The following is a 59985-nucleotide window of genomic DNA, read 5'->3' as shown; positions in this document are numbered from 1 at the left end:
AGTTATTCTGAGTACCCAGGCATAGTTTAGTTTCATGTTGATTCTTTCCAATTTAAAAGGATGTAAAGGGGGGAAAGGATTTCATTCTTGGTTTCTATTTCTCAACCCAAAAAATCGTTTTGAGTGTATCGATTTATGCCCATCAGGAAATATTTGTATAAACAAATTATTTGCAAAGGCACTAAGGACTTTTTCTGTTGTAACAGAGATAGGATAGCTTGGAATAATGTGTAATGAATGTACTTCCAACAGGAACATTCGGTTTTGTTATATTTCAGTTCTGTTTTGTTTTATCATTATAGCATACTTTTATTTTATGTTCTTTGTGCAATTGAATTTTGAATACAATAATAATACTTCAAAGGGTAATATGATCTGTCTTTAATGAGTCAACTCCATTGTAATATGCTGCAAAAGTTTAATGGATGCATTTGGCATAACTGTTATTGTGTGTGAAATGGAATAATTGAGTTACTACATATTACATAATGACAAGAATATTACACAATAACAGTTTTATTATTATCAATACAGACAGAATGATAGCATTTTGACATATAAAAGAGATAGAGAGAGAGAGAGAGAGAGAGAGAGAGAGAGAGAGAGAGAGAGAGAGAGAGAGAAAAGGAGAGACTGAGAGAGGAGAGTCGGGGGAGGGGATGCATCATAGAGGTACTTTGTGAAAGTCCATGATAGGCACATTACTTTGGGTTTTTTCTCTATTTCTTTCTTGGGGATGGGCCCCTTACTGACTTAAACACCCAAGGCTATTTCTAAAAACGACGAGAATGAAATAACTTTAATTGATTAAAATTTTAACAGAGAGTAATGAAAATGATAATGCAATGTGATTTCCACCAGATATACCAGATCATGACTTAAATATATTCTAAAGTAGAAGTAAAAGGTAGACACAGTTTGATCGATGAAGCAACATCCCCCCCTATACCCTCCCGTTAGAAATGAGTTATGAGAATACAACCCAGTCGCATATTCCGACTTTCCTTTAATTTATTCTTCTGATCTATAATATGCGATGTTTCGGTATGCCTAATCCTCTCTCGAGGACAGAGTTATACAAATAAGTTATTACATGTACCACCTAACAATCAATGTACACGCGTAATACGTCATCTATTCATTATTTTATCGCATTTTGCGTTGAGTAGTGCTGGTGCCCTTTAGAGTGGTTAATTGCCTTTATCTCTATTGATAAGTCAGTCAGCATAACTGCCCTGACAAGTACCCCTATATTTTTTCACCCTCCTGATCATGAGTTGGCCCCTCCCTATATATCGATCAAAGGGGACAGCTATATGGCGCAATGCGGATGTGCTTATATTCCGGGTATTTTAACATACTTGCTTATTCCATCAAGACTATGCCTGAATGCGTTTCATGTATATTGCTTTATATTTCAAGGTTTAATTGCCTTCCGCCTGTAACGGAACCAATCCGACTGAGTTAGATTAATTAGATTCTACCAGAAATCAGTATTCCGTAAAGGGGCTGCTTTGAACATGGTTCGGGCTGGTTTGCGGAAAGAAAGTAAACGAAGTAGCCCTATACTTACAGTGAGAACAACACAATACGCTCTTTAAATAATCAACTGAAAATATATGGAGAATTACTGGTCAACTAGATGTTTGCCTGTTTTGTTTTGTTGGCCTTAGTTTCTGTAAAATGTATGAAGACACTCTGTTTTCACAATCCGTTGCCCTCTTCAAGCGACTCTCACTTGAGGGGTTCATTAAAAAGATCAAGTTAGGAATAAAACCGAGTTATTTTGTATACAACTTAACTGATGCCACGTATTACCGGCAATAAACCGGTTTACTATTTAACATATTCACGGATTTGTATGGATGTTTTTTGACGAGTTATTCCATTAACCTCTTATAAATGAATGAACTACAGTGCTCGGAATGCAGTCTGCATATAACATACATGTTGCTATGTCGACCAAGGCTCGGGCAAGCTTTCGGGTTGTCTAGAACAAACTTTGTTTAAAAAGTATGCATACACTTTGAATATTTTTTTATTTTTTTATCTTGATAAGTTTTATTGGTCAGAAAACACAATGATTCACAAAATATGCTTTACATCGTTTTGCAGAAAAATAATGAATAATCATATTGTTTCACACTTACAATCTTGTGGTTTCACATTTCAGTGTAACATTAAAAAATATAGCATGATACTTCTGTATAACCCGGCCGCACAGACGATCGACCACAAGACCGACACTAAATGGAAAGAGAGAGGCCAAGTAACTTTGAATATGTTAGTAAACTGGTCTATATTACTGAAACCTGAAAGTACATGTGTCTAGATAAACATTTAACGTATGAGCTAGCCCAAAGCCCTAATAATAGGAGCAATGTATTTGTTTGAAAATGAGGTTAGTGGACCATTGTGATATACTTGAGAACTGATAGTATATCCCCCCGTTCCGTCTTTTAATTTTGGGAAGATAGTACAGAAGAAATTGCGAGAAATTCCACGTCTTGGAATTGGTAGAATAGGGATTGCTTCTTTTATGCAGAGTTTGTATTCCACGTGCTTATGTCAACATGGACAATAAACTACGAAAGCTAAGAATATAACAGTGCAGCGTTTATACAAAAGCCAAAGTCTAAGCTCGACTTTTATTCTTTGTGTTTACTATTCATGACGAATAGACACCGGTACACATTCACAGAACACTACTTGGCACAATACTTTACAAGCCCACGTAGACGACATTATAGATCAGTTTCTCCAGGAACTTCTCAGAGCCGTTTGTATCACATTGTGTTTTTCGGCTCGTTTTGCTGTTCTGCTCATCGTCATCAATATATATGTGGGTATCAAATTAAAACACTGTGTTCAACGATACCATCAGATCAACGTGAGCCTACTGTGGTGAATTTCTATGATTTTGAAGGGTAACCGATTGTCATTAGCAGACAGTATAATCACACACAATAATGGCCTCGACACACTACACAATTATGCTCTCTGTTTTGTTGCAGTCTGAACTTCAGCATGAATATTAGAGGGACGGAAAACGTGTATGGAATATCAGTATTTCACGGATCGACGTTCATTTTGGCATTGCGTGGTTAATTATTGATCGTGGTACTTATACCTGCTGTATCTAGCAAATACTTTCGTTTGGTGGCGTTGTAATTGCATTGGACGTGGTAAAAAAAATGGTAGGAAGGTGTTGCAGACGATCGCGGTGTGCGAAATTCTTTGCATTATGTCTATTACTATTGACTTTGATTCCAGTCTTACTATCATTCACATCTCGAGACTCAACTTTTTGGAATCCTTACGATGAATGGAGGGGGTTAAGAAAGGACGATGACATACATGAAATACAGGCGGAGGAGGTAAGTCGCCCTAAGTATATTGTATTTATAGAATGTCTCAACAAAATATATCTGAAGTGACTCTTGATAACCTTGTATATGCACCAGCATATGATATGGGGGAGGGGAGAGGGGCGTGGAGCATCGATCCTTTAAAAAAGTTCCGGCGTACAAAATTAATATAAGTAAGCACCAGTAAGTAAATGTATCCTATTAATGTACATACACCAGCATGAATAGACCATTTTCGTAATGTAATAAAATGTATGCATATATGCCTTTGTGAATTAAGCTAGCTTAGCGCCTCGATAAGAATCATTCGATTCACCTGTTACGAATAAGATACATGTATATAAATAGTCAGAATTTAAATTGCATAAATTAACTTTTGATAGGAAGGACAAACATTATGGCTTGCGACCTAACAACACGTAATTATACATAAACACGTGAATGAACTAATTAGTATCGAGGCACTTCCATGTACTTACAAATTTGGTTACATTACAAAATGGTCTATTCAAGCATCCTCCACAAGAGAGAGAGAGAGAGAGAGAGAGAGAGAGAGAGAGAGAGAGGGGGGGGGGGGGGGGGGGGGAGAGAGAGAGAGAGAGAGAGAGGGAGAGGGGGGGGGTACACATAATGAATGTTATAACCTTATTCATTCATTAATTTTCTTCTGGTATAGATTTCTAATTTTTTTCCCCTCAGGCCAGAGTCTTGGAACCACCAAAATTATGTGTGTGGATGAAAGTTGAAATGAAACTTTTCGGCGTATATATATTCCGTTTCATACAAATAATTATGTAAATTAATTTGGTATATTATGGATTCAGTGAGGTATCACTAGCCCTACACAACCGTATCCACACTCTGTCCCGCTTCCTTGATGATCTTACACTATAATATCCACTTCAATGGTGATATGATTCAACCCGGCATGAACCTGATGACTTGCCGCAATAGATCAGAAGTGAATTGTCAGAAAGATTGGACAGACGCATATTATTGTCCAGGAAGATGACACACGCGCTAACCTTAAATAAAAGCTAATTATCTGCTTAAGCTGATAGTGCTTCGAATTATGAACGATCGAGGCCCCATGCACACGAGCTATAAATAACAAACATACTTGGACGGACGAATGGTACATTGTTCTCAAACAATAAAACACATATCAATTGAATACATCATACAAGTCATTTTATACTTTCTATGATGGACATTGATAGAAGCTATCCCATTGTGTTTTAGTTCAAGCTTCAAGTTTGTACGTTGCCATCCTCATTCCAGTTTACTCTTGAAAATCTGCTGTATGTGAAGGAGGGCATGTGTGTCCCTTTGTATTTCCTTGTTATAAATGAATTTTAGGCTATATAAAACAGCACTAACATTTAGTATCGTCATTTCGACATGCACGCAGAGACAGAATAATTCTATATCACACATAACATGATCATTAGCACGTACATCCCTAGGAAAATATATTTACTTTCCTATTATCTGCCACGTGGCTCATTTACGAACGTAATTGCTCATTGAGTTCAAAACAATTGTTGTCTGGATAAAATGGTTCAGGCTCAGACAATCGATTAAAACTGAAAATATGCACTTAATTGATTTTATTTTTACAAAAGATGATACGGTGAAGAGTTGCTGTCTGGAATTTGCTCACTTGTTGCCTGAAACTACACTAGATGGGCACGAGGGCACATCTCACCCAATTGAATGATAAATGAGAGAGAGAGAGAGAGAGAGAGAGAGAGAGGGGGGGTGGGACAATGAACACGATAAAGGAAAGAAAAAAGAGAATGAGGGGATGGAGGGAGAGAGAAAGGGGGACGAGATAGGATAGAGAAATAGAGGGAGGGGGAGGAGAGAGAGAGAGAGAGAGAGAGAGAGAGAGAGAGAGAGAGAGGAGGGGGGCGGGGTGGGGTCAAGAATAAAGCAAGGCTGCATGCCCATTCACAAACATTATTGATTCATTATAGACACAGGTTACACCCCAGTATGTTGGAAAGCATTAAACTTGTGGACTTGGAAGACGGTTGGGAAGAAGTCGGAGGAAAGAAGGAAATGGAAGAAAAGGAATGGGAAATCAGATGGAGGGACAAAGGAGGAGGAGGGGAGATTTGGCATTTAGTTTCTGTTATATAAGGGGCGTTCAAACCTACAGAAAAAAGTGAGATATAAAAATCGATCTTTGCAACGCGATTCAAATCGCACTAATAGTTATGTGTGAACGGCCCATAATGAATAAACAGATTTGGATGGCATAGTAATGTAATAATAATAACATAATTATACGTACTTACAAAAAAAAAATCCACCCATCCCGATTTGTTTATCTCCAAACCAGACACTCCTCGTGGAGCCCCCGGTCCTAAGAGGCACGCTCGGGAACTTCGAGCCCCATCCTGAAGATGAACGTCGCCAGGGTGCAGGGGAATATGGTCGCCCCGTCATGCTGAACCCCAACGATCAGGATAAATATGATCAAAGCCTCAAAGAATATGGTTTCAACATGGTCATCAGCGACCGCATCGCACTCGACAGGGCCGTCAATGACATCAGACATGACGAGTAAGTTCATACGCTCGGAGTTTACGATGCGTCATTATGCCTGACGTAGGAAACCGTCAGTGATTTTTGAGTGTATACAAACAATGATTGAAATGAAAAATGAACATATATTGCGTTGAATTACTTGGGGATCGGGTACATGTAGTTGCTTTAAGGTGTTTAATTAGCGCATGTTAATCAAAATGTCGTCTCATGTTCAACATGTATTTTTTTAGAAATATCTTAAATTTGTAGCGAATGGCATGTTCTTGTAAGTTGTAGGAGGATGTATATAAATGACTATACCAATAAAGTGAGAATGGGGCGCACACTTTTTTGCCAGCAGAAATACATGATATGGATGTCCCCCCCCCCCCCCCCCCCGCCCTCCTCAACCTCCCTTTGATACGCTGGTGTCCTGTTGGACAAGTAATAAGCTTGGAATGTACAAGAACAAAAAGTATTTGAAAGATAGATTTGTTGCAAAATATCCGTTTTCTAACTACCCGAAGTTTGGTTTAGTATAATTAACGTCATCATGTTGCTAAAAGTACTGATAAGCATGATACGCACCAGTTCTAGTAAAGTTAATTTGTATAGGAAGTCATTTCTGTGCTATTCAAATGACATGACATTTGCATTGACTTATTTCTAAAATGAAAACTATTTATTTAGATATGCAATTTGAAGATTAACCTTGAATAAATTCACTTTCCTTTGCCACTATTTCAAACGTCTTTAGAATAGTATTGCCCACGTGGACATATACATGTATAGCCAATCCTAAACGAAATATATAACCACACAAACATCGAGCCTTCAACTGATCTCCAATCAAATCTAACAATGAACCATAATCACAAAAAGGTGCGGGTCTGTCAACTTACTGGTTGTACCCTTTAATGAAGCATATTAATTAATCATCTTTCTGTCATTCTAGATGCAAATACTGGCACTATCCAAAGAATCTTCCAAATACGACGGTGGTGGTGGTCTTTCATAACGAGGGATGGTCAACCCTCCTTCGAACCGTGCACAGCGTCATCAACACCTCACCCCCTTATTTACTTCATGAAATAATATTAGTTGACGACTTCAGCGATAAAAGTAAGTTTGTATTAACAAGTTAGGATCGACAATCTGATTACATCTGATTGAACTGATTACAAGACCACTGCTCTACCGATGTTAAATTATCAGCCTGGCAAATATATACACTTAATATCTTGTATTACTCCTTACTGAAAAGAGCAAGCGGAATATTCATTTTTGTAGCACACTAGCACTGATCTATTTCTATAACTCTTAATCTTGTAAATATACAGTGTAAACTGTGCTTACGTGATACCAATGGAATATAGATTTTCTACAATATTTACTTGTATGTTTTGAAGGATATTAAGGGATGCTATAGCGAACGAGCGAGAATATTTTTTTTCATTTTTATTAGTCTAAACGCTGTACTCTTGGGCCCTCCAGAGCTTATAAGTGTGTTGCAGTCTTTAGTCAGTGTTTGCTATTAATTTTTTGCACTTTTTCGGATTTCCGGGGGGACGTGTCCCCCGTCCCCCTGGGATCGCCGCCCCTGCCGACAATTTTTTTTGGGGGGTCTCGAAATTTGAAAATTTGACATTTTGCTCCCTTGGGGGGGGGGGTAAGGTCACCTGTTTTAGGTCAGCCATGGGAATAAAAAAATTAAAAAAACAACAAATTATAAAAAAAATAAAGGGGGTTATTGGGGTTTACACACAGAAAATTACCAAAGGGGGGGGGGGGGGGGGGTTAACAAAAAAAAAGTGTCCTCTTGTTCTAGTTGAAATTATGGATCGAGATGGCAGGAATAGTACCATTTCTGTCGCCGAGGCAGGAGCGTACGCAGGGGGGGGGGGGGGTAAACCCCCCTTCCCCTTGAGTTTTTTTTTATGTATATGTTTTGTGTATGGTTTTTTGTGAACCCCCCCCCCCTTTTGATTTTTTATACCAATTTAAATTATACCAATGGCTGACCTAAAAAAATGTCCCATTTCCTTGTCTTTCCCCCTTTCTCACCCGACTTTTCTTTTTCCCACCCCCCCCCCCACCCCCACCCACTCAGTGTTATCTAAGGTACGCACATGTATGTTCCCTCTCTTTGAAAGCACCCCTCTATCTCCGGTGTGTAAAGTCAGTACGGGCCGGACTTTGTTGCGTGAAAAGTACCTCTTTATCTGAAATTTTGGGAACACAAATTCGGTCCCTCCGGGAGGGAGGGGGGGGGGGGGGGGCTTTGTTCTTTATATTTTCTCTTCTCTTTTCCTTTCTCTTCTTTTTTCCTTTCTCTTTTCCTTTCTTTTCTCTTCTCCTTTCTTTTCTCTTCTCCTTTCTTTTCCTTCTCTTCTCCTTTCTTTTCCTTCTCTTCTCCTTTCTCTTTTTCTCTTTTTTCTTCCTCTTTTTATGCCTCCGCCACCGAAGGTGGTGCCGGAGGCATCATGTTTTCGGGTTGTCCGTCCGTACGTCCGTACGTCCGTACGTCCGTACGTCCGTCCGTACGTCCGTACGTCCGTCCCGTTTGACCGTTATCACAATATCTCAAGAACCATTTAAGATTTAAACTTAAGACTCGGGAATAGTATTTATCACCATAGGAAGACGATCTGATTAGATTTTGGAGTACGTAGGTCAAAGGTCACAGGTCACAGAGGTCAACTTATGAAATTCCTTGTATTGAGTTTGTTAGCGCGATATCTCAAGAACCATTTAAGATTTAAACTTCAAACTTAAGGATAGTATGTATCACCATAGGAAGACGATCTGATTAGATTTTGGAGCACGTATGTCAAAGGTCAAGGGTCACAGAGGTCAACTTATGAAATTCCATACATTGAGATTGTTATCATGATATCTCAAGAACCACTGGAGATTTAAACTTCAAACTTAGTGATAGTGTGTATCACTATAGGAAAACAATCTGATTACATTTTGGAGCACGTAGGTCAAAGGTCAAGGGTCATAGAGGTCAACTTATGAAATTCCATACATTGAGATTGTTATCATGATATCTCAAGAACCACTGGAGATGTAAAAACTTCAAACTTAAGGATAGTATGTATCACCATAGGAAGACGATCTAATTAGATTTTGGAGCACGTAGGTCAAAGGTCAAGGGTCACAGAGGTCAACTTATGAAATTCCATACATTGAGATTGTTATCATAATATCTCAAGAACCACTGGAGATTTAAACTTCAAACTTAATGATAGTGTGTATCACCATAGGAAGACAATCTGATTAGATTTTGGAGCACGTAGGTCAAAGGTCAAGGGTCACAGAGGTCAACTTATGAAATTCCATACATTGAGATTGTTATCATGATATCTCAAGAACCACTGGAGATTTAAACTCCAAACTTGTTTAAATTGCTCTATGGCGGAGGCATCATTTTCGACTGCGCGCAGTCAAAATTCCATCTAGTTTTTTCTTCCTTTTGCGCCGCCAATAGGGGGGCCGCGGCCGTTTCGCCCCCCCCCCTGGATCCGCCACTGTATAAATGTTATATTTCATAGTGGAAACGATGGAAATATGCAAGTAAAATCCATTTCTACATGATGGATATTTTATGAGTAATAACTAAATTTGTTTCTCTCGTTTAGCCAATCTCGGAGCCCGACTCCAGCAATACATGGACGTACCTCAATTACAGGGTAAAGTCAAACTCTACCGCAACAGCAAACGTGAAGGATTGATTCGATCCCGCATCTTTGGCGCAGAGCAGTCACGTGGTCAAGTGCTCACGTTCCTGGACGCCCATTGTGAATGTTCGCCAAATTGGCTCGTCCCGTTGCTTACAGAAATAGCCCTCAACAGGTACTGGCTTTACTTTAAGAGGACAATTTGACAACATTTTCTAGCCATTAAAGCTCAGGACATCGTCATAAATTTTCCATTTAAATTGCACACAGTGCAGAATTTGAGGTAGTCACAATCGTCGTTCGTCGGATGAGAACACGAATTATGTTTTAAATTTTTAATCGGTTGATAAAAGATGACATTACCATGACATATTTGATTGTTTTTAAATTAAAATTAATAATCTCGTTTAGAGATTACGTGTTCTAAAAAGACAGTACTTGACGATTCTTTGCTAAGTTTCTCAATTATGACTGAAAATAAATTGCAGGTACATGTACATGGAAAATATAGGATCTCTAGCTTAGGAGAACTAGTCAGTCATGATTATACAATAATTTCATTTTCAAGAGTGATCACTGATTCCTAAAAACGTCGGTAACTACAATGACACAGAAATTAACCCAATACAGGAGAATAATTTGTCTGATTGTATATAGGTCATATTTTATTGATTCACGTGTCTCTATTTTGTTATAACGTTCTTCTTTTCTCTATTGGTTTTTTTCCTACTAGAACAACCGTGGTCTGTCCCACTGTCGACTCTATATCTGCGGATAACTTCGAGTATAGATCGCAAGGGGATGGTTTGTGCCGGGGTGCGATGGATTGGGATTTCTGGTATAAACGGATCCCAGTTGACCTGAGTAGACAACGATTAGGACTCAAGTATCAAAGTGAACCGTACGAGTAAGTCTCTAAAATTTAAAAGAAACATATATATATATATATATATATATATATATATATATATCTCAAAGTCATACATGGAATAGCTTTCAATAGAGCAAAGTTTATCATGGTGACTTGTCAAATTCGAGAGTGCAGTGAATCTCTGATGAACCGAATAGTAGCGACTGACGAGTAGGGCTACATATTCTTGAGACATTTTTGGAGTAGATTGGTGTCAATTTGTCATATCAATGCTTTCATGCAACATTCTGATATTTCCTCTATTATATTCTATTACACTTTATGATTTGACACCATTGTTATGCTATTCCCATTTTGGTTTAGGATGAATTAACGAACAGATGAATCTCTAGACAAAATAACTTTACTTACTAAATTAATTTTCGTTTTCTGCAACATTAGTTGCTTCAAGTCGTGACTCAGTTTTACATACATTTTCCAAATCACTAAACTAAAGCTAAAGAGTGAACCAAACATCCACGACGAAAAAAAAAACTCGAATTCTGTACAACTCAGAATTTATACAATGGCTGTAATTAAACAAAATCTTTTCTTATTTAATCTTATCTAATATCAGCTCACCAATGATGGCTGGTGGTCTGTTCGCACTCGACCGAGAGTTCTTCTTTGAGCTTGGAGGCTACGATCCAGGACTTCAAATTTGGGGCGGGGAAAACTTTGAAATTTCATTTAAGGTAAGTATTTGAACTAAACCAACTAGGCAATTGTCAGAAGGAGGACGCCGAACTGGATACGCCTTTGAATAAACATAATTAGGCCTTCTGTTTCATTTTCGAATTTTTGAATTTTATGTTATTTCCATTCTACTTGAACTTGATTCATCAATTCTCAATAACCATCATTTTACAGGTGTGCAGATCAGCTGACAATAATATAATACTAACCTGGAAACAAAATGACTAGAATTCAATCAACATTTTATTATATTGTAAAAATATCAGTCATCAGCATTATTGTGCTTGCTTTTAAAGCCATGCTACCGCTAAAATAACACGTGGTATCAATTTATTTTATAGTTACATTCTGTACACTCAAATTGATTTTTTTTTTTAAATTGATTTCTGTGGAAGCAGTCGTCACATTGTATTTTATCTGCCGCCAATCGTATCAACAGCTGTTTCTTCTTTTCTCTCATTTTACAATTCCCAGGCTTGGATGTGTGGAGGGAGCTTAAAGTTCGTCCCGTGTTCTCGAGTTGGCCATGTGTATCGGAAGGGCGTCCCCTATACCTATCCCGATTCAGGCGTGCCAGGAGTCAGCGTTATTCATATGGTAAATAATCATTCAAGAATATGACAGATTCTCAATACTTTACATACAACCTTCCGTACTCTTTAGGTTGTATCGTTTATTTATTTATGTTGTAATATCAATGAATCATTGCAAATGAAAAAATGGAAACACTGGTCAACAGTGATTGCGTATAGGTCTTATAATGTCTGTTCATTTTATAATGTCTGTCCACGTTTTACGATACACCAGCTTTTGTTGCTTTATTTATTGGTAGTACTATTTTAAATTTCTTATTATCCCGCTAGAGTCATTGTCATTTTAGCTGAAATATAAAGAGACTATGTTTTTTTTCCAACATTTACTTTCTTTTACTAGAACTACATGCGAGTAGCTGAAGTTTGGCTGGACGAATTTAAAGAATTTTTCTACACCTCTAGACCTGATTTACGCGGGAAACCATACGGTGACATCGGGGAACAAATTCGATTCAGGAAACACCACTGTCCCAAGAGTTTTAAATGGTTCATGGAAGAGGTAGCCTTTGATTCGTTAGAGAAGTTTCCTCCACCACAACCTAATCAGGCATGGGGAGAGGTAAGGAACATTTCGTTTTTGTCTTCTTCTGGTCGTATCATCAGCACCATCTTCTGATGGAGGTGGGTAGGGTGGCCTAATGACATCCATTATGATTCAAAACTGGATACAAGACCACCACTACCTACCACCAGTTCAAAGTGAAATATATTACCTATAACTACCATCTTAGTATGGATGCGAGATAAGGATTGGACTTGGTGATTTGACAGAAAGGAAATTTTCAACTTTTGATATGGAACAGACTATAATTATCTTTAAAAGCTCGTGGGTGTAAACTTTCACTTTCGTAATGCATTATATTCCAGTGTTATTTTCTATTTCTTCATCTAACCAATTAACCTAATTAACCAATATTTTAAGGATCAGTAAAATCAATAGATAAGTTGCAAAATGTCCCTTCACTTCACAGCAAAAATGAGAGCGTACTGTTTACAAAAAATTACTGAAGAATTTCAATCAAGAAAGAAAAAAAATGCCGCGGTTAGACTGTAAAACTTAGACTGTTAAACTTTTTTTAAGAAAGGGGATTGCGTCACACTGCATTTAAATATATAAATGTTTGGTACCAACAAAATTTCTTGTGTATTTCTTCGTCACAGATCAAGTCGGACCACACAGGAATGTGTGTAGATAGCATGGGCCATCAGGCAACAGCAGGAGGAGAGGTTAGTTCATAGGATGATGAGGATTCTAAGGGTAGATCCAGGATAATAAAAATAATATTCCGCTTATATAGCGCTTAATACAATGTCTCTAAGCGCATTACAGATAGCCAGGCGTTACTTGACGCTCAAAAAGGTAGCAGGAAGAAAATAAAGACCTTTTAAGTGCTTTCTTTTTTAATGGCATAATAATTTTATGTATGTAACATTGGGCTTTAAATTATCAAGACTGGCCTGTCTCCACCCCCATCCACATCCGACTATGTGGATGATCAGGAGGTTTCATTGAACTTTTAGTATAAAAATATCCATATACTTCTTTTCATTTTAAATACAAAGTGCTTACTTTGAATATAACTTGATGTCGAATGTCAACAAGCACTTTACTGCTCATTTTTGTTCGGGGGGGGGGGGGGGGGGTTGGGGGCGAAAATGCATTTTGCCCCCCCCCCCCCCCCACTTCCGGCGCCCCTCTCAACAGGGATTCGTTCTTATATCTGTTTCATTCCATAACTATGGAATGTCCCTACTGAAGAACATAACAAGTAAAGACAATTGCTTTCATCTCTATGTGGGTGCTCATTTGAATTATGGTCCATTCATCATACACCGAGAGTTTGTGAGTTCGAATCTCTGTCAGATGTGTTTTCTCCGTACAAGACTTCTGTATTAGTTGTCTGTGTCTAACCATGGTCAAATTTTGAAGGGTTCAGTACATGAAAATGGAAAATTATTTCCGACGCGTATGGAGAAAACGCTGTCAAGAATAAATAAGTTATGATGGTTTATGTTCATATTTTTTTTTCTAGGCTGGTGTTTACTATTGTCACGGTATGGGAGGTAACCAGAGGTTTCGTCTGACAGGCCCCGGGCAAATCATGTTTAATGATTATTGCTTCTACGTGGACGGGTCAAGGGTCAGAATAGACAAGTGCAATAAAGTTCAATGGCCATCGTTTTGGGTTCATGATAAGGTATGTACAATGCATTCAGTAATGTCCGTTGCATACGAGGTGTCTTTTGCCTGACGTAGAATTGCGTCAGTGACTTTGCGCTGTGTCTTATGCGCCATGAGAGATTTATATCTTGAATGCGAAATGAGCAATGCAAACACTGCTTTCAACAACTGGCATATGCAATAAGCTTCATTGACGCAGTTAAAACGCAAGTGAAATGAGACCTCATGTGCAGCAGGCATTAATTGCACGTTGCTCACTATTTGCAATGATTTGCATATGAGCCCTCGGAAAAAGTAGATGACGATGGCACATGCCTTTAAAAGGTGACTTTGAAGAAGGCAGAGCTGCTACCTCGATGTGAATAAAAAAACTTTGGAAAGGTTTTTGATAATGCAGTATGGAATTTTCGGTAATGTGTAAATATATATTTTATGTTAGTGACAATTAATATCGAAATAAAAGCTATTGAGAATTATGTATTTTTAGAATGATTTGCAAACACTAAAAAAAGGATTTGTAATTTGATTTTAGAATGTCCATTTTCTATAAATCCCTGCAATCAGTTCACCAACATGTTTACATCACAGTGAATTACTCTCTACAGCATTGACCTTAACTTTCTTCAAAGTGGATCTGGTCTATAAAGTGATCATCACTTGTTCAGGTCCACTGTACAATACCAGTACCACGGCACTGAGTGTCAAATGGTCTACATCATGGATATGTAAATTCGTAACAACTATAGCAATAGTTTTGAAAATTGTTTATCACAAAAATATTATTTCATCCATGCTTACAAGAATGTTTTACTTTTATGATCTATTTCAGGAGAACCAAAGACTCCAGCTGAAGAACAGCAATAAATGTCTGGACCACGATAGCAATGAACATAAACTGTTAGTGAGTGAATGTGATAATGAAAGAGGCACACAGCAATTCCAACTAAACCCACCAGAGGAAATACAACCAAAACCAAAAGCCGCACGGTAGCACATGCTCTTGAGGCAATAATATATATAATCATAAGGTGTTTAGGTCAGCTAACTGTAGTCTGTAAGCAAAAGAGAGAAATAGACTATCTTTGGGTCTGTCGATATGGAATTCGTAAAAACAATAAGTATATATAGCCTAGATTAAAAGAAAGGCAGAGCATTGGGAAAATAAGGCTGAAAATTAAGACCGGAAACAGTATTAAATAGAAATTGTAGGTAGCTCGATGATTTATTATTTGGAGAATGGTGAAATTCGATATAAAATAAAGATACCAGATTACTCCTTGATGGTTACTGTAAAACAAATTTCACCTTGGAAGCGATAGGAGACATGGTGTATGTTTAAAGAATAGGGACAGGGACAGGGTGACAGGGTACAAAATATATTTTAGTGTCAACAACTCTTCAGTGTTACCAGTTGAGCGACACCAGTAGAATTTTGTTTATGAATGGTCGTGTACAGAAGTATAATATACGTCGATTAAGTACTTTGTAAATGTCTTTCTATACTACGGCGCAATAATGTTACTTGTGATATATATATATACTATGGTTGTATAATGCCGGAATATGAACATTGTCTAAAGCCTATTGTCTGTCCCCTCCAAAGAGATTCAAATATACTTTGATTCCAGTAACTATGAAGGTGATTTATTCTACTTTAAGTAAAGTATTGAACACATTGGTGAGAGGTGGAATTTAGATTTCCATGTCGTGATAGAAATAACTTAACACTTTTCTTCGTTCTTTTATGTTCATCAGTGTTCATGTTTAAAAAGTGAAAATTGAAGAAATTTTTGGTCTTAAAACGATTCACTCTTTGTATCTACTTTCTAAAAGTTAGAAACTTTACAACAAACCAACCGCTAAATTATCTCCTTTAGAAGTAGTATGACAAAAATTGACAAATGAAACTCGATAAAGAAACTTTGTGTAATTTCCTGTTTAAATATATACACGTGTATGTGAAATATACTGTATCGAATAAACAGTTGGTTCAGTTACATATTCTGTTAGGCTTCATTCTATCTTTCCATTATTATATATGATGTTATTAGGTATATTTCTAAATTTCTTAACGTTTTACAGTGATATATGTTCACTTTCAAAACTATGTATGTTTCCATGTCTTTCATCACATAAAGCAACTTGATGTCTCAAGTTTTGAAACCTGATTTGGCATGAAAGAGTTATGAGAGATATGTAAGTTCTGGTATAAAGTATTGTAAATAAACACCTATTCGACCAAAGCAATAACATTCACTATAAATTACGTGATTGCTAACATATTTTCTTTAACATTGGATAATTATGTTATTTATTGTTCATATTAAAATGTATGTATATTAGTTAACACTGTTCATAATTATTCTTATGTCTATAACTAAATGCTGTTATTAGGTATTATGTACCAGTGTGTGATCTTAATCAATCTGATCTTCAATAAGGGAATAGAAATTAGAAGTAAATTAGCTCACAGTAGATCTCAATTATTTATTGTGTGGTAGAAAAATGGTAGAAAAATGGTAGAAGCGTAGATAGAAGAAACGAAATCGTGCTAAAAATCCCACTCACTAAAAGCCCAACTTATTGAAATCTCAACTAACATTTGTATTTAGAAGACATGGAGAAAGTTACACTCTGGTAAGTCGGGATTATCTTTCTACGCTCAATACTCTGCTCATTCAGTATTTACTCATCCTGTAGATATAATTAACTTATTGTCCTGAATAGTCGACGGACATTTTGTTTGATCCTGTTTCCATCATGTTCAATCATTACTAGAATTCAAGATTACGTTTCATAATGAAATAGAGAATCATTGAGATAGAGCACAGAATATGAATATCTGGAAGAATAAAAGGAGACGCTTGTTTACTGATATTTTGAGTTTTATTGCAGAAAATATGGCGATTTTTATATTGCATTATATAATTATACACTCTAAAAAAAGGGAATTTCTTCTGTTTGGAGCCAGAAGGGCGTTAATTCATATATCCTAGAGTTAATGCAATTCTGACTCTAAACATACTAATATATCAAACAGTCATGGGTTGAAATGAGACATGCATGTTCGTTTTATAAAATGCTACCGAATATTTGGAAAATTTTTATCCAAGAAACATGGTGTTTAATTTTAAAGCAAAAATTGGCAACACTTTATCTGGCAATTATTTTAGTGTAATAATTTGCATTTGAGCATTATCACGAAGACATTCGATGCATTGTAATAATTATATCTGCGTAACAGTGGTCTACTATATAAATAATTTAGAATTAATAAATAGTAAGTCAATGTTGACACAGAAAAATAAAGTACAAACGCAATGCAATAAATCATCAAAAGGCAATCATTGATAACTTATTGTCGTAATATAAATTCAACATTATTATTACTTGACACAAATAAATACACATGTAATACGAAGTAAAGCCAAAAACCTTTAAAATCACCCAGAAAAGTCTCCTGTGTTCGTTAAGAAGGTATAATGGGATGAACACGGTCTCGAATGCCACCCCCCCCCCCCCACAGCCCGATACATAATGATTCAAATTGCACACTGATAATAAATTAGGTGCATGTATATGCTAAATGTTAGACCCGTTTTTCATACCTACATTATTTTGAATAAATTACAAAGAGTTACCCATATATATATTTAATTGTCATTTCAATAAATTCTTCAAATCAAGAATTCAGTCGAGTTTCACAAAGGTTTCACATTCTAATTTCACTTATTAAGTTTTTATGTATCCCAAATGTTTGACCCGTCTTTCATACTTGTATTAAAATTGTCAGAAAATTATTTTTAAAAGTGCTTAAGACAATAAGGCACTTTTCCATTTCAGTCAAAAATCAGTTTGCTAATTCAGTTGAAAAAGATTTAAAAGATATTGATTTCTTGCTGTAAAATTCTTTTTGAATGAGCTCACTCAATTTCTTTTTAAAGTATAAAATTCTAAAATGAGTTTTAAAATTGAAAGCATCTTCGCGTATAAAAATAGATAGAAAAAGGAGAGAGGTGTGTGGGAGAAACTGAGAAAGAGTAAGAAGGAATATGAGAGGCAAAGAGAGGGAGAGGAAGAGGGGGAGGGGAGGTGAGGGAGATGACAAACGGAGAGAGGGGAAATAACTGAATCAGCACATATAATCATCCATATTAAACTACTTATACAAAAATATCAAGCAAAGAGCATGATATAGGCATATTATAGCCAAATATAGATCAGTTGAAAACATTAACTTCGAAGAGCGCTTCTGGTGCTCGGTCTGTATACTGCATTATTAAAAACGGCATCTTCCAAAAGACTCCTCCCTTCTCATGGTTGAACAATGGAAAGTGTAAAGTGATAGCACACTTATTAGTTGACGCCGTATTGATTTTGGTGAGAGTGTTCAGTTTAATCATCAATTTCGACAACATGCATCCAGCGATCATTTCAGTCAAATATCAATATATAGATATGGATAGAAATCGACAATCAAGGAAAGAGTCTGGATTGCGGTAAAATATTCAAACGTTTCCATCGAGACATTTCAATCAAAATCAGTACTGACCCTGGTATGGTAATGTTATCGAATCATGTAATGTAAAACACTCCATGTAAATAGGCACACATGGATGGCGACCTCTAAACAGCATCCATCGAAGACGTAACCCAGATATAGACGCATCAGCACTGCTCGAAGGCCAGGCACTGTAATTCGATAAATGCATACTCGGATGAGAGGCAGAACATTCGAGAAACAGTTCGGGAAGAAGGAATATAGATATGGCTCTGATCACATAAATAATGGCAAAGAGTAGTACAAGCATCACTGCTGATCTGAGGCAGAAGTTTTCTGCAGTGTCCATTTTGGAGGAAAAGGTGCGTAGTCTGTAAAGTTTTCGAGCTTCATTTCGCGCTCTCTTGTTGCTACGCAACCATTCAAGCTGTCTGCCAAGTTCATGGATACCGATGACAAGATCCTGGCGACCTTTGATCAGGAGAGGCTCTTCTTTTATATTACCCATGACTAAAGTCTTGATCCGGGATTGTTTTCGGACCTGAAAAGAACAAGAAAATACACGTTAATATATATATATCGATAATAGAAACGTTTTAATAATCAATAAGTAGGATTGTATGGCGTTTTTGTTTATAGTATTGCATTGTATCTTTGTTATTCATGATGATGATACTGCTATTAAAGTAAAGAAGTGTATATATCTATAGTAGACAACAAACAGTGGATATACTTCTGTTATCCGAATGGTAATTAAATGTAAATGTTTTGCCAAAGGCGCCAGCGCATCTGTGGATTCGAACCGGGACCTCCCGTTATATACCAACACGCAATTACCACTGAGCCACGTTTAAGCGTTCGCCCCCTGCATGCATGCCGGGTCATTTATATTGACGAGCTGTGTATGCCGAGAGTAAATCAATATTGATTGTGTGTGTATGCAGAGTGTCATCTAATTGAATTAAATAGATGTTTACAGACAATCTATGAGGGGATGGACAAACATGTTTCCCTGTAAGCTGACGTCACTGGTGTCTGAATGACGTCATCAGCAAGGTTCATCTTGTCTCCATTACAATATATACATATTGCTTGTTCAACAATAAAATGGAATGGGTCATTCTAGTTCAAACTAGACATTATGTCATATCGCTTAACCGACTCCAAACTGAACGGCATCGACAAAATATTTGTGTCTCGATAGATGAATTTTTTCGGTGTAGCCCGAGTGCACGATAAGCTAAACTAACCAAGTTAATTTGAAATGTATACACGATCATTTTAAAGCATTATAATTGGCCATCTCTTTTCAGTTTTAATTTAATGATGACAGGCCGGGGTAGAGTACCTTCAAACTCCCCCGATTAATTCCATTTATCCACATAAAGCAATTACACTCTTTTTATACAATACAATTATTCCATGTCTCCCTCTATCTCTCAATCTCCTCGTCACAAGATATGTTATTAATGAAGCTAGAAAGTCAACATGATACTAAACCAACATTATATACTATCAGTTTCTTGAAAGTTTGCTCTCAAGAGATATCACGATCCTTGAGTTTATTCAAGCTGCATTTCACTCTGTCAATAGTTGGGCGCAGACAGTGCTTTTGTAGTTCTGCAAGATGCGTGACAATTGTCTTTTTAAACCGTAATCATTCCCTTTTGGTTTTAGATTTTCCATGGAATGTTTGAGCCAGATGAGAGTTTCATTTCGAACAGCTTTACGGCGCACAATCATTGCTCCACGCTTGGTATCACACACTAATCGACTTCTCTAACTAAAACGGGCTAAAAAATGAAGAAAAACACATTAAGAATAACTTTTGACGAACATTCCGAACAATGATTATTCTTAGAAATCATCAATAATTCTGGAATCTAGCTTTAAAAAATGACGACTCAGAACGCTCAGAAAAAAAGCCCAGTTTCGGAGCTGTATTGCGCAACTGATTTTTTCGAGGGGCGTAGCGCAGCAAGCGTGAGAACTGTGAAAAATGGATGGTTATTATCATTTTGGGGTCAAATTAGAGATTTTCTGAAAAATCAGAGGCTGGAATATTAATAAGTAGAGGTGTATTCATGCTTTGAAAGGCTCTATTAGTTGGGTTAGAGTGGCCCTTTAGGTATCTCACTGAGCGGCGAATGCTTGCGAACGTAGCGAATTTGGGGTTTCGCTATAGGTTCGTAAAAGGTTGCAAAAGGTACGTTAAAGGTTGCAAGAAAGTTCGCAAACAGTTGCAAGAGTTTGCAAAACAGTCGTAAGCGCTCAAAAGCAGTCGTAAGCCTTTACAAACGGTTGTAAGACGGTGTCGCTCAAGTTCTTTTTGATTCGCCAATGTTAGCGACCACGTTACCATATAGTTCCCATATAAAATCGACCCATTTAGTACCGGGTGTTAGCAAAAGGTCCCAAAAATTCGCAAATAGTGGCAAAAGATTGGCAAATATTGTTGCTAATCTTCGCAAAAGTTATCGCTAACATTTTGCTTACAGTCGCTAATAGTCGCCATCTGCCTTCCCAAACCCTTTCGCAAACAATCGCTCAAAGGTTGCTAATTGTAGCTAAAAGTCGCTAAATGTCGCAGAGGCGAACCATGATTTTCGCCAACATTCGTCAGAAAAGTTGGCGAATCCAATTTCGGAACGTTCGTAAGCATTTGCCCGCTCAGTGAGATACCCCTTTAGACGCTAGAACAAACACTAAACCGAACTTTTACCCTGAACATGATATAAAACCCAAATATAACCATATTCATGATCTTTGACGAATTAGAGCTAGGAGCAACTGTCACAGAAGCGTTGTCGGATCAACTTAATAGACATGGCATGGCTATGAGTATGATAAGTGAAACATAAACTCACTACAAGCATTATTGTCGACAGCAATAATAAAAATCAATACTATTAAATCTGGAATGGCGATCAAGAAGAAGAAAACATTTCTCATTATTAAGCACCGTTCAATTTGTGTACCCCTCAGGAATCATGACGGAACATCAAGTTCTTATGAAGTTGTGATTTGTTTCTCCCAATACCAGATGAACTACCTCAGGATCGCGAACATCACGCCTAACTGTGCATCTACATGTACCTCGCACTTTTGCTTCAAATATCCACTCTGAAGTTTATCTTACATCATGCTTATAGTGAACAATAAAAGTTATCACTCATGAATTAAAAGGTTGCCCAGAGTGAGGGCATGTCTAGTTTTTGATTTATATCACTATGGAAGAAAGAAAAAGTATAGTGATTTAAGAAGCCTTTCATCGTCACCTGTGTGGCACGCCCACATTTCGTACGTAAAGGTTAGATAGGCATCATTAAGATAATTCTGACCGAGGGTCGGCTAGATGTAAAATCTATATCTCTGGGTACACCGACTTTAATATCACAGAGCGATATTCTCTGTGAATGATTGCAGTCATGATGAAATGTAGCAAAGACTACCACTTATTGCTGAACATTTTCTGAAAAGAAATGGTGATGGTTATGGACCATCACCCTACCATATGGAATACCATACGGAATACCATGGTTATGGTATTCGAAAAAAATTATGCGCATTGCATATACCATCCGTTCGAGGCGAAAAATGAAATATTTGGTATCAAACAGGTTGTAGTACGTAGATGTAGTAATAATAATGAAATAATGATAATAACACTATAGCAATAACATTTGTGGAATCTTGTATAGCGCTCATGTCTGGCACATTGCCACTCCTGACGCTCAGTTGTATTACCCTCGCTTTAGCACGGCTGATGTTTTAGCAATCGCGATTTTTTTTTTAATTCATTCCTGCCAAGGACCCATATACCTTACCTACGTGGAGTGTGGCAAATGTAGATTAATGTCTTGCCAAATGATTGGATATTTGATTTGCTAGTTACTTCGTAACAGTTACCCAGATACGCCACACATTGTTTTATGCGCAATTTTGGAAAGCATCGATCCAGTTCATGCAACAGCATTCTGTCAGACTTTCTTAGATTGATTTACAGCAATGTATGTTTTCGAAACTATTTCTATGTATATTGAGATATATACATATCTTATGTATACCCGAATAATCTCCTTCAGGTCTCCAACTTCAAATCCACCTTTTGATTTCCTCGAGATTCTTCGCAGTTGTGTCTTTAGATCCAGATCTCCCATCTTGATGATAAAAAACGCTCATGCCCCTCATAAAAGGCGCCTCGTCCGTTTCTCTACGCCAGAGTTAAAATATTTCAGAACTGTTAATGAGGTACGGTCCACGCGGGGATGGAAAAAAAAGGATATGTGTAGGCTTATAATTTCTGCTGAAGTATAATATCTACACGGTAACCTACAGTTGTGGCGTTCCCTCCTCAATGCCAGTCCAGCAATATATCCAATATCTTAAAAAGGCACGGTTCCCTCCATTAACAAGACATTATTTTGTATACAACTTTCATCGTTTACGTGTCGAAAGGGGTCTTTTTAATGTTCAAGTACGTCAAGAAGTTATGCCAATACATCATGGTTTAAGAGCATCATCATGAGCATGAAAGCTCAAACATGATTATGAATACAAATTCACAAAATGCAGCAAAAAATTATTCCTTGTTATCCACGGTTACATGCATCATGTGCCATGTAAATATCCTTGTCTGTCTGTCTGTCTGTCTGTCTGAACTACTGAGGTTTGAATTCAGTTCTTAGTCCATACAATCGTGACAATGAAAGTTAAAGTAGTGCAAGGATAGAAATCGAATCGAATCGAGGACAGGAGCAACAAATATAACCACACATGAAGCAAGTCGTAGGTATACGAGGATATGTTGAGTGAGAGTGAAATATCCATATGCGCTTAATTCCTCTTTTGTATGTCAAACTCTGGTGCTTTCCTTCACAAAGGCGCTAAAAAAGTGCCTATTGTTAGTATCCAGCGACGTATATAAAACACGGTTGGGATGTTAACCTCCCATTTTCCCACAATACGGAAATCGACCGATGCCGAATCGAAGTGCAACATGGTGTGAAATGATAATACGAGCCCGGATATCCATTGGGTAATTACAGCAATTGATTACGATTGTTAGGTGAGCCAGCATAGATAATGATTCTCTTCGATTAAAGAGTAATCATACGTGCTAATAGAAAAACATCATTAAGCCCTTTCATTGTACATGATATTAAGAGGCAAGCAATTTAAATCCATGGGTTGCATTTATAAAATCTGAAGTTAAGCTATCAGATGCTTTCTCCATGACGTCCCGGCTGCCACAGATGACGCACACCATAATCATCCTGGGATAATGAAAATATCCATCCTATAGAACTCAATATTTAAAGTTCTACAAACGCTAGGTTGATGTAAAAAGCCAGTTAACATACCGATATCAAAAATACAACCGACACAAAACTACCATACGTTTCTGAATATCATGCAGGCTTACTCCTAGAAACACAATTAATACCAATATCTGATTTCGCTCTGAGCAAAACAGAACCGTGGTGTGCCCTCGGGATGAGTTTCAAGTCCAGTACCAAGTCTGAACAAAGCTCCATTTGGATCGCATATATAGAATGACGGTCTAATCTGGGCAGAGGACCCTAATGGAAGGTGTCTATTACACTGTATGATGAGAATGGGATTGTCGTCTCCAGTAATCCACTTGAAATGGTGACTATATGTTGACATTGCAGTTGTTCTCTCAAGTACACTGTACATAGGATGTCGTGAATGAATCACATCGCTCAAACATCCCAATCTATAGTTCAAAAGCGCTCTCATACCGCACTATTTTTGTTAAAATATGAGTTTGATGGATTCTACTCAAGCTAATGATTTAATGGTAAACCTTTTCTCAGTCTAGTTGTGAGGGATATACAGTCCTGATGAAATGCAACATACATGGGATTAATGTAATGGGCCCATCTTACTTTGATATGTGATTCAAAAGGTCCATGGTCAAACACACTGAATGATAACGTGTATTAAAATACAAATACTTAATTAAATTTGATATAGAAAACGTGTCGATATCATTGAAAATCTTCGTCATTATGTTACGATTCGAACAACATGTGTATGTATAGTTTGCTATATTTGTGTTATAATTATGTTTTCTTTAAGTAGGGCCTACATGATGTGCCAAGTCTAACCTGGACTTTGTGGCTATCTTTTTTGTTTATGTTAGTCAAAGCCCTTTTTGCGCTCACTATACTTATGCAACACAGCATAATTGTCCTTAAAATGCATTGTGTTGCAACAATATATAATCTCTGATTTAACAATTGATTTGGATATAAACTGTTGATAAATGTAACGAGCGACCGTTAAAACTGCTCAATCATGACGTTACGAAGCCATAAGTGGAAAACGTTGAATGGTTTATAAGTTACCCCCCCCCCCCCCGGTCATGCACACCCACACACACACACACACACACACACACTCACACTCTCTCTCTCTCTCTCTCTCCCTCTCTCTTGTTATTTAAGCATTAATCTTCTCACACAATGTGCATACTGAACTCTTCAGAACTGGGTATCACTGGTAGTCCAAGGCATCCACGTAGGCCTACCCCCAAATCAGGAGCATTCTGCCACATGCTACCCAGTTTCCTGGATACGCCTCAGCACAGGCTGCAGAGCTTCCTTTCTTTGTCATTCATCCGTCACTGCTCCAATCATACACGGATCGATGAGATCATGTTGTCGAACATGGTATAGTCAAATAACGGTATGCTTGCTCAAAGTGGTATCCATGAATGTGTGATCGATAAATCTTACCATTTTATGAATATTGCAACAACTCTTCTTCCTCCTCCAATCGTTTTGTGTGGTAGACTTTGTACTGAGCATGCTAATTGCGAAATCAGCAGGCACCAATGTCTAGACACTATAAAGATACTATCATCGAGCTGACATTTCTCCGCTAATATGTGAAGTTTGATCCAGAAGTTATGTTACAAAACATGCGGCAGGTAAATACATTCAAGTCAGATTGTTGATTTAGACTATTGATCTGTGCGAATTCCACCAGTGCTCGCAGTACAGCATCGATCGGGTTTAAACGCAAAGCTAGAAACTACCACGGTTCTCCCAAGCTTCATCCTCGCCCGTCAGATTTCGAATGCCTAATTCAGTGCATATGACTAGAGTATTTTTCTCTAAGCGATGTTATTTTAGAATGAAATTCATGCCTTTATCCAGCTGAGAGCTAAACAGGGAATGTAATTTCAGTGTTAGTGACCCGTGAGGTCAAACGCGACTGAGCAGACTACAAACATGTCTATCAGATCGCTCTAGTAATTTTTATTAAAGTATAACTACTCAACGATTAAAGGTCATCATGAGCAAACTAAATATTTTTCCCTGTGTACACAAATACTATCACCGTGATTATTCATTATTCAATATACTTATTCGGATGCATGGTATCACAACATTACACAATTAATATTTCAAATTACAAATTATATAATTACAATCTACAAGCATCAATATGAGAAATGATAGCATTATAACGGGTCTAGTTATGTAGCATGTTAGCCGTACGTAATTTTCCTGGTGATATTTCCATGCATTTGCTGATGACTCCAAAGTGTCGATTTTTTTCTTCAACAAACAGATTCGACTTTACTTGCTCTATCTCTTCGATTTAAGCATTATCAAATCTTGAGTAGCGATGGCGTTGGTACTTAACACGTAGCACAAGGTTCAGAAAAGCTAAACAAACTTGTTTTATCTCTGTTTTTTCTTTCTGTTCATTTATATACAGTCGACTTTCCTACTTAAAATGCTCACTTTCCCCACAGGGGCCTTAATGCCGCCACTTGGAGCTCATACATTGATGTGTTTAAATCCCAAATAGATTTGACTTCTTATTTGTTAGAATGTTGAAGGCGCAGCAGTTTTGTGGGCTTAACCACCGGACCCCCATCAGAGTTGAACGTACCTGAAAAGGGAATTATCCAAGTCCCTGGCAAATATAGGCCTACTCTTGATCTACGACATACCCTCACCCCCCCCCCACCATAAAAGAAAATTCGACTTCTACGCCCCCGTTTTATCCTCCCGGTGTCAACATCGATCCATTATGATGGCATATCAAATTGTTGTAATGAAAATCGCCTGTAATCTGATTTCTGAGTGCTATATACATCGCACTTTAAAAAGGTTATTTTCAAAGGAAAGACAGATATTGCTTGAACGACTTCGCGTGAGCAGTACCTGTATAAAAACATAGGGTCCATGTTAACAACGTGGTATATTTATAGCTCAGGAATGTTGACTAGCTGAAAAGCAAAAAAATTATGGATTCAGCAAAACGAGCCGGAAATTTATTAAACCGATGGATACAAATCCAATGAGAAACCAAACCAAAATCGGAGGCAGATACGGAACCGTAAATACATTTGTTGTTGCTTATGTTCGTATTTCTTCCTAAATTTTTCAAGCGGGTATAATGTTAACTTCGAAAGGCTAATTTCGATTTGTATTTCACAATTTTAAATTTTTATTTTTAATGTGCCTATGCATTGGCTGCAGTTATAGCTCTTATTATTGCGCTTGAGGAGCAGAATGTTGAGACATATATCTATTATGTATAGAAAGCAAATCATATGATTATGATTGGTCAGGAAATCAAAGAAAACTTATTAAGTTGATAAATCATTTAATCGTCAAGTACGCTTTTTAATGTAAAGTTTAATAAATATACCGTCACCTAAAAACAATTATATAACTAGGCCTACACTAAAACAGTCTTACGGAGGTTGGAGAGTTGATTTTTGTAGAACCAAGTCCTGTTTTCGTTTCTCAATACCATCTATCTATTCTTATCATGTTGATAAAAAACAGTATTGAAAGTCATTTTCATTCAAACCAATCATAACATAATATCATGAATATGAGAATGAATCAACATTCTGCCCTCCTTCCCTTTCCAACTGTAGAAATTCAAGGTTTCTTACTTCCTTGTATGCCGTGTGTCATATATAGTTGGTAAGGACATATAAAGGTCACTGCGTGGAACTCTCCGCCAGGCGCCAATATATCGTGCACTTATGAGAAGTATACATTTCTTAATATACATACCATTTTAGCGGTGCTGTTCTCTGTCATATCCGATTTAAGATACTCCAAACTGTCGACCCTCAACATACTCGGCTTCGCCATGTGCATTGATCTGTCCCCAAAATACGGTTTGAAATGAATTTGATATTTGGAAGATTTGTCAGAGTTACGTACAGGAGAATGGTCTAGATTGAAGTATAAGACCTTCTCATGTAGAGGCATTGGTAAACAATGAACGAACTTGCTTCAAGGAGCGCGCTCTTTGCTTGCTCTTCGTGCAAGTTAGAAAGGCATTCTGGGGACGGTTTCCATGACAGTTGTTTGGTTGCGTGACATACGTTAAAATATCTCAACACAACTCCTTTTAATGAGTTTCCTTTACATCCGGGTTAGGGATATTTGCTTAACAATGTGTTGGTTTTATACAAGTGAATAATCCAGAGCGAGACAATAATCGACCATGTAGTTTACACAGTTCAACGAGACAACCTAATTAGATCAGCTTTAATTGACCCTACATTAATTAAATTAGAAGTTTGAAAGGTAAATGTAATTAAGTACGGGGAGGATTAGGGAATGAGATGAATCAAGGAGTATATGGACATGTAACTGTATCATGGTTATATGTCGCTTGGTATTACTTATTCATGTATAAAGGTTAACAATAAAATGATAATAATAATAATAACAACAATAAAAATAACGATAATCATTATAAATAATGATAATAACAATAATGATTATAATAATCATATGGAATAATCATTATGAATAATGATAAAAAAATGATATAATAATAATTTTTCAAAATAACGATAGGCCTAATAATAATTATGAATAATGTTAACATTTTTTTCAAAATACAATAATGATAGACCTATGATAATAATAATAATCATAATTTAATAATAAAGATATTGAAAACAATAATCAAAGAAAAATAACATATTTATAAAAGAAAGTTACTGTACAAATTCACTCTACTGCATTGTGGTGAGAAAAAGAAATTTTGAACGGGATAATGGAAAATCTGAACGCTATCAGGAAAAAAACTCATATGTGATCTTCCAACGAAACAGAACGTCAGAAAACGGCAATATAGATCAATAACAAATCTAAACCGGGGGAGAAAATCGAATGTGTCACTTGCAAGTAAGCATACGAAAAACATATTACGAGAAGTTTGAAATTTGTAATAACGTGCAACCTTCACTTTATATTCGGTCACCCGTCACCTATGATATTCGGGGAGGGAATAAGTGTTGTGTAATTCTTAGTTCTTATGACAAACTGACATGTATTTTATTTGTTTACAAAGTATTTATTCAGAAGAACAAGATCAGTTGCAATTCACTGGTTTTACATCTCGGTCCTGTTAAAGAATACATGAGCATATCGACAATGGTGTGAAAATGGTACCATAGTACCATAATACCAAAGAAATTTACACCAAGTATATAACATGGAGCCCAGCAAAATGTATATAATGAACATATTTTATTTGTGATTTATTCATTGCTCACATTCCATATCTCATATCAAAGGCATGATTGGATGCCCTAGATGATTATTCTGACATAATTGAGTGAAAACAAATAATTTAACAAAATATATACTATAGATAGATAAAGCACCATGAGCACCAATCGAATGTAGATACAGGATACAGTTTCTAAAACATTAAGAGTACATAATATTGCATCAATCAAAATACATGAATAATACCACGAATGTAGAAAGGACTAATGTCAATAATGATATGAGAGATTAGATATTTGCTAGGTTTTTCGAAAGCTTTTCGATCACGCTTACTGAAGAAAAGATTTGATATGAGAGAGGAAAAAAAAGTCTTTCGATACTTCATTTGAGGCTGTTTAATTGGAAGGTCAAAACGATAGTGCAATTTATATTTCAATTGATCGCGGTACCTTAAATTGAACCTTAAAGTTAAAACAATTTCTCGGTGGTCAGATATTGTGTTGTTAGGTTTCTCTATGTGGTTTACCCTGATAGACAGTAATTTAACTTGGTTTAATTTTGTTCATGTAATCTTTTAGAAAATCTTATAACGATCATGACTGTGGTCTGTTGTTTTAATTCGAATCCTTAGATTTTCTTAAAGATTTTCTTTAAGAAATAAATTAGTTTGAGGTTTGCATAGATTATTAAATAAAACCTCACCAGATTTTCTCTTAACCCGCATTTCGCTCATTTTGTGAAAGTCAGTGCAAGAAGAACACCGGTCGTGAAACTTGTATAAATATCTTTAAAATTTGTTCTGTTCACCATCACTCGCGAATCTTCAACCTAAAGAAGACTTTGTAATTCTGCAGTCATGAAGAGCAGTAGTATGTTGATGTTGTTCCTGGTGGTTCTGGTAGCTATGCAGTGTTCTGCTGAACTACCCCCTCTTCCTCCAGATGATGCCGATGACGCTGTAAAATACGCCGTAACATACGATGATGATGCAGGTACGATGATGCACGAGCAAGTTTTGAGGAGTCGACCCGCAAAAGGTGGTGTTTAGGTAGTACCCTTCTTCCTCAATAAGGTTGCGCTAAAATGGAGAAGAAAAAACACCCTCCAAAACTGATAGACAACTTGTGTTTTGGTCTATACCTCCTGTAAATGATGCCAGAGAGACACAAACGAATGTCAGAGAGGCACAGCCATAGCAACCTGAGGCTGGAGATGGTGTGATATAAAAAGGTAAGATATTAAAACTAATCTGACATTTTAAAAGGTTTTATCATCTTTGCAAATAGAAAAGGTCCAATGAAAACGCACTTTGGCATAGATTTGACTAAATTTAATGTGTCTGTGACTAAAATTGATTAAAATTCACTGCGTCGCTCACGTACCTTGTGACATACAGATGGTGCAGACGCAGTCTCGAAGCATATACATACACAACTCCTTGACGCAGGGCTGCGGTGACCGTTATGTCTAGTGCAAGGTTTTCATTTGTTCGAAAATTAGCGTCTATGGAACGGCAGCGTAGGAAATCATTAAAGGAAAACAAAATCCAATAGACATTAGCTGATAACAATTAACGAAAATTGTCAGCTAGTTAAAAAATCTTGAAATTACTCGTATTTGATTATAAGTTAGCAAGGAAAACAATCTCTACAAAGTTTCTTTTTTATTCCTAGTTATTCTCCCATGGGAATCGCCATCTTGATTGAAACATTAATATCAGAGTAGTACACAATTGTCCATTGACCTGCATAGGATGGATATGATGTTGTATAACGCTATTGTGCAACCAGAGCCATCGATGGAAAAAAACGGTAGCCATCTTGTTACTCCTGCATCTCAAACAGGCGATTTCCAGGAGTAGTTCTGTGTTCGCCTTTGTCACTATTTTGAACAATTGGCAAAGTTTTTGTCTGACCTAGCAACTAATTATGAATGCCAAATGTTGCTTAACAAAAAAAAACTGCTAAACTTTTCCAAACAGCTGAATATCTTGTCACAATAAGTGATAATAGAATATCCATTCATCTGGATATATTACCAAAACAGTCTATTATTAGAAAAACACTTTAATGAATGAATTTCACAGGTGAATGTCGTACGTTGTAGCTAAAGTACAGGCCAGTGGGTATCTCACAAGTTCTGACATCACTGTTTCAATCGAAATTGCGACTCCCAGGGGGAGAATGGCTCGAAAGGAAACTTCAAACTTTGGAGAGATTATTTCCTTGCTAAGAAATCGGATTAGACTAATTTCAAGATATTTTTAACTGGTTGACAATTTTTGATAAGATAATCTGTTTCAGTTTCATTATCTGTCCTTTCGTTTCCTTACATTAATTTCATCTTCTATTTTTGTTTATCCCATTAATATCCAGAACACGTAAATTCTGGAATGGTTTCTGGGACAGCGTCACCGATCATCCAACATTTCTCTCGGCCGATGTATTTCTAATTGGATTTAGTGATCAGTGAAAAACAACAACAACAACAATGACAACAATGATAATAATGACGACGACAACTGTGGGAGTAGGATTTGAGGCGGGACTGCACTACTTGTAGCTACATGCGCCCTCTATACAACCAACAATGCCTTAGCGGTACCCGTTGATCCCCATGGTCCCCTTTTTCTTATGTTAATCGATAGGTGTTTTGATGTAATAACCACCTACCAGTATGTGACCTAGCAGGGAGATATAATCCCTCCATGCCAAACTAGTGCTGATAGGCTTTAATTGTAATTCTAAACAACTTGATATCCACCGTCCACGACAATAGGTGGAACAGTCGTTACCGTTGTTAAATCATATCTTCCGGGCTTATGATCATAATGATATAGTTAGTTTTCTTATTGGAACCGGGAACCATTGCGCGATGATTATAGATTGTAGATTATGTACGGGTGTAGAAACAGCGCGCATGGATAAATTACAAAGACAGAAAAAAAGAAGCAACACAAAACTTACAATAATTTCGATGTAATGTATCTTCTGGATAATCATGATATCACACTCGTGCTTTGGTAATAAATTGAGTGACGTTGATGATGAAACTAAAATATTTGTTCTAATTGTATTTTGTATTCATTCATATACAGCTTGCGGTCGGAAATTTAGAAGCGATTAAAATGTTGGAGAGAGAGAGAGAGAGAGAGAGAAAGAGAGGAAATAAGGGGAGAAACAGACGAACAGAGAAACAGACATGGCATACAGAGAGAGATAGAGAAAGGAGAGAGAGGGGAGGAAGTGAGAGAAAGAGAGAGTGGGAGAGAAAGAGAGGGAGCGAGAGAAAGAGAGAGAGGGTGATAGAGAGCGAGAGAGAGAGAGAAAAAAGATAGGGAGAGAGAGAGAGAGAGAGAGAGAGAGTGAGGGGAAGGGGTGAGGGTGAAGAGAAAGAATAAAGAGTGGAGAGGAGAGACAGAGAGAGAAATCCTGAGAGTCGGAGGGAAGGAGAAATGGCGAGAGTGGGGGGAGTGTGAAAGGGGGAGAATGATAGAGGGAGGTCGGGGGAGGAGAAGAACAAGAAGATGAAGAAGAAGAAGAATAAAAGAGAGGGAGAGAGAGAGAGAGAGAGAAAGGCGAAGAGAGTGCAACAGAGAGGGGAGATGTACAAAGAATAGGTCTGACAGCTCTCAGAATCGTATATTAGTATACATCATTATACACCATGTCACTTTCCGATTGGACAATGGGCGATGAAACGTTCCTCACCCCCTCAGACTCAATTCGAATAGACTTGCGTGGAGAAGATTATCTAAACAATTGTTCACAGAAAATAAAAGGGATTAGACAACCTTCTAAGACCCACCATTTTTTGTTGAAAATATCCCTGATAATTAACTGGAGATCCCCATATGGAAATGCCTTCCATCTCAATCACATCAGAAGGTGTGAAAAAGCTTCTGTTCGACTTAAAACCTAACAAATTATCTTGGCCTGATCAATTGCTTGCGATATTCCTCAAAGAATGTGCCAAGGAGCTGGCTCACATTTTATCAGCATTTTTAAATAAAAGGTGAACTTCCATCAGACTGGCTTATATCCCACATCACTCCAATCTTCAAAAATCACCTGGCAACTACAGACCAATCGCTCTAACCTCAATCTGCAGTACTATTTTAGAACATATCCTTACCAGCAACATCATGTCACATTTAGACCGATTTAATATTCTTGTGGACTCTCAACAAGGCTTTCGTTTTAAAAAAAAAAGGAGGGGGTGTATAATAATAATAGGCCTATGATAATAATAATATAATAATAACCAAGATCATGAAAAGAAAAATCAAAGAAACATAACATATTTATTAAAAAATGATACTGTATAAATTCACTCTACTGCATTGTGGTGAAGAAAAAAGAGTTTTGAACGGGATAATGGAATTTCTGAATGCGATCAGGAAAAAAACTCACATGCGATCTTCCAACCAATCAGAACGTCAGAAAACGGAACTATAGATCAATAATGAATCTAAACCGGGGGAGAAAATCGAATGTGTCACTTGCAAGTAAGCATACGAAAAACATATTACGAGAAGTTTGAAATTTCTAATAACGTGCAACCTTCACTTTATATTCGGTCACCCGTCACCTATGATATTCGGGGAGGGAATAAGTATTGTGTAATTCTTAGTTCTTATGACAAACTGACATGTATTTTATTTATTTAAAGATATTCATTCAGAAGAACAAGATCAGTTTCAATTCACTGGTTTTACATCTCGGTCCTGTTAAAGAATAATAATAATAATAATAATAATAATAATAATAATAATAATAGCCTAATAGTCCACTCCAAATTTTATTAAACCGAAACGGAAATTCTTTTTGCCCAATTGATCGTGAGCCCGGCAGCCACTGAGCAGCGCCAGATCGACGTTGCTCTATCCCTTATTGTTGAACGCCAAACAAGGTAGCAACAACTCCCATCTTTTAACGTCTTTTGGTATGACGCGGCCGGGGTTCGAACCCACGACCTCCCGGTTGTGAGGCGGACGCTCTACTGACTATACATGATATATACATGAGCATATCGACAATGGTGTGAAAATGGTAAATTCAATACAATAATACCAAAGAAATTTACACCAAGTATATAACATGGAGCCCAGCAAAATTTATATAATGAACATATTGTATTTGTGATTGATTCATTGCTCACATTCCATATCTCATATCAAAGGGATGGTTGGATGCCCTAGATGATTATTCTGACATAATTGAGTGAAAACAAATGATTTTACAAAATATATACTGTAGATAGATAAAGCACCATGAGCACCAAGCGAAGGTAGATACAGGATACAGTTTCTAAAACATTACAAATACATAATACTGCATCAATCAAAATACATGAATAATACCACGAATATAGAAAGGACTAATGTCAATAATGATATGAGAGATTAGATATTTGCTAGGTTTCTCGAAAGCTTTTCGATCACGCTTACTGAAGAAAAGATTTGATATGAGAGAGGAAAAAAAGTCTTTCGATACTTCATTTGAGGCTGTTTAATTGGAAGGTCAAAACGATAGTGCAATTTATATTTCAATTGATCGCGGTACCTTAAATTGAACCTTAAAGTTAAAACAATTTCTCGGTGGTCAGATATTGTGTTGTAAGGTTTCTCTATGTGGTTTACCCTGATAGACAGTAATTTAACTTGGTTTGATTTTGTTCATGTAATCTTTTAGAAAATCTTATAACGATCATGACTGTGGTCTGTTGTTTTAATTCGAATCCTTAGATTTTCTTAATGATTTTCTTTAAGAAATAAATTAGTTTGAGGTTTGCATAGATTATTAAATAAAACCTCGCCAGATGTTCTCTTAACCCGCATTTCGCTCATTTTGTGAAAGTCAGTGCAAGAAGAACACCGGTCGTGAAACTTGTATAAATATCTTTAAAATTTGTTCTGTTCACCATCACTCGCGAATCTTCAACCTAAAGAAGACTTTGTTATTCTGCAGTCATGAAGAGCAGTAGTATGTTGATGTTGTTCCTGGTGGTTCTGGTAGCTATGCAGTGTTCTGCTGAACTACCCCCTCTTCCTCCAGATGATGCCGATGACGACGTAAAATACGCCGTAACATACGATGATGATGCAGGTACGATGATGCACGAGCAAGGTTTTAGGAGTCGACCCGCAAAAGGTGGTGTTTAGGTAGTACCCTTCTTCCTCAATAAGGTTGCGCTAAAATGGAGAAGAAAAAACACCCTCCAAAACTGATAGACAACTTGTGTTTTGGTCTATACCTCCTGTAAATGATGCCAGAGAGACACAAACGAATGTCAGAGAGGCACAGCCATAGCAACCTGAGGCTGGAGATGGTGTGATATAAAAAGGTAAGATATTAAAACTAATCTGACATTTTAAAAGGTTTTATCATCTTTGCAAATAGAAAAGGTCCAATGAAAACGCACTTTGGCATAGATTTGACTAAATTTAATGTGTCTGTGACTAAAATTGATTAAAATTCACTGCGTCGCTCACGTACCTTGTGACATACAGATGGTGCAGACGCAGTCTCGAAGCATATACATATACAACTCCTTGACGCAGGGCTGCGGTGACCTTTATGTCTAGTGCAAGGTTTTCATTTGTTCGAAAATTAGCGTCTATGGAACGGCAGCGTAGGAAATCATTACAGGAAAACAAAATCCAATAGACATTAGCTTATAACAATTAACGAAAATTGTCAGCTAGTTAAAAAATCTTGAAATTACTCTTATTTGATTATAAGTTAGCGAGGAAAACAATCTCTACAAAGTTTCTTTTTTATTCCTAGTTATTCTCCCATGGGAATCGCCATCTTGATTGAAACAGTAATATCAGAGTAGTACATAATTATCCATTGACCTGCACAGGATGGATTGCATCTCAAACAGGCCATTTCTAGGAGTAGTTCTGTGTTCGCCTTTGTCACTATTTTGAACAATTAGCAAAGTTTTTTTTCTGACCTAGCAACTAATTATGAATGCCAAATGTTGCTTAACAAAAAAAAAACTGCTCAACTTTTCCAAACAGCTGAATATCTTGTCACAATAATTGATAATAGAATATCCATTCATCTGGATATATTACCAAAACAGTCTATTATTAGAAAAACATTTTAATGAATTAATTTTACAGGTGAATGTCGTACGTTGTAGCTAAAGTACAGGCCAGTGGGTATCTCACAAGTTCTGACATCACTGTTTCAATCGAAATTGCGACTCCCAGGGGGGAGAATGGCTAGAAAGGAAACTGCAAACTTTGGAGAGATTATTTGCTTGCTAAACAATCGGATCAGACTAATTTCAAGATATTTTTAACTGGTTGACATTTTTGATAAGATAATCTGTTTCAGTTTCATTATCTGTCTTTTCGTTTCCTCACATTAATTTCATCTTCTATTTTTGTTTATCCCGTTAATATCCAGAACACGTAAATTCCGGAATGGTTTCTGGGACAGCGTCACCGATCATCCAACATTTCTCTCGGCCGATGTATTTCTAATTGGATTTAGTGATCAGTGAACAACAACAAAAACAACAATGACAACAATGATAATAATGACGACGACAACTGTGGGAGTAGGATTTGAGGCGGGACTGCACTACTTATAGCTACATGCGCCCTCTATACAACCAACAATGCCTTAGCGGTACCCATTGATCCCCATGGTCCCCTTTTTCTTATGTTAATTGATAGCTGATTTGATGTAATAACCACCTGCCAGTATGTGACCTAGCAGGGAGATATAATCCCTCCATGTCAAACTAGTACAGATAGGCTTTAATTGTAATTCTAAACAACTTGATATCCACCGTCCACGACGATTCAAGATATATGGTGGAACAGTCGTTACCGTGGTTAAATCATATCTTCCGGGCTTATGATCATATGATATAGTTAGTTTTCTTATTGGAACCGGGAACCATTGCGCGATGATAATAGATTGTAGCTGCTTACGGGTGTAGAAACAGCGCGCATGGATAAAGAAGTAATCGATTATCAAATGACAAAGAAATAAACAAAGAAGCAAAACAAAACTTACAATGACTTTAATGTAATATATCTTCTTATAAATTATGTGTATTATAAACATGATATCACACTCGTGCTTTGGTAATAAATTGAGTGACGTTGATTATGAAGCTAAAATATTTGTTCGAATGCTATTTTGTATTAATTCAAATACAACTTGCAGCTTGCGATCGGAAATTTAGAAGTGATTACAAGGTTTGAATAAAAACGGGAGTGGGAGAGAAAAAAAAAGAGAGAGAGAGAGAGAGAGGGGGGCAGAGAGGAGAAACAGACAGACAGAAAACCTGACTTGGCATACAGAGAGATAGAGAAAGGAGAGGGAGGAAGAGAAAGAAAAAGGAGAGAAAGAGGGAGAGAGAGAGAGAGAGAGAGAGAGAGAAAGAGAGAGAGAAAGAGAGAGAGAGAGAAGGGGGATGAGGGTGAAGAGAAAGAATGAAGAGTGGAGAGGAAACACAGAGAGAGAGAAATCCTGAGAGTTGGAGGGAAGGAGAAATGACGAGAGCGGGGGGGGGGGGGGGGGGTGAAAGGGGACAATGATAGATGGAGGAGTGGGGGGATGTGAAAGGGGACAATGATAGAGGGAGGAGTGGGGGGGGGGGGGTCGGAGGGAGGAGAAGAACAAGAAGATGAAGAAGGAAGAAGAAGAAGAATAAAGAGAGAGAGAGAGAGAGAGAGAAAGAAAGGCAAAGAGAGTGCAACAGAGAGGGGAGATGTATAAAGGATAGGTCTGACAGCTCTCAGAATCGTATATTAGTATACATCATTATACACCATGTCACTTTCCGATTGGACAATGGGCGATGAAACGTTCCTCACCCCCTCAGACTCAATACGAATAGACTTGCGTGGGGAAGATTATCTCAAAAATGGTTCACAGAAAATAAAAGGGATTAAACAACCTTCTAACACCCATCATTTTTTGTTGAAAATATCCCTCATAATTATAACTGGAGATCCCCATCCGGAAATGCCTTACATCTCAATCACACCAGAAGGTGTGAAAAAGCTTCTGTTCGATCTAAAACCTAACAAATCATCTTGGCCTGATCAATTGCTTGCTATATTCCTCAAAGAATGTGCCAAGGATCTGGCTCACATTTTATCAGCATTTTTTAATAAAAGGTGAACTTCCGTCAGACTGGCTTATATCCCACATCACTCCAATCTTCAAAAATCACCCGGCAACTACAGACCAATCGCTCTAACGTCAATCTGCAGTACTATTTTAGAACATATCCTTACCAGCAACATCATGTCACATTTAGACCGATTTAATATTCTTGTGGACTCTCAACAAGGCTTTCGTTTAAAAAAAAAAAAGGGGGGGGGGGAGGTGTATAATAATAATAGGCCTATGATAATAATAATATAATAATAACCAAGATAATGAAAATAAAAATCAAAGAAACATAACATATTTATTAAAAAAAGATACTGTACAAATTCACTCTACTGCATTGTGGTGAGAAAAAAAGTTTTGAACGGGATAATGTAATTTCTGAATGCGATCAGGAAAAAAAACTCATATGTGATTTTCCAACCAAACAGAACGTCAGAAAACGGCAATATAGATCAATAACAAATCTAAACCGGGGGTGAAAATCGAATGTGTCACTTGCAAGTAAGCATACAAAAACATATTACGAGAAGTTTGAAATTTGTAATAACGTGCAACCTTCACTTTATATTCGGTCACCCGTCACCTATGATATTCGGGGAGGGAATAAGTGTTGTGTAATTCTTAGTTCTTATGACAAACTGACATGTATTTTATTTATTTAAAGATATTCATTCAGAAGAACAAGATCAGTTGTAATTTACTGGTTTTACAGCTCGGTCCTGTTAAAGAATACATGAGCATATCGACAATGGTGTGAAAATGGTAAATTCAATACCATAATATCAAACAAAATTACACCAAGTATATTACATGGGAGCCCAGCAAAATTTATAGAATGAACATATTGTATTTGTGATTGAATCATTGCTCACATTCCATATCTCATATCAAAGGCATGATTGGATGCCCTAGATGATTATTCTGACATAATTGAGTGAAAACAAATGATTTAACACAATATATATAGATAAAGCACCATGAGCACCAAGCGAATGTACATACAGGATACAGTTTCTAAAACATTACAAGTACATAGTAAAGTAGTATTTATTTCCATAGAAAAGCATATACAATGTAACAATATAACAATACAAAATAAGATAACAAGGAATATTTCCTTCACATAGTGAATAGACATATTATAAAGACGTGAAAATCGTGGCCCAGGACGTTGACATTACTCAGGCAGGGCCTAACATGTAAACATATACATACAAACATATATACTTGTTCTAAGATCATTAGCAGTCAGAAGTATCAGTTATAATATGAAAAATTAATTATGGGGTTCGTTCAATCTAAAAATATAATAATATTTATGTAATGTAGAACGTAATGGTAAAGTTTAGCGGAGAAGGAGGATGAAGTGGGAAAAGGGAGGAAGAGAGACATAGCAAAGGAGAGAGACGGAGAGAATGAATTTACAACAGATTTCTTGATTGCATCTCACGGAGAATAAGCTGTATCGTATTATACACACATTTGTTATAAAAATTGACTTATCATTATTTAAAGAGTTCTCATGAATTTTGTAGTAAAAATTTTGGTCATTTGCTTCTAAATAATCACACATTTGAGTTGCTATAAAAGGTACATTGCATAGTTTACATTTATAGTTTATTCATAGTTTACAATTGATGATAAACTCGATTAAATTTAAAATCACTGATTTGTTTGTTGTTGTTAAAAGAATTAATGTCCAAGTATATATTTTGGTAGTTGACAAATACAATTGTAGCATCGAATTTCATTATTTAGTAATTGATTTGATAAAAATTGACACAAAATATACTTTCCAATTTCAATTCAGTCATAGACTTCAAACTATATAATTATATCAGTATATATCAATATCTAACATTCAGCTGTTATATTCGTGTCCTCCTGGTTCCTACACGTATTTTTCACATCTATAGGCTGTTATTGGAGGAGTGGAGGTAATGTCCATGCTGGGTCTTGTCTTGCATGGAAGATTGAAAATGATGACACTACAGCCATTTTTGAAATTTGATTTGACAGGGTTTTGGCGGTTACGTTTGCGTTAGCCATTTTGATTAGTGATTTAAGTGACTGAAAGTTGTGGTTAGTTAGTAGACCGCGACTCCCGACTTCGAATGCTATAAGGGATACATCAAAATTGCGGGCCGAAATGTTATGAATCAGGGGGGCATTATTGCATCAATCAAAATACATGAATAATACCACGAATGTAGAAAGGACTAATGTCAATAATGATATGAGAGATTAGATATTTGCTAGGTTTTTCGAAAGCTTTTCGATCACGCTTACTGAAGAAAAGATCTGATATGAGAGAGGAAAAAAAGTCTTTCGATACTTCATTTGAGGCTGTTTAATTGGAAGGTCAAAACGATAGTGCAATTCATATTTCAATTGATCGCGGTACCTTAAATCGAACCTTAAAGTTAAAACAATTTCTCGGTGGTCAGATATTGTGTTGTTGGGTTTCCCTATATGTGGTTTACCCTGATAGACAGTAATTTAACTTGGTTAAATTTTGTTCATGTAAAGCTTTTAGAAAATCTTATAACGATCATGACTGTGGTCTGTTGTTTTAATTCGAATCCTTAGATTTTCTTAAAGATTTTCTTTAAGAAATAAATTAGTTTGAGGTTTGCATAGATTATTAAATAAAACCTCACCAGAATGTTCTCTTAACCCGCATTTCGCTCATTTTGTGAAAGTCAGTGCAAGAAGAACACCGGTCGTGAAACTTATATAAATATCCTTAACTTTGTTCTGTTCACCATCACACGCGAATCTTCAACCTAAAGAAGACTTTGTTATTCTGCAGTCATGAAGAGCAGTAGTATGTTGATGTTGTTCCTGGTGGTTCTGGTAGCTATGCAGTGTTCTGCTGAACTACCCCCTCTTCCTCCAGATGATGCCGATGACACTGTAAAATACGCCGTAACATACGATGATGATGCAGGTACGATGATGCAAGAGCAAGATATGATGATTCCAACCGGCGGAAAAGGTGATGTTTAGGTAGTATCCTTCTTCCTCAATAAGGTTGCACTGAAATGGAGAAGAAAAAACACCCTCCAAAACTGACAGACAACTTGTGTATTGGTCTATACCTCCTGTAAATGATGCCAGAGAGACACAAACGGATGTCAGAGAGGCACAGCCATAGCAACCTGAGGCTGGAGATGGTGTAATATAAGAAGGTAAGATATTAAAACTAATCTGACATTTTAAAAGGTTTTATCATCTTTGCAAATAGAAAAGGTCCAATGAAAACGCACTTTGGCATAGATTTGACTAAATTTAATGTGTCTGTGACTAAAATAATTGATTAAAATTCACTGCGTCGCTCACGTACACAACTCCTTGACGCAGGGCTGCGGTGACCTTTATGTCTAGTGCAAGGTTTTCATTTGTTCGAAAATTAGCGTCTATGGAAGGGCAGCGTAAGAAATCATTAAAGGAAAACAAAATCCAATAGACATTAGCTGATAACAATTAACGAAAATTGTCAGCTAGTTAAAAAATCTTGAAATTACTCTTATTTGATTATAAGTTAGCGAGGAAAACAATCTCTACAAAGTTTCTTTTTTATTCCTAGTTATTCTCCCATGGGAATCGCCATCTTGATTGAAACAATAATATCAGAGTAGTACACAATTGTCCTTTGACCTGTATAGGATGGATATGATGTTGTATAAAGCTATTGTGCAACCAGAGCCATCGATGGAAAAAAACGGTAGCCATCTTGTTACTCCTGCATCTCAAACAGGCGATTTCTACGAGTAGTTCTGTGTTCGCCTTTGTCACTATTTTGAACAATTGGCAAAGTTTTTGTCTGACCTAGCAACTAATTATGAATGCCAAATGTTGCTTAACAAAAAAAACTGCTCAACTTTTCCAAACAGCTGAATATCTTGTCACAATAAGTGATAATAGAATATCCATTCATCTGGATATATTACCAAAACAGTCTATTATTAGAAAAACACTTTAATGAATGAATTTCACAGGTGAATGTCGTACGTTGTAGCTAAAGTACAGGCCAGTGGGTATCTCACAAGTTCTGACATCACTGTTTCAATCGAAATTGCGACTCCCAGGGGGAGAATGGCTCAAAAGGAAACTGCAAACTTTGGAGAGATTATTTCCTTGCTAAAAAATCGGTTTAGACTAATTTCAAGATATTTTTAAATGGTTGACAATTTTTGATAAGATAATCTGTTTCAGTTTCATTATCTGTCCTTTCGTTTCCTCACATTAATTTCATCTTCTATTTTTGTTTATCCCATTAATATCCAGAACACATAAATTCCGGAATGGTTTCTGGGACAGCGTCACCGATCATCCAACATTTCTCTCGGCCGATGTATTTCTAATTGGATTTAGTGATCAGTGAACAACAATAAAAACAACAATAACAACAATGATAATAATGACGACGACAACTGTGGGAGTAGGATTTGAGGCGGGACTGCACTACTTGTAGCTACATGCGCCCTCTATACAACCAACAATGCCTTAGCGGTACCCGTTGATCCCCATGGTCCCCTTTTTCTTATGTTAATTGATAGCTTATTTGATGTAATAACCACCTGCCAGTATGTGACCTAGCAGGGAGATATGATCCCTCCATGCCAAACTAGTACAGATAGGCTTTAATGTAATTCTAAACAACTTGATATCCACCGTCCACGACGATTCAAGATATATGGTGGAACAGTCGTTACCGTGGTTAAATCATATCTATCGGGCTTATGATCATATGATATAGTTAGTTTTCTTATTGGAACCGGGAACCATTGCGCGATGATAATAGATTGTAGTTGTTTACGGGTGTAGAAACAACGCGCATGGATAAAGAATGAAGTAATCGATTATCAAATGACAAAGAAATAAACAAAGAAGCAAAACAAAACTTACAATGACTTTAATGTAATATATCTTCTTATAAATTATGTGTATTATAAACATGTTATCACACTCGTGCTTTGGTAATAAATTGAGTGACGTTGATGATGAAACTAAAATATTTGTTCTAATTGTAATTTGTATTCATTCATATACAGCTTGCGATCGGAAATTTAGTAGCGATTAAAATGTTGGAGAGAGAGAGAGAGAGAGAAAGAGCGGAAATAAGGGGAGAAACAGACGAACAGAGAAACAGACATGGCATACAGAGAGAGATAGAGAAAGGAGAGAGAGGAAGAGGAAGTGAGAGAAAGAGAGAGAGTGGGAGAGAAAGAGAGGGAGCGAGAGAAAGAGATAGAGGGTGATAGAGAGCGAGAGAGAGAGAAAGAGAAAGGGAGAGAGAGAGAGAGAGAGAGAGAAATCCTCAGAGTTGGAGGAAAGGAGAAAAGGCGAGAGCGGGGGAATGTGAAAGGGGAGAATGATAGAGGGGGATCGGAGGGAGGAGAAGAACAAGAAGATGAAGAAGAAGAAGAATAAAGAGTGAGAGAGAGAGAGAGAGAGAAAGACAAAGAGAGTGCAGCAGAGAGGGGAGATGTATAAATAATAGGTCTGACAGCTCTCAGAATCGTGGTATTGTAACAGGTGGTCAACTTTGGAAAAGTTACATGCCACTTTCTCAAGTTAGCTCATTGATGACTGAGATGATGTCACAAGGGGAATGAGATCTGGAGGTTTTTGGGGTGGAGCTAAGCAAGTTTGAAAAAGAAATATTTCAAAAAATGTTTAAAAATCTATGAAACAAATTCAGAAGTTTACATATCAGAAATATGAGATATATTATCCAGGACTGCACACCAACAGGAATACACTTTTATTTCGATGTCATGGGCCCTTTAAAACCTAACAAATCATCTTAGCATGATCAATTGCCTGATTCCTCAAAGAATGTGTCGAGGAGCTGGCTCACATTTTATCAGCATTTTTTAATAAAAGGTGAACTTCCGTCAGACTGGCTATATGTCCCACATCACTCCAATCTTCAAAAATCGCCCGGCAACTAATGACCAATCGCATTAACCTCAATCTGAAGTACAATTTTAGAACATAATACCAGCAACATCATGTCACATTTAGACCGATTTAATATTCTTGTGGACTCTCAACACGGCTTTCGTAAAAAAAAAAAAAAAAAAAAAAGGGGGGGGGGTGTGATACTCAACTATAGTATCTACAATCAGCGACATAACAAAATATTTTGCTATAAACATGCAAGTCGACGCTGTGTTATTGAACTTCTCAAAAGCGTTTGATCGCGTTCCGCATATTCGACTGCTTAAGAAGATCCGCCATTAGGAGATAAGAGGAAAAGAACTCGGCTGGATAAAAACCTTTTTAACACAAAGAAAACAACGATTAACATTAGATGGAAAATGTCCTCAGCTGCAAAAGTTACGTCAAGTGTGCCTGACTGTATCTCCAACAGTACCTTGATAAGTTTATACGCTGACGACAGATTAATTTACCGGGAAATAAATTCGGAAATGGACCCCAAAACTTTCCAAAAGATCTCGACGCCATCTGGGGATGGGGACCCGACTAGCAAATGGTTTTTAACACGGACAAATGTTTTATCATGCACTCCACATCAAAGAAATCCCCAAGAAAAAGAAATTATGCGACAACACTCTGCAAGTGACTTCTAGCCACCCCTACGTGGTCAACCACCAATTTAACCCTCTGACGCGATGCGGGACCCCGCTTTGTAGGAGTACTTATCCAGAACCAGAACCATCTCTATTGTCACTCTCACACACAAGTACGTAAAAATCATTGATCTTTTCAAAAAACCTAACGAAGGAAAACGCCGTAAAACCTATTATGCAAAGCTGTACACCGCGACCTTTTTAGGCCTACACTCTCATCTTCGACAAGGTATTATACTATCCTTATTCGTCTGCACATTTACGATTACCTTGAATCAATCGTAAGTCTATTTATACCATTTATTGAAGTTATTTTTTATTTGTTGATATTTTATTTTGTTATTTTATTCACTTGCTGATTATTTTTCTTCCGTCTGATTGCTTCCAGGGTGTAGGGCATAATTATTATGGATACAGAGTGATCGAAAAATAATGTCCCTTGTCCAGATTGGCGCGTTTTAGGAGATTGATTTGCATACTAGTTTGGCCGCCTTTTGGGTACTGCTAGCAGCCGCTTTACCCCAATTCAGGTTGAATAAGATGCCAAGAAGTCTAAAGTTCAGAAAGAATATATCATACGGAAGACAACTGGTATGGCATTGTAAATAAGCCTAATGAAGAATTGTTACAATGTGAAAGCTATGAGATACTATATCAATGCAATGTGATTTTTTTTACAGCTTCATCTACTGGTAGATAATTTGATGTAAATATGTGGGAAACAGATAAACTCCGGGAAATTCGTTTTAGGGTGTAGGTCTACTTTACTGATATCCGGAATCTCTCTACCCCTCCGATACTGGGGTGTGTTTGTGTGGGCGGAGGGGAGGGGGGGATCCCGTTTTTGTTGTCTCCCTGGTGATGTAATTTGGAAATCTCCCGTCAGCCCTCCCAAAACTACACATTACAGTGTACTTTCGGAGGGGTCTCAGACCCCCTTAAAAAAAAATTCCTGACGAGGTACAAAAAATTGTCTTCTTTGACCTAGATCAAAGTCAAGGGGCGTGGAGGGACCGGGAGGTGGAACATCAACCCCATGGACTACATACGGTTATTATCATGTAAATATTTTGCTTTAATTGCGTGCATGCGGTACAGTCATGCGGCAGTAGGTCCAAAAAGTGCTCTATTTCCAATTTTACTTGACCGGTTCAGTTTCTGAATACGTAATGACCAGGAACAACAAGATAAAAAAGTGTATGGACTTGACAAAGTATACAAATTGTCATGATTAACACATCGAAAAAAGGAGGAATTAGATGTTCATTACATACTTTACTTGTCTTGAAAACATATGACTACGTTGGTGAAAACAAATAACGCTGCACCCTTGGACCCTCCAGAGCATAAAAGTGTGTTGCAGTCTTTAATCCGTGTTTGCTTTTTGGGGGGGGGGTCATTTTCAAATTCTTCGGGGGGGACGGGGGGAACGACCCCCTAACAAATTGAGGGAGGAAGTGTGGGGGCCTCTGTCCCCCGCGGGATCGCCACCCCTACAACGTACACTTAAAACATAATTTATTAATACATCCCCTGTAAATTTGACTGTTTTTTGTGTGTGTGTTTGGGGGGTCGTAACTCAAGATTGAGGAATGAAAGGTGGACTACCGGGTAGTTAGATAAGGGTCTTCGTTGGACACCTTTAGATGTAATCTTTGATATGTCATATTCTCAAGAAACATAAATCGTTTCAAAAAAGTACAAAAAGTACAATATTTGGTAAGGGTATGAATAATTTAGTTGTTAACTGTTTGCCAAACGTTACGCGTACGTACCGTGACCCAAATTTCTAAAAACGTCGGACTTTGGCTCTTTGCTCCGCTCTTTGCGTTTTATTGCTTAAACAATGTATACATTTTTCACACTCTAATTTTGTCACCTGAATAATAATACAATACAGGCAGAACGTCTCTTTCCCGGGGTCTCTTTCCGCTAGAACCTTACAAGTCGAATGGACAATCCAATTCAGCTGATATTCACCGTTGCCCGTTCAGTTTGGATGGTAATACTCTAAACAATATTATTTTACGTTTTTCAGTTAAAGATGGGCGAGTCAGCGAAATGTGTTTGGGGGGAAAAACAGTAAATAGCTGATTGCTGCTTTAATATTTATATTATCATTTATATAATTTCATACAGCTACTTAACATCTGAATTTTAACAGGGCTACGTATAATTGTATAACGAGTATTATGGAGGAAGGTTGTCGTGTTCCAGCCATTGCAGTACACGGTGGTGCGTGGGCCATACCTGATGACCTGAAGGCGGATAGTTGCAGAGGAGTGGAGAGAGCTGTCCGGGTAGGCTATAAGGTCCTTGAGGATGGAGGGACAGCAGTAGATGCAGTAGAAGCAGCTGTCAGTGCTCTAGAAGATGATCCTGTATTTGACGCGGGTGAGTCTCCATCACATTACCAGTGGGGTATCCACGAATAAATTGTTAAGAAGGGGGGGGGGGGGGGGTAGGCCTAGAGTAGTATAGTTTAGACTCACCAGAAGCACAAGCTGAAAATGGAGATGGAGATGGAGATACCAAGATATTTATAATTACAATATACCAATTTATATCACAAAATTATAAATTCAAAGTACTCTCTCTCTCTCTCTATTTCCCGGGAGTCACGTTAGTGAGCACTATATAAGAGTGAAAATCGAATTATTGTAGAATATTTTCACTATTACTTCTGTCCACAACTATCTTATTTTTAATTGGATGTTGTTCAAACTTTCACTGCCCCTTTCATTCATTTTTCTGCTTCTATTAAAAACCCATTTAATATCAGGGTGGACTTCCCCTTTAACTAAATTGACAAAATTAATCACCTAACTCTTATTATGATATACCAACGTGCATTAATCACGTCTCGAGATGAGTCATATCGGCTGCTAAAGGGGCGACGAGCAAGAGTCGATGTGCCCTCCCTTAAAGGGAAAGACCAGTTATGGTCATGCGATTGCATTGTGAAAGAAACGTTGTGGAATCGATCAGAAAAGGTTGATCATCTAGCATCTAGCATCTGCAAGGTTCTGGAATCATCAAAATGATAAGAAATTTGGCCCATTCTTCGTAAAGTTACAAGCACTATACACAGAAAGATGTATATGGGACTACCCTATATCTCTCACAGACCATGAGAGAAACAAATTTATCAAATATATGAATTAGTAGGCGGTTTCCCGGCAAATTTTTTATCATCATGTATTAGTCAAAACATATACTTTCACATGACTGGTAATGAGAGCTTCCATTTCATTTTTTGAAATTGGGGCGTGTCCAATACTGGTCTTTACCTTTAATATACAACCTCCTATGGTGTGTCTATTTTTTTCATCTCATAGGAACTGGCTCTGTTCTGAACTATGATGGCGATGTTGAAATGGATGCTATCATTATGGAAGGGAAAGAGTTAAGATGTGGAGCCGTTGCTTGCGTCAATAACATCAAGAACCCCATCTCATTGGCTAGGAAGGTCATGGAAGAGGTAATTTGGCGGAACTTTACCTATTGATGATGATGATGATGATGATGATGATGATGGTAATAAATATTTAAAATAATAATTATAAATAATAACAATAATAATAATAATAATAATAATGATGATGATGCTGATGATGATGATGATGATGTATTTATGTAGCGCATTTTCCATATACTTCATAATTATGCGCTCTTTAATTATGCTATTAGCAAACAAAGTGAGTTTTTAAATATTTTTGAAGGTATTGAGAGATTGCTGGTTGAGGAAAATTCTGGGTAGGTTATTCCACAATTTGGGAGTACCAGTTATGAATGCTAGATGTCACCAAGATTAGTGTACATGGGAAGCATCTTGATAGATGGATGGTTAAGCATGATGCCTAGGAGCGGTGGGAGTACCTGGGTGTATTCAGATGGGTAGGGAGGAGCGGTGGGAGTACCTGGGTGTATTCAGATGGGTAGGGAGGAGCGGGGCCATCGATGCGTATTTTGTAGTGAATCCGGGACCTGATGGGTAACCTGCTCAATTGACAAGGAAATTGTTTTAGAGTCTTTGGTAAGTAAGAAGAAATAATTATATTACTATTTCTACTGCTACTACTTCTACTACTACTACTACTACTACTACTACTACTATACGACTACCCACTAATAATAATAATAGTCATAATGATAACAATAATAATTGTAATTCTATTTTATGTACAACCTCTTGTATGACAGACAAGAGTCTTCACCAATATACCACAATTTCACGATACAAAAAATAAAAAATAAAAGAATCCCGTTCTCTAGGTTAATTTTAAACCATAACACGTTCAGGATTCATTTATGTCATGGAAATCTTGCTCACTCTTGGCATGGGTATGCATTTTATGTGAAATAATTCAATGATTTTGCCTTAGGTTTTATCAATAATGTCTTTGCAAAATGTTAAATATGAAAATAACTTGATTGTCTGAATTGTAAATATCATAAAACAGTCAATAGGATATGCCCTGCATAACATGAGCTAACTAGACAATGTACTTAGATCATTACTATCGCGATGTATTCCCACCAGAATTGTGTTTGTTTAGTACTTTAGTCAATACCGATAAGGTGACCTCCTCGTGACATCTCCTTTGAAAGGGAATAAAGTCCATATCCATTTTATATGAAAAGAATACAAAATCTACCCAGGGTATCAAAATTAATAGTAAGCAATTAGCAGGAATTCTGAGGATTTCTCCCCTTAGAAGAAATTTTTGAACGTGAGGAACCTTGACAGTTGACCCTTTCTTAATCCTTCTTGCTTGCTTGTTGGAAAATATTGCTTCCCTGCATGTCTTCCCCAACATCTCTTATACAAAATCATAAAAATGTTCCACTTTAACTCCTGGCGGTCAACCCGGATGTCTCCACATCCAGAGTGACAGTCCCTGATAGGATGAACCCATCTTGAATAATTATGTTTGCTCTCTCAATCTAGACGGACCATGCACTTCTTGTTGGACATGGAGCTAATAGGTTTGCTAGTGAGATGGGGATCGAGAAAGTACCTACCTCAGACTTGGTTACAGAGGATGCGAGGAGAACATGGGAGGAGTGTCGCAAGTTCAAGAAGACCGTAGATGTTTTCTTTTCCAGTAGGTAAGAAGAACTCAGATTATTTCTGCATCAGAGTTTTTCAAGAAATTTAAGTCCAAGGAGTAGGTTCTGTTAAAACAAAACAAAAATACCCAGCACAATCAAAATGGAGCACTAACTTAATGAGCGCGGGGGTTACCACCCATCCGGGCCCTTTCATGTGTCTTTGCAGTGGCCATTAATCCAAACTTATGAAAGGAAATCGACTTTTTAAATTGAATATGCCTTGTGATTGGACCGTATCTCTTAAGACTTGGGTTTTATTATGATGTCAGGATATCGCATTGTCCCTAAAGTAAAGCGTATGGCACCTACATGCCGATGTAAGTTGGTCTAGTGGTTATGGCTCTCTTCAATCTTGTGTCTTCCTATACAACGACCCAAGGTTCAATCCTGAGTCAAGTCTTGTGGAAGATGATTTTTAGGGTCGGTCTACAGACGTGAATAGTCATAATTATCTATTTGATACACGTCTGTAAAAATCAGATGAAATAATGCCTCCCCCTCTAAGCTTTCTTTTCCTCGTCGCCTCATAAGATCGTTAATAATTTATGAAAAGTTTGTGAACATTCTTTCTGCTATAACCCTATTTGTACAGACCGGAAGCTGGACACGAGACAGTGGGTTCTGTGGCCAGTGATAAGTGGGGCAATGTCGCGTGTGCCACATCGACTGGGGGCATCTCGGCAAAGATGGTCGGGAGGGTCGGTGATAGCCCTATTATAGGTAAGAGCTCCAATGAGTCTTGATGAATTCACAGGAAGTATCATAATGTGATTTCCGTTTGGTTTGTGTCATTACTTTTAATCTATCCCATTTGAGAAATTGCTTATATGAATATTGTGAACTATGTATATCACATTGTTTTTGTATTTCTTGTTCGTTTGACGGACGACAAACTACAGATCGTTTCACTCTTTCAATTCCTATGTTAGATGACCTACTTGCACATGCGACGATGGTCAAAATAATTTCAAGTTACCCTGAATAAATCCTAAGAAATATTTGTATCATTAAAATCGTCTATACTTTCATGTCAACTACCTTGAAATTTAAAACAGTTTTTTCCCTCTCTGTTGTCTGCAGGAAGTGGCGCCTACTGTGATAATGCATACGGAGCAGTATCAACTACAGGCCATGGAGAAAACATCATGAAAGTGACACTTTCTAAGACCATCATCAGCTATATGGAACATTTAGGTATCACATCGAACTTTGATTATTCCTTATCACTTTTGTATGTTAAGGTTTGTAGATTTTGTTTTTGGTCTCAGCTCTATTAGTGGGAACCTTATTTTCTCACGTTTATTTGCATTTTATTGATAAATAAACTAGATAATGTACAATATTCGGAAGGCTTTAATTGTTCAACGTGGGTTTCTGCTATATTATGTACAAAGGGATTTAGACCAAAATAATTTCCTTTTTGACATCTCAGTGTTTGAGTCTTGCCAGTTGCTTAATTCGAAAGAAATAATGCATGGTCGAGATCAGTTACTCTATGTTTATGTTTTCCCCTCTCTCTCCTACTCTCTCATTCTTTCCTCCCTTTCTCTTTCTTTATGCTTGCTTTATACCGTCTTCTCTTCTCCATCGATTCTCCATCTGATCCGAATGTATAACAGAATCTTGTCCGTAACCTTATTTCTTGTCCAGGTTTATCCGCCCAAGAGGCAGCTGATAAAGCCATTGGATTCATGGCTAAGAGAGTAGGAGGTGTTGGAGGTGCTATAGTACTCAGTTCATCTGGTCAACTCGCTAAGAGCTTCAACTCAGAACGTATGGCATGGGCCTTCGCTTCCAACAACTCTGTTAGATATGGCATTGATCCCGAAGATGATATCGATGCAGGGTCAGCTAGCACAGGGGGTGTTTGATAAAAATCCCAAGTTAAAAAAAAAAAAAAAAAAAGACATATTTTTCTAAAAAGAAAATCCCTACATTTCATTTTGAAGCGTTCATTCGGAACGTCTGTAACCCAAAGGTTCATGTAGATTTAGTACTAACTTTTGCATATGCATATCTGCTGTTTCGTAGTCGAGTGGTTTAAACATCCATGTAAAGGTCGTAGGTTCTTAGTAGGTCCATGCTATAACCCCGACGCGGCACTTATAGATTTGATCAATGCATTTTATCTACATTGCTCCTCTTCACCCATGTGTCAAATGGATACCTGGTAGGATACCAATCTCACTGTGACTGGCGACTGGCTCGAATGCTACTAGGAGAAGTGGAGAATGTTCACCGTAAAATGCAGAATCGCAAGCGAATCCAGTGACCGGTAGAGCGCTTTATAAGAAACAGTCATAATTTTTGTTCGTGTGCTTGTAATTTTATGTAGTCCGCATTGTCTTATCATGACAAGATTTCATACTTACCTCATATGACGTAAAATGTGGCCTGTACAGTTTGGGTCACAACTGGACTCGAAGGCTGTGATATTCATAATTTAGTCATCCGATGATTAAATCTAGAGGCTATTACATCAAAATATCTACTTTAAGATCTTAACGACTTTCATGAGTATCTTATCAAAGTATATCAAAGTTAATATCTATCAATATATCTAACAACACTTTGTTTGAAAGAAAGTCTCTGATTTACACGAAAATGTAAAATGGTAGAATCAACCAACTTTAAATCATTTATTAGAATACTGCCCTCTAAAGGACAAAACAATTATGTCTTTGTAAACGGAGCATCACTCGATCGCATCGAATTGAACATAAATCATGAGTGGGGATATCCTGGAACATTTATGATAGTAGTGACCAGATTAAATTGATTTGGTTTATTTAGTCAAAAGGCTTAATGTATCCTTTACTCAGGTTGTGGTTATCTCAGGGGAAACACTATAAAGGTCCAAGTAATACCATGATTACCATTACAGGCCTATTAGAAATTATTTCAATATTTTGCAGTGTATCAGACTTGAAATTATAGCCCATATAAATATATATATATATATATATATACAAATTATAATATAATTTGATATAATTCAATCTGAAGGAGTGCTTGTGGAACGAAACGACGATACTCAATCAGAAAGACTGTCAGTATTACTGCCCTTGGCAGATTACAGCCGAGTCTGTAAACGTGTTTACATAAATTTGTCACTTTTATTGTAAATATTAAAATGGGTGCTTTTTTGACTTGTATTTTTGGATGTAACGCCATTGATATTATGTTTTTATTGTGTTTTATAATCTGTATAATTTTGTATATTTTTTGTAACACATCTGTACCAGTGAACGAATTTCCATTTTATATGGACAATAAATCATTTAAATTCAATTCAATTAAATTTAACACACATGAAACCTTTTGACCTTGATCGAATATGTCACGTCACATATTATATAGAATTATTTGCTTTGTGAATGTATTATATTGTGTGAGCAAAATATCGGTGTACCTCATGTATCATATCCGGTCATGCGAGAAAATGTTTCTTTCTTCTGACATTTATTTTAATTTCTTTGTTTGCTTGTTGTTGTTCTTTCTTCCTTTGGCTAGCTCTGTCTCGGCATGCTCATCAATCAAGAAGCTTGTGAACATGAGGCAAATACTTGTAACAATGATGTAACTTATAAAATATTGAAGAGTGTGATGTATTGTACTTATAAAATAAGCAACCTTGGTTAAGACGAATAAAGTATCAACCATCGATTTTAAACACAACAATATATTTTATCATTGACATGGAATGAGACTTGGATATGTTGTATATGTAACATTATCTTACAACATTCCGTAATTACACATTCACATTGTTTAATTTCTACTTTTCTTCTCGTACGTATTTTCATTTATTAAATTCTTCCTATCATGAATATGAAAAACTGTAAGAACTATTGATTTATGTGTAAACTTGGGATATCCCATCTCAGTATTGATTTTATATCTGATTATCAGTAGAAGATATAGATACAGCACTTGATTTTTGTTAGTTTCGCCGTTATTCTAACCAGGGACATAATTGTTTGATTTAGATTATAAAATGAAAATATTGCTTGATGTGTTTCGTTTTTGTGTGTATGTGATTGTATGAATAAGCTGAAGACCATGATGAAGTATTTTAAGGGACAGATGCATGTGCTAGTGGGGTAGGGGCTTACGATGTGATGTCAGCCATATTATATCCAACCTATTTCAGGAAGTCGGAGCTATTTTATCCTCTTTTACCCTCCTTCACATCCGATGATGTCATGATCTCGACGCCCATGTAGGGATGCCCCATTACGTCATAGGGATGTCGGGGAATCCCATCGTTTTCTACCGTGGAATAAAGCTTTAGTGACGTCAATACAGGGTGAGGTGCCAACCCCACACGAACAACAATGATGTGTTTTTTTAATTATGTGTTTACACTGCGTGTTGTGAGCTCTGCATTATGCATCAAAATGTCGGTTTTCAATGATTGAAAACATAAAATTTAACACTTTGTAAAATTCTTTCCTTGCCAATGAACATCGCAAAAACTGTGCCGACCTCCCTATAAAATCTGGCTCGGCTGCTGATGCAGAAAACATGGACTACAATTAGGCCTAATTTGTGAACTCCGCTCAATTCATGGAGAAACAAAAAACTGTTGTATGAAATGATGCAACTCATATGATGCATCTTTATTAAAAACAACTTGAAGAAAGGGTACCAAAAAGTCATTTGGCGAACGGTATCTGAATTTCAAAGAGAAAATCACACTTCCAGAAAGTTCATTTTCTGCCCATGACACCTCAATCAGAAAAAATGAGCCAGGGATAACAAAGTCCTGTTTGTTTAAAGTAATAATTGCATTACCATAATTTTATTAAACAAATTCGTTTTCACTGGCTGCCTGCCGTAGCAACAAACAAGAAACTCCGTTTCGTTGACGAGCAGTTGTAGCCCCTGTTTGGTGCAACATTAATATTATATATAAAGTTATACGCATTTCATCACATGTTTGTAATATTACATGTGAGTCCATGAATTTTATAACTTTGCCCTTTTCACCTTAGTGGACATTCCACATGCCCAGTGCAGTGAGGAAATACATAGTACATATATTTGCCCATAGTCTATGCATACGAGTACACACGTGTGCCTTGTATGTGGTATACCAACTGTTCCTGGAACCAGGGGAGAACATCACCGTCCCCCTGAAACATGAGTCATGAGTCATGTGTGGTCAAGATTGACCATGGTTGGGTCACTCCATTCTTTTAGCCTAGGGGTGTTATGGCCTATGAATTAATGTACATAACTACATACTGTATCAATTATGATTGTTTATTGATTGTTTATCTTTCTCCACTTGGGAAAGTTATTTATATGATTATACAATGTTTCATCTATATCAATGTTGTATGATGTAAGTGTTAAATGCTTATCCTGAACATGTATTAATGAAAGTACTTAAGCTTTTTACCTCTAAGTTGGGAGATGGCATAAACCATCTCAAAGTCAGCCATCTTCTCCTCATCATCAGCCTCTTTTGTCTCCAACCTCCATTGGGACAACACCATATTAATTGTCGCTGACAATATTTAATATTTCTTCTCTTTAGGTAAGCACATTATTACACTTTTTGAATATCTTACTCAATTATAACCAACTGTTGGCATTATGTATTTCTCAAGAGTGGATGGTTATGCAGTTGTGAGATTTAAATGGATTTTGTGTGAAATTGTTGTAGAGATGGGAGAAAGTGATATCTCATGCTGTTAAACCATGTGATGCTATTGAATCATTCTTTTAACTTGTAAACTTATTACAGTTATTCCTGATTATTACTAACCGATGAAAATATACAATGACAATGATACTCTCTGTTATTCTGGCTGCGCGCGTGAAGCATAATTCTATACCAAATTGCAATGGGAATTTACTTGGCGCAATATCACAACGAGAGCTTTCTAGTTCATAAAAGCCTCCTTAAACAGAGAGTACTATCGTCATCATATATGTTGCATGTTTTTCTGTAAATATTATTTACTAACCATTTCAGTTTTGATGTATTGGCATGAGGATAATAATAATGATAGTAATTAATTTAGAGAATAATAGTAAAGATATTATTCGTGCTCTTTTGTCTCCAACCTCCATTGGGACAACACCATATTAATTGTCGCTGACAATATTTAATATTTCTTCTCTTTAGACAACGTCACAATGAAGGTCGTCGCCTCAGCACTAACCATTTCAGAACCCTCATGTCCAATTGATATAATATAGGATGTAGATGTAGTAGTGATAAGTTATGTATGACCTTGTAGGATTAGTATAGATAGTTATAGTTCAGTTAAATGTTATTGTTTTTGTTAAACTTCTATGACTTTATAGAAGTGCATGAAGATAAGTTGTAAATAATAAAGGGAAAAGACATCCCAATATATACTCACATAAATAATGAGTAGTAGTTTAGATTTTCAGACTCTTGTGTGTAGTGATTGAATGAGAGTGATTGCTTTGATTGTGTAACTGTATGTTCGGTGATATGTTCTCAGTGTTCGTGGTATGATTGATTGTTTGTTTATGTGATGTACTTGGTGTGCGTAGTGTGTGTGTGAATCCTGTGGTAACCGGCATAAAAGGGGGGATTATTTGCAGGGGTACTAATTAAAGAAAAGTTCCCCGATATGCAATTTTGTATCAGACTTCCGCTGCTATTATGAGTAACTGTGTGATTATTATATGATCCTCACCCCACCCCAAAAATGTCGGTGCTACAATTGGTAGCAGAGCGAGGTTGTTTGTTTTTATAATATATTTTTCTATTTTATTGTTTTTCTCTTTTGGTTGGTCCTATTTGTATTTTTAGTTTGGTTACACGTTCTTGCCTGATCGTATGACATACAACTTTAATATTTACTTTAATAGTGACATACTAAATGACTTACCAACCTAGCTAACACAATGACATGACCTTGACCCCTTGTTTTGACTGATAGACTGGTATGAGAATTGTGAACTGATACTTTTATGGTATTTAAGTTTACTGCTAAATTGATTGATGCAACTGGTTATAAGGCTATCTAAGGTATAGTAGTCTCAATTGCCAGGTTTTTGGTTTTGAGTTTGTTTTTGTTTTGTTTTCTTTGCTAGTATATATGATATTACTTCGATCATATTTGGCAAGTTGTTGTTGTCTGCTTCTGTTTTCTTAGGTGCCGGAACCTATTTGTTGTTTACCTCTTATATTTCTTGGTCGCAACAGCTCTCTCTCAGCGTGTTACCTGCATTTGTTTTCTATTTGGTATATATTGTTTGTACCATTACTTTGTTTTTTTATTTGGTATAAGGATTTGATTAATTGTAACATGTCTCTCGAGGACAGCACTTTCCTTGTCCCTGATGAGGAAAAACTACTTTCTAGTGCTGACCCTGACACCTTAAGTAAGTTTTTGACAGAGTCTGGACTTACCCTTTCCCAACTCGAAAAATTGGTGAAAGGGTGTTCAATAGGTAACCCTCCCCCTGTCCACACCCCTGTCCCTTCCCCCAGCTCCCCTTCCCCGCCACCTGCCCATAGTCATGGCATAGTTAATGCTCCACGTCTCCCCCGTCTTGGCCTCTTCTCAGGAAAAGAGCCAGTAAAACAAGGCGAGGTAGACTGGGAGACATTTAAAGATGTCGCAATTGAGGTTGCGTCAATGGCCTCAATTGACGAGCAGACAAAAAGGCGCGAGATCGTAACTAGGCTTTGTGGACCTGCTAAGGACTTTGCTAGGCAAGTTTCCCCAAGCTCCACTGCCCATGGACTCGTATCTTTTTTAGACAATGTTTATGGCGCAGTGGAGAACAAGTCCCTTCTCCTTAGCGAGTTCATGTCCATGTCCCAGGAAAAAGGGGAAAAACCCTCAGACTTCCTTAAGAGGACTCAACTAAAAATCAACAAGTTGGTGGAGATAGGAGAGTTTTTACCAGACTCGGCAGACCAGAAACTTTTAGATAGGTTTAGGATGGGATGCCAGGATGAGTACATCCTCTCTGTGACCAATCTCCATCAACAAATTGTTGCGCCCCCATTCCACAGATTGATTAGCCTCATCCGAGAAGCAGAAGCCACTCGTGATGCAAAATATACCCAAAAGCGCACTGTTAAAAGCTATCCTCAGCAGCTTGGCGCGCCCAACCCATACCTCCCTTACCCATCCCCATCCCCACCACCACCAACACCACCACCACCCCCTCCTACTCCAATGATGTATCAAGGAAACCCCCCTAATCACCAAAAGAAAAACAGACCTCCTCAAAATAGGCAAGGCCCCCTTAAACCCGTTAACTCGTTCGATAGGGATTGTCCAGTTAGGGTTCTGGTATGCTATAATTGTGGCGAATTCAACCATTTTGAGAGGGAGTGTAAAAACCGCCCCAATGAGGAATTGAAGAAAAAGAATTTGGCCCGCAGAAAAGAAATTCTCGCAGCCTGGGAGGCCATGGCAATAGAAAGTGCCCCCTCCTTCCCCCAATCCCCACTCACCCCCTCCCAAACTCCCAATCACCCAAACATGTAAGGACCTCCGTTAGTGGGCGAACGAGAGGCCGAAATAAAAAGCGCCCTAAAGTAGTGCCCCAACAACACCATAATTCCCCATCTAAGTTAGAAGTAGAAATTCCCCCTGGGTTGATAGGAGAGTCTTGTGAGACCAACTGTACCCTTGGTAGTAATAATGTTAAAACTACCTGCCTAATAGATAGTGGCAGTGTAGTCACCACCATCCAAAAACATTTCTATGACTCCCACCTGAGTAGTTTATACCCATTACAGCACCTGGCTAATTCGTCACTGCGTATTGAAGGTGCGAATGGGCAGTCAGTGTTGTATGAAGGGTATATATCCATCCCCATTTGCCTCCCTGAAGAGATAGTAGGTATAGACACCCCAGTAAATGTTCTTGCAATAATCGTTACTTGTCGCGTCTCTTGCCCCTCCCCAGTCATTGTAGGAACTAATGTTTTTCGTAGCCTTGCAACTGCCTGCAGGGCACATTTAGGCCCCAAATTTCTATCATTACTTGACATCCCCACCTCAATATATGCTTGCTATCAGAAGGCTGCATATGAGGTGAGGATGGGAGATCCTACCACAGGAAAGGTAGGACAAGTTCGTTGTAGACTGCGACGCCCCCTCACAATCGAGCCTGACCAGGCTCTACAGGTAGTTGGAACCCTGTACAGCTCCCTGCCCCCTGGTAAGCACAATGTTCTGGTGCAAGAGGTGGAGGATCCTCATCGCAACCAAGACATTCATGTTGTAAATGCTATCCAGGAAGTGTTTGGCAGGAGAGCCAAAGTGAAGGTGAGTATCAGTAACAACACAAATGTCCCCATTACTGTCCACAATAGACAAGTAATAGCAGAGGCATTTACCTACATGTGGGATAGACCTCTCGCTCAAGTATGCGCTAATGTGACTGGACTAATGACTAAAGACCATGACTTTGACTCTGTAGGATTGACTGTACCATGTTACTTTACTTCCTCCCTTCAGAAAGTAGATGACGATGACGACTCGTTAGGTAACTACGACATTGATAGTGACACTTCCCAAGTCATTGCTGACTCATTAACGAAACAATTAGATCAGATTGACGGGTTATTTGCCAAGGACGATAATGACTACGGCTGTGCTAAGGGCGTGGAGCACGTAATAAAGCTGACTGACAAGACCCCGTGGAATGCTCGCTCACGCCCCATTCCCCAAAACATGTACGAAGAAGCTAGACAGCTTTTTCAGGGCCTCCTGGACGCAAAGTTGATGAGGCCCTCTACCAGTGCATACAGTTCACCCGTATGCTTGGTGCGCAAGAAATCTGGGAAACTAAGGATGACGGTAGATTACCGTCAACCAAACAGGCGGGTTACCCCAGACGCGTACAGCATACCTAAGGTAGAGGATCTATTCAACTCACTCCACGGGTCCAAGTTCTTCACGGTTGTGGATCTGAAAGGCGCATTCTTTCAGATTCCACTTCGTGAAGAAGATAGACAATTCAGTGCGTTCAATACCCCATTTGGATTATATGAATTCACTCGTATGCCACAAGGCCTGAAGTCCAGCCCCGCCCAAATGCAAAGGGTTGTGGAAAGGTGCCTAGGTGATTGCTCCTTGCGAGAAGCAATTGCCTACATAGATGA

The 59985-nt window shown here is 37.4% G+C and overlaps 2 protein-coding genes and 4 long non-coding RNA genes across 9 annotated transcripts; 5 read left to right on the top strand and 1 right to left on the bottom strand.

Annotated features, from left to right (window-relative positions):
• The first annotated feature begins 2394 nt into the window (after positions 1-2394).
• LOC582944 (N-acetylgalactosaminyltransferase 7) lies at positions 2395-17293 on the top strand. The gene is made up of 11 exons (XM_030998369.1): positions 2395-3377; positions 5716-5939; positions 6859-7025; positions 9548-9761; positions 10320-10493; positions 11074-11191; positions 11667-11789; positions 12126-12344; positions 12947-13012; positions 13819-13983; positions 14797-17293. The coding sequence occupies exons 1-11, from the start codon at positions 3195-3197 to the stop codon at positions 14956-14958; spliced, it is 1815 nt and encodes a 604-aa protein (XP_030854229.1). The 5' UTR covers positions 2395-3194; the 3' UTR covers positions 14959-17293.
• Positions 16835-27860, bottom strand: LOC115929449. The gene is made up of 2 exons (XR_004066501.1): positions 27543-27860; positions 16835-19009 (listed from the first exon to the last, which is right to left on the bottom strand). It is a non-coding gene; the product is annotated as an uncharacterized LOC115929449 (long non-coding RNA).
• Positions 27861-29851: 1991 nt separating this feature from the next.
• On the top strand, positions 29852-32058 carry LOC115929741. Its single transcript, XR_004066705.1, has 2 exons — positions 29852-30230; positions 31376-32058. It is a non-coding gene; the product is annotated as an uncharacterized LOC115929741 (long non-coding RNA).
• A 2709-nt stretch (positions 32059-34767) lies between these two features.
• On the top strand, positions 34768-36798 carry LOC115929742. Its single transcript, XR_004066706.1, has 2 exons — positions 34768-35345; positions 36422-36798. It is a non-coding gene; the product is annotated as an uncharacterized LOC115929742 (long non-coding RNA).
• Positions 36799-44927: 8129 nt separating this feature from the next.
• LOC100890184 (isoaspartyl peptidase/L-asparaginase) lies at positions 44928-53880 on the top strand. Of its 4 annotated transcripts, none has more exons than XM_003726948.3 (7): positions 44928-45032; positions 46916-47145; positions 48090-48232; positions 49703-49863; positions 50459-50586; positions 50947-51060; positions 51517-53880. In XM_003726948.3, the coding sequence occupies exons 2-7, from the start codon at positions 46944-46946 to the stop codon at positions 51735-51737; spliced, it is 969 nt and encodes a 322-aa protein (XP_003726996.1). In that variant the 5' UTR covers positions 44928-45032; positions 46916-46943; the 3' UTR covers positions 51738-53880. The 4 variants fall into 4 exon arrangements, with proteins under 4 accessions (XP_003726996.1, XP_011679936.1, XP_011679935.1 ...); XM_011681634.2 differs by having other exon boundaries at positions 44940-44980; XM_011681633.2 differs by having other exon boundaries at positions 44964-45032; positions 46891-47145.
• A 1450-nt stretch (positions 53881-55330) lies between these two features.
• LOC115929593 lies at positions 55331-56751 on the top strand. Its single transcript, XR_004066613.1, has 2 exons — positions 55331-55411; positions 56006-56751. It is a non-coding gene; the product is annotated as an uncharacterized LOC115929593 (long non-coding RNA).
• Positions 56752-59985: the final 3234 nt, after the last annotated feature.

Source organism: Strongylocentrotus purpuratus, unplaced genomic scaffold (assembly GCF_000002235.5).
Source record: "Strongylocentrotus purpuratus isolate Spur 01 unplaced genomic scaffold, Spur_5.0 spur5_scaffold_5, whole genome shotgun sequence".
In the NCBI taxonomy this organism is placed as follows: domain Eukaryota; kingdom Metazoa; phylum Echinodermata; class Echinoidea; order Camarodonta; family Strongylocentrotidae; genus Strongylocentrotus; species Strongylocentrotus purpuratus.
Note: the sequence above shows the minus strand (reverse complement) of the source record. Positions and strands in the feature narration are given on the sequence as shown.

Coding starts and splice junctions, on each gene's coding strand:
- LOC582944 (XM_030998369.1), top strand. CDS start 3,195: ATGGTAGGAAGGTGTTGCAGACGATCGCGGTGTGCGAAATTCTTTGCA. Junction 5,940..6,858: donor AATGACATCAGACATGACGA/GTAAGTTCATAC, acceptor CTGTCATTCTAG/ATGCAAATACTGGCACTATC. Junction 12,345..12,946: donor CTAATCAGGCATGGGGAGAG/GTAAGGAACATT, acceptor TCTTCGTCACAG/ATCAAGTCGGACCACACAGG.
- LOC100890184 (XM_003726948.3), top strand. CDS start 46,944: ATGGAGGAAGGTTGTCGTGTTCCAGCCATTGCAGTACACGGTGGTGCG. Junction 50,587..50,946: donor CGGTGATAGCCCTATTATAG/GTAAGAGCTCCA, acceptor TGTTGTCTGCAG/GAAGTGGCGCCTACTGTGAT. Junction 51,061..51,516: donor CAGCTATATGGAACATTTAG/GTATCACATCGA, acceptor TTTCTTGTCCAG/GTTTATCCGCCCAAGAGGCA.